At 42.8% G+C, this 72,089-nt stretch overlaps 1 protein-coding gene across 1 annotated transcript; it reads right to left on the bottom strand.

Moving 5' to 3' along the window:
* Window positions 1-23,358: 23,358 nt before the first annotated feature.
* Window positions 23,359-65,689, bottom strand: LOC148031382 (PRA1 family protein A1-like). The gene is made up of 7 exons (XM_087684906.1): window positions 65,312-65,689; window positions 51,413-51,453; window positions 51,249-51,327; window positions 24,205-24,291; window positions 24,016-24,104; window positions 23,825-23,896; window positions 23,359-23,734 (listed from the first exon to the last, which is right to left on the bottom strand). The coding sequence occupies exons 1-7, from the start codon at window positions 65,467-65,469 to the stop codon at window positions 23,631-23,633; spliced, it is 630 nt and encodes a 209-aa protein (XP_087541032.1). The 5' UTR covers window positions 65,470-65,689; the 3' UTR covers window positions 23,359-23,630.
* Window positions 65,690-72,089: the final 6,400 nt, after the last annotated feature.

The following is a 72,089-nucleotide window of genomic DNA, read 5'->3' as shown; positions in this document are numbered from 1 at the left end:
CACCTGCAGTATGCAATGGCGGTGACTGTCTGTGTAGTAATACACGGGCGGCTAGACGGAGGCGCCTTTATCCCCAACAACCTCCCACTTAAAGGCGAATCTGCCCTACTGAGGAGTGAAAAGAAAAAGAAAATGACAGTACAACATGTACACATGTACAACAGGATGAGGAAAGACATCGTCTCATCCCACGCCCATCAACCTCCTGAGAAAGGCAAAGCGCTCTATAAAGAGTCTTTTCATGAGCAAATCTGCAGGATTCTGGTCAGTCAAGATCTTGACAAGATCAACAAACTTGTTCTCAATGACCCCACGTATGACGTGATACCTCACCTCAATGTGTTTCGGAAGACCGGATTCTTGGCTAACTGAATAGCACTCATAGAATCCGAATGCAGTGTAGGGATAGCATCAATACCAAGATCAACAACCAAACGACCCAACCAAATGGCCTCCTTGCAAGCCTCAGTGGGGCTGCAACATACTCGGTCTCTATAGTAGAAAGGGCCGTGCATTTCTGCACCCTGGACATCCAAGAAATAGCACCTCCAGCATATATAAATACATACTCGGAAGTGGACTTTCTACTATCTGCATGTCCTACATAATCAGAGTCAGTGTACCCCACGACTCCTATATCCTGGCTGCCATAGCATATGCACATATCTGCAGTGCCCTTCAGGTACCTCATGATACCCTTCACGACATCCCAATGCTTCTTACCAAGTGTAGCCATATAGCGTGCCACAACATCAACTGCAAATGCAATATCTAGACGAGTGGCTATCATGGCATACATAAGACTGCCCACTGCAGATGCATAGGGTATCTTGGCCATCTCGGCCCTCTGCTCATCTGTCTGTAGACAATCAGCCTGTGATACCTTCACATAAGAAGGCAATGGACAGCCAATAGGCTTTATGTCCTGCATGCGCAAGTGCTCAAGGACTTTATGAATGTACTCCCTCTGTGACAAGTAGAGGAGTCATTGATGCCTGTCGTTTCTAATGCGCATACCAAGTATATGAGCGGCCTATCCTAGATCTTTCATCTCAAAGCTCTTCTTGAGCTGAGACTTAAGAGCATCTAGCTCATCATGAGCTTTCCCTGCTATCAGCATATCATCCACATAGAGGACCAAAATCAATAAAGAACCATCACGGGCTTTCTTGACACGGATCCATAGCACTCCTCCTGTAGCCCTATGACTACATAAAGGCATCAAACTTATGATACCACTCCCTAGGTGCTTGTTTCAAGCCATAAAGACTTTTCTTCAATTTGCACACTAGATGCTGCCTGCCAGGTTCTACAAAGCCCTTAGGTTGCTCCATATAAATCTCATCATGCAAGTCCCCATGTAAGAAAGCCGTCTTGACATCCATCTGGTATAAATCCAAGTCAAGCTGAGCAACCAAAGCCAAGACTAAGCGCAGGGTGGTCATCTTAACCACAGGAGAAAAGACCTCATCAAAGTCCACACCATGCTCCTGCTTAAAACCCTTTGCTACCAATCTAGCCTTGTATGCTAGCTTGGGGTGTCCAGGGGTACTTTTCAGCTTGTACACCCACTTGCATGGCAAAGCCTTCTTGCCCTTAGGCAAGGAAACCAAATCCCAAGTGTCATTTTTATGCAGGGAGTCTATCTCAGACTGCATAGCCCTCTCCCAGGAGTGACTGTCACCCCTATGCATAGCCTCTTCATAAGTGAAAGACTCTCCTACATCTGTAACCAAGACATAATGCATCGAGGGTTGAAATCTATCATGTGGACGTTTGTCTCTAGTAGGCTATCTCACGGCACGCTCTGCTACCTGCCCAGCTGCCTGTCCAACACCTTGACCACCATGAGCATCTGCTGCAGCTGTAGGCTGTCCAACTGGCTGTGCGGGAGCTCCCTATTGAGATGACGATCTCAACACATGCAGACATTAATGATGGACCGCCTGGTTAGATGGGTCTATATGTCTACACTTAGCACGTGGGTGGTCATTATGATTCTCACATGGCCACTGACTCATTACTATTATATTCTATTTACAACTGGAATAGTTATAGCGCCAGTCAACTAGTGTAGTCGGTTATGCATTGTTTGACTTAGTAGGCCACTTTCCTTTATGTTGTGTCTTATCTATACTTTGTGTACATTGTAAAGTGTGTGGAAGAAGAAGAAGAAACCAGCAAGAAAACGTTTTGGCCTCCATCTCTCTTCTTGTCTCTTGAGTGAGCTTCTTCTTGTGCATTCTGTGTATGTTCGACACAGCATCTTGAGCAAGTCCCCCCACCACGTGATTCTTGACACTCTCGGCTCCTCTTGAAATATGACCTTGTGGATCTCAACAACTCTCTCAGGCTGCCTATATATCTTGTCTTCATGGAAGACTACATCATGACTGCACATAACTTTTCGCGCCTGCAGATCCCAAAGACGGTAACCCATCTCGCCTGCATCTCCATAACCAAGGAAAATGCATTTGACACTCTTAGGATCCAGCTTACTTCTCTTGTCCCTGGGCACATGGCAAAATGCCTCACATCCAAAGACATGGAGATGCGCATAAGAGGGAGGTTTTCCAGTCCATACCTCCTCGGCAACCTAGAAATCCAAACCACTAGAAGGTGATCTGTTTATGATATGCACAGCTGTACTAACTGCCTCAATCCAAAAGCTCTATGGTAGGCCTGCGTGGCTAAGCATACTACATATACGCTCCTAGATGGTTCTATTCATCCGCTCAGCCAAACCATTCTGGGGGGGTGTAGGGGGCGGGTCAACTGATGCTTAATACCCCTCTCATCACATAACTGCTCAAAAGCACATGAGACATACTCACCCCCATTATCTGTCCTTAGGCATTTTAGCCTATACCCAGACTGGTTCTCAACCAATGCAAGCCATCTCTGAAACATAGCCAAGACATCAGATTTCAGCTTAATGGGATAAGCCCAAAATTTTTGTGAAAAATCATCTATGAAAGTAACAAAATACTTGGCACCACCCATAGATTGACAAGGCATGGGCCCACAGACATCCAAATGTACCAATGCCAAGGGCTCACTCATGCGTGGCCTACCAGACTTTTTATGCGTAGACCTAGTCTGCCTGCCATAAAGACAATGCTCACATGAATCAAAACATGCATAATCAAGGGGCGGTAAGTACTGCAAACTAGAAAGCATTTTCATTTCCTTCAAAGAAATATGGCCCAAACGGGCATGCCAAAGAGATACATGTGGGATAGAACCCACAGACAAAACATGATCAAGGGAAGAAGCTGATACAATCAAGGGATAGAGGCTACCAGCCTTGGCACCTCTCGCAATCACAAGTCTGCCACAAGTGATCTTCCATGCAGAGTCTCCAAAAGATACATGATAGCATGCGTTATCAAGCTGTCCAGCTGACATGAGACTGTGTGTCAAAGTAGGTACATGACGTACATCCTCCATAACAAAATTGCTGCCAGAAGGAAACTGCATCCTAACATCACCAATGCCCACAATATCAAGAGAGCTATCATCACCCAAGTGCACAAAACCCGAAAAAGTATGGTATGAATGAAACCACTCTCGGCAAGGTGTCACATGAAAGGATGCCCCTGAGTCCAAGAGCCAACACTATGCATACATAGAATGTATCTCTGTCATCTGTGAAGCACTAGAAGAAGCTGCAAGGATATAATCATCATCATCAACATCCTCATGCTGCATAACATTGATCTCTTTAATTTTAACACTGGACTTTGCAAGCACTATGCTGCGATCAGAAGACTTATCCTGCACTTTTTCTTTCCCCTTATCTTTGCACCTTTCATTGCGCAGTTCATGGCACTGTAGCCTAATATGGCCCTTTTTCCCACAGTGGTGACAAGTAACATCTGCATTCCTGCCACAGGATTTGCTACGTGACTTCCCATGAGACTTGGACCGAGATTTCTGAGAATCCCGTCCATGGCCACTGCCACCGCTGCCACTACCATGCTTTCCATATCCATCATTCCTGCCTCTAAATGTCATAGCATGCAACACACAAGAGGCATCCAAATTCTTACGGTTAACCTCTTCCTGCAGAAGAGCACTCTCAACATCAAATAATTTCAAAGTAGTAGTAGAGGCACATAATGTAGTGCGGAATACATCCCATGACTCATTAAGAGTACCAAGCAAGAAAAGAGGAATGACATCCTCTGCAAAAGTGATGTCCTGCGAAGTCAAGTTCTTGAGTATAGCATGGAATTGGCTCAAATGAGCAGACATAGTCACATTCTCCTTCATACGCAGATTCATAAGCTGCTTCAGCCAATACATCTGACTCGCTGGACTTTTCTTGTCATAGAGATTCTTGATTTTATCCTACAACTGCCATGCACTCTGTTCTTCCCAAAAGACATTGTAATGAACCTGTTCTGTGAGAAATAATACAATAGTGGACTTGTATAACTCATCAAGCTCAAGCCATTCCTCATCTGGCATAGTTGCACATGGATGCTCGCTCAACCTCAAAGGTTTGATCTATGATTTCTGCACCAACACCTACCAAATCTGGCTCTTCCAATAAGAGTAATTCATATCATCAAGCTTAGTGATGTTGAAAATAGCATGTTCAATGGACAAACTCGCCATAATGCAGGCTGGAAGACTATAGACGGTTCAAAACTGCTTGTTGTTTGCTATAGAAAATGACCAAAAAACACCAAAATCGAGAGAAAATGGCGAGAAAAGTGTAACCAAAGCTGCTGCCCACCAAGTACTAGTGAAAGTACATCATTTCAGAATATTTCAGCATGAAAAATCCATGTCATCTCATACATATATGCTTGCTGTAATAAATTACAGATTTTAGTAAATGAGAGCTAACATTGCCAAAATCGGATCCCAGGTCAATCAAATACTGCCAAGACCGAATCCGGCATCATGCGGGCATAACATAGGCATATGACAATCGATAAGCATGAATCCAACACCCAAACATGTCATACAAACATCTGCCAGTGAGTAGGCACACCCCCCAGTCAACTGGGCAAAGTGTTCATGCCACTACCAAGACTTGACACAAGTAGGTGTCAGCTCACAAAGAGAGGGACCCAAAGCAAAGAGTCAGCTCATAAGCATCAGAGGAACCAAGACATATGAACCATGCATCATCCTGAAGGGTAAAAGATCCCAAATAGTCTCAAAAGCTCAAAGAGCATAGACTGCCTGCTCAATGGCTGTCAAGCATCCAAAAACGCTCCCACTAGCACAAAAGCCATAAATATCAAGCAACAAAGCTTGAAAAAATCATGTAAAAGCACCAGTGACAAGTGTCCAAGATCAAGCATCAATGGTACATCCCAGACATGTAGGTGGTGGAGCATCCGTATGTAGCATCCATAAGCATGTAAGACATCAAGTACATCCCAAGATACAACTCTGGAAAGCCAATAAATAGCTCAAGTAAGCTCTGGGAATCCAAGGTCAAGCCAAGACCGAGCTCCAATAGCAATAGGCTCCAAACAATATAACTAGCATGTAGTAATGGCATAGGCTAAGCATATCAAGACCGGTCAGACATAAGTAGCATACATGCCATAAGTACATCCAAGACAGAGCATCCAAATGCTTTGCAAAGCGAGCTCAAGCTCAACCAATGATCCTGAATCAAAACCAAGCTCTATGTCGAGCCCCAAGTGTCAATACATCACCATATATGCTCGAAACATAGCGTGAAAAGCATAGGCATAAGCATATATGAGTAAAATAACTTCAGCCCAACTATGTGCAGCAATGATTTACTATTAAAAACTGAGAATTTTAGCACCGCCCAACTATGTGCAGCAATGATTTACTATTAAAAACTGAGAATTTTAGCACCAAAATCAGCTCCAAATGGTTGTCAAACAATAGGCATATATTCCCCTAACATCCGGGCATCAAATGGGACCAACCGAGTATCAAATGACAATGACAAACAAGCTGTAGCATCAAATGTCAGTGTAACACTGTCATAAACTGCCTGTGCACTGTTATGACAGTCCCAAAAAAGTGTTAAATTAGTCCAAATTCTATGCCAACACATCAACCATCAAAACCAAGCATCAAAGCATATTCATATGCCCGAAATGAAGCCTTTCCAAGTGCCAATGGAGGGGGAGAGCTGCTGTTGTGACTGTCAAAGACACATATGGGAGGGCTGTGTGATTCCACCAACTGTAAAAGTTGGTCCTAGGGCTGCAAAAAATGGTGGCCAAGCTTCGGAGGGGTCGGGTTAAAGCCAAGGAAGGCCTCAGACAAGCTCCAGCAAAGGGGAGAGCAGCCCACATATGAAATGAGAGCTGGGAGTGTAATGGTTGCCATGTTTCAAGAGGGCTGAAAACTGAGGTAAACCCTATAAAGAGTGAAGCAACACCTCTGTGTGAATGCCTTGAGGGTGCCCAAAGGGGCCCGGAAGGTGCTCGGGAACCTGGGGAGTGATGGGAGCTCGAAGGAGTCAGATATGGCTGCCGGGAAGGAGGCCCAATGCGAGTGGGGAGTCAATGGGAAGCTGAGAATGCCACGAACCAAGCTCAAGAGTCGAGAAGCCAAGCTCTGATACCAGTTGAAAGGTGAGAAGGATCGAGGCTTGCACTCGAGAGCTATGGCGAGAGAGCAAGAGCAAGAAAGAGAGAGGCAAGAAATGGGAACTCCAACAGTCACAATGTGTGACTGAGCCTTCCTTTATTCAAACTGTCACCAAAAGAATAAAGAATAAAGTGGCGGTGACGGGCGCCCGCCACCTGTAGTGTGCAGTGGTGGTGATTGTCAGTGTAGTAATACACGGGCAGCTAGGTGGAGGTTCCTTTACCCCTAACATCAAAAATCCTTACCATATTACACACAGGAAAACATCAAGCTGAATCGACAAATAAAATCCTAATAAACATCCTGACCAAGGTCATCTCTGCTTCGCGTAGTGATTGAGATAACAAATTGATGGCAGCCTTGTGGGCCTACTGCATCGCTTACAAGACAACAATAGGACAGACCCCCTTTAGATTAACATATGGTACAGAGGCAATCCTTCCCTTGGAATTCTTCGTACCAAGCCTCAAGATCGCCTTTTAAGAAAGATGGGATGAAAAGGGGGCATGGATGAAACGCTTAACTAAACTCGAGCACTTAACAAAAACCTAACTTCTAACCACCTATGCACTCATATGTAAGAAGGCAAGACGCAAAAATTGGTTTGGCAAGCATGTCAAGCAATGTAGCTTCAAACTAGGTGACTTAGTACTATTGTACTTAGTCAAGGGACATAAGCAAAAGCTGAAGTTTTGGGAGCTAGGACCTTTTAAGGGTCGAACCATTAGCCAAACTGGCAATGTCAAACTAGAAACCCTAGAGGGTGAGGGCATAGGCTTCTTTAGTGGTAGCCTCAAAAAGAAGTATTTCCCTCCCATGCACCCATTGCATGAGCCCTCAATGCTAGCACCCCCCATCCACGTACGAGTAGCCACTATCACTAAGGTGGATGGTGAGGATGAGGAAGCAGTATCACCAGCTTACCTAAGCATGACGGTCACTGCTAAACACACATGCACCATCAACGCATTGATCAATGAGGGAGCCAATTTTAATATCTTGACTTATGACCATTGGACCCAAATTGGCACAAACCCCAGTTACAGCCCACTATTGCTAATCTCACCCCTTATGGAGGCAAACCCTACACACTTTTGGAAAAGTGCAAGGTTGCAATTTCTATCGAGTCTGAAAGCATGCCAGTAATCTTCTATGTATTACCCAACACTAATAATGCAAGCATGGAATCGTTGTTAGTATGAACTTTCAATAAGTAAGCATCTTGCCATGTCGACTATGAGTCGCAGCGTATCCACCTAGCCGTGGGTAACGTTCGCATAGTTATAGCTTTCAGCAAGGGCGATGTGACTCTTTCCAAGTCCACAAAGCCACCAGTAGAGAAACCCACCACCAAGTCTCATGAGGGGGGTCGGAACTTGTCACAACCTACCCAGCCTCGAGACCAGAAACCCACTATAACCAACATTGAAGCCCATGAACCCCAGTTCAAATGGGTACCTAAACAGAGAGCGCAACCTAGGAATAGAAACCCATGACCTCGCAAGGCTAAGGATCCACACCCGAAACCTAGGAGGCCGAGACAAAACTATAAACATCAGTGTACAGTCAAGGGTCCCTGAGGCCTTGTTGCAAGCGCAAGGCTACCATGCAGGTAACACCTGGATTTGGCTACCTAAAGCCCAAACATCCAAAGGCACTACTCAAACACCATCTTCAACCTTGCCCACATGAAACGTCCCATGAGGACTACTCAAACCACAAACGACTCAAGCCGCTAAAGCTATGCAACCTCTAAAGCCTAGCTCAATAGGGCATAAGCCAATATATTGGCCAAAACCACAACATGTTACTAACAAACCGACCACATCTAGTCTCAGTGATGCCCCCCCTCAACTCTCAAATGCACCAAGTAGTATGTTAGCCGCAGCCAAACCCACACCCATCAAACATAAGGCCAAGCTACAAACTCATGAGCAAACCAAGCGACAACCATTAGCTATTGAGCTCTCTAGCACTTTCAAACCTCAACCACCTGCCAGGTTTAGACCCTCTTATGAGCGGTGCTCAATTCTAACCTTAGCCACAAATTTAGCTGAAAATACTAGGGACGACTTGGTTGCCTACCTCCGACGCTTGGATGCTACTTTCATGACATTGGCTAAAAGCTACGATAGACTAGATGGACTCTTGGAAGAACCTATAGCGACGGAAGTGCGAACACTCCCTTCCTCTTGGGAGGAGTTGGAATTTGTATTCGTTAAAGCTTCTGAAAAGCAGCTGCAGAGTTAATTGCAACCAAGGTATCCAAGGAACAAGCAACCAAACAGCATCTCATCACGTCGTATAGCAAGAGCATGATCATGGCCACAAACTAGGAAATTGAGAAGTTGCAACGGCTTGCCGACAACAATTCCCCCTTCTTGCAGAAACGGTACGCTCTATGAGTGCAATAGGAGCTAGAGGGATGCCAAATAATGACCAATGTTGAACAGTGATGTACAATCAAAGCATCTGAATATGACCCAACATATGTTGCTTGACTACTCTCTGTAATCGACCCATGGAAGACCACATTAAAGAACACCCTTATCTAGATTGCATCCTCACTGAGAAGGAGTTGCACGTTGCTAGTATAGTGGCCTCTGGTGACTTCTTACCACTTGATGTCCTCACTTACATTACACATTTGGGCATCCGCCCTTTCAATATGGACAGCTATACTCATTTAGAATATAACCTAAATTTCTATGCTTGGCTCATGTGAAAGTAAAACACTAAGATTGTGCACTATAGGCCCTTAATCCTCTAACCCTTTCATCCTAGGAAGGATTCTTTTCATTGCGAAGGGGAAAGGGGTAAGGTGAATCAAACCAAGGGGTAATGTGAATCAAACCAAACACATAAAGAAAAAAATAAAGGAAAAGCACACATTGCAAGGGTAAAATACAACAACTTGTGATTTTAAGGAAAAGGTCAATAAAAGTTAAAATCAATAGATTACTAGGAGGAGAAGTCTACTTTTGCCCATAATCATTTCACTTCAACAAGCATGTGGTCATTTCCTATTGCTTATTCTGAAAACCACTAACGGTGAATATGACTTCATGACAAGCACCCATCATGGCAAGCCAAGAAAAGGCTAGCAAACTGCCTTTTTCAGAGGAAGAACAAGCAAAATATGGACTTTCGATGGAAAAGCGAGCCTTCAACCAATTCAAATTCTTGCATTTCTTCAACCTAGAAGACGTGGCCATCGAAGGCGGTGAGGTAGATCATTGAGCAATGCAATCTGCAAAAATACGTGGAAGTAGTGAGATAGGGGGTGGACTACTTCCACTGTGCAGAGTTCCTGAGGACTTTTCACAGGAACCCCAACATCATAACTATGCATAAGGGAGCAATGCAATCTGCAGAAATACATGGAAGTAGTGAGACAAGGGGTGGACTACTTCCACTATGCAGAGTTCCTGAGGACTTTCCACAGAAACCCTGACATCATAACTGTGCATGAGGGAGAGGAAACTCGCCAAGTGCAGATTGAATTGACCCTCGAGCTGGTAGAAAAGGCATTGGGCTTGGCAAACAAAGTAGAAAGGAAGCCAAAAAGAGACATATATGCCTTACTAGGGATGGACAAGGTAAAATTCCACACCCAATGACGGCATCAGCTTGGTGGATATTCCTGATCCTGAAATCCAACTCCAAGCCAAGATGGTGCACGTGCTATTCTCTAGCCAAAGATACAACTCCATAATGAGTTGCATCAATGTCTCCCTGCTAGAGAGTGTCACAGACAGGTTGGTAGATGAGGTCAACCTCAATGGGTTCATGAGGAAGACCATTAAGACCTCAGCAAAAGCCTTGGCCATGAGAGGGCAGCCCATTGGAGGAGAATCTCCTGCCACCAAGGCTAAAAGGAAAGCTTCGTCCTCAAAGGCTGCAACCATTGGATTCGATGGAGTCTTCATTACAATCATCAGGGAAGCTTTGGGATAGGATTAGGAAGAAGGAGGAGAAGGGGTGAACGAAACACCAAGCAGGTCACCACCCCACCAGGAACGAGAGGCACAGTCTGGCAAAAGGATGCTAAGTGAAGGAGAAGATAGCAAGGGACAAGAAGAACAAACTAGCCGAGGAGAGGCTAGGAAGACAAAGAAGAAAACTACACAAGAATAGTAGGAAAAGGAGAGGAGTAAACAAGAAAAGGCGGACTTACAAAGGTCCTACAGGGAGTCTAAACGGGCCGAGGAGGAGAGAAAGAAAAAGTAGGAGGAGGAGGAGGAGGAGCTGCGAAAAAAAGAGGAGGAAGACATGGCCCTCACCACACATAGGGCCATTGAGCAACAATCCATGTACGATGAGCCAGAACCTGCAAGCCCCATCAAAAACGAAGGGCCAAGCTTAAGTGCCTATGTGCCTGAGTTCGTGCCACCTGCAGTGCAAGAGGGCAAGGGCAAGGCTCAGATCACCCCCATCCCTACCCTCCTGATGCCCACTACCACCACCACCATCTCCACTCCCAGTCCTCCGACCCAAGTGGACGCCACCTAATGGCTTAGGTCAAATACTTTTTGTAAATAAGGAAATGGACCAAGGAGCAGGAGAAGCAACCCCCCTGGTAGGGACCAAAAGATCGGCTGCGGAAAATACCAAGTCGATGCAAGACCCTAAGAAGGAAAAGGTGGCAAGCTCTACAACCTCTGTCCTCACAATAGAGAGGCCGCCCGAAGAATATGATGAGTATGTCACGGAGCTCCTCTCTCAACTAGAAAGAGCCAAGGAGGAGAAGAGAATGGCGATAGTAGAGTTGGGAGCGGAAAGGGAGGCCATGGTCGCATTCTAGTTGGAGAGAACACGCCAACTGGCCATGGCTCCAAAGGGAAGTAAATGAGCTAAAAGATCAAGTATAAGCTAAGGAGGAGGCAGAAGATGAATGGCAGGTGTGCTTGAATGAAGAAACCGAGGCCACACGATGCCTACGGCAGCACAATGAAGAGATTGTGGCACTCTACAAAGATCTACAAGCTCAAATCGAGAAAATCACTAAAGCCACGGAAGAGCTAGAGGAGCTGAGGGAGGAAAAACCTCGCAGGTATGAAAAAGAGGTGGAGAGACTAACCCAAGAGGCTACCTCGGCATAAGAAGAGCAACAAAAGCTAAGGGAAAAAATGGAAGATCAAGAACGAAGGCTGACAGTACTAGTCCAAAGGCAGGGGAAAAGCCTCGAAGACATGAACAAGAGGGCAGAAGAATGGGCCACTCAAAACGAGAAAAGGGTCAAATCCTTGGCACGTTGCCTCGCTCAAGCTGAAAAATAAAAGATACTTGCTCAAAGCAGAGCGGAGGCTGCCCAAGTGAGCTTCCACACCCAACAGTGTGTCTTCCTAAAAACCCTATTGGATGTCACCCAGGCAAAGAAGGGAGAGTTCATTGAAGTGATAAAAAAGAAACTAGGAATGGATCATAGGGCACTGAAGGCCAGACTCCAGATGCTGCCACAACCTAGTGGAGTTGGCCCAAGCCTGGATGAATAATTCCATTATCTCCTATTGGCAGGCCTAACCTCACAGGAAGTGGACACACTCAGGTTCCTTGAAGAGAAGCAACAAGAGCCAAGCTGGAAAGGGGAGGTGAACGTGAACTTTCAAATGGAACCATATGAAAAAGAGCTTGTCCCACTATGTCTTTCCTCAAGGCTTGAAGAGCAACAACACGCAGACACCTCCATAGAAAGAAAGGCAGCACTAAGAGAAATAAGGACGCAAATGGTGGAGGAGATAAGGAGAAAATGGAAGGCCAAGGGAGTGAGGGCACCCCAGGCACCTATCCCACCTTGTGTGGACGACACCCCAACAATCTTCCATGCCGACCTCATAATCTGGGAGAGGCAAGAAATGGCCCAGGAGCCCCTTCGACCTCAACTTCCGATTCCCCACCACCTTGTATAAAGTGTTACCTATCAAGGTGGTGGAGGAGATGATTAGCATTGGAAGCAGGCTGGAAAAAGATGGTTGGAAGAGAGAAAGTAGAACCCCACATTATGGGCCACAGAAGACACTAAATTTTGGCAAAATAAATTTTTTGAAATATCACGGTCTATGCCCGACTACGAATGCCAACCTACATGGAGAAGAAGGGTCTGTGACACCAACCTGGACACTTGGATGGCCTTTTGCAACACTCAACCCTTCAAGTGGAACAACCCAACCTTTATGCCCTACCCTCAAAGGGTGGGAGTGGATTTTGACTCCAATGTCCATGGCCGCTAAGACTTCCCTGTAATCTATAATCCTCATTGTACTACATATGAAGATGCCCTCATCTTCACATCAAAAAACTTGTATGATACCCTAACCAATTCACTAACGCATTCTCTTCATGCCCTGACCCCGCTTTTATTACCACTTGTAATTACCTTAGATTGCTTAGGATAGTTCTTAGGCAATACCCCCCCCCCCCCCCCCCGGCAGGAACGCGGCCTCCCAGTGCTCCATTTTGATCCTAACGCTATAGATAGTCGCATGATGGCTCGACTTATGATGCAAGCCACTCTATTGCCTTCATTTTGCTTATCTCTACTAGAGGGCATGAATGATAGCCGCTTCACCCACTGCAATCATCCATTCCTCTCCACCACCACCCTTCAAGTCCGCCTCAATCTCAAGGGGTATCTCCAAAGCCGTTGATTCCTTAGTAAATCTATTAAGCCCAATTCTCCACCTCACTCCAATGACAAAGATTAAACTTCTGTCATGACTATGTAAATTTATTATTATTTAAAAAAAGAGAGAGAAAAAAAGGGGATCAAAGAAAAAGAAAATGGAAAACCTATCACATGTCACCACCGCAAGTTGCACATCCACCACAGCCACTACACCTAGGGGTCCTCAAGTTAGGCACGTCCAGTGGCCCTGGTCCGCGGCCAGCTCCATTCCTAACCCCCTAGCCTCCTTTTGATCCCCCTTTTCTTGCTTAGGGCACATCAAGGGCAAGACACACCGAGGGAGGTAACACTCACCTGTGGTTAGACTTGTCACCCTAAGCTCCATCCCACTAGCATGCGCACAATGCACCACACGAAAATGGCACGCACACACACACGTAATGCACCTTTATTTTCTTTCAATGTACAACCAAAGGCCCCACCACCAGCTTCAAAGACCCCATCATCCATGCAATGCCCTCTCCATCCTACGCCATGTGCCATCAGACAAAGCACAACCAACCAAGGGGCGAACACAAAAACCACGATTGGAAAGTAAATGAAGAAGCTCATTTGGAATAGCGCAGGTGAACTAAGTCATGGAGAGTCAAATGACGGTTCCATCTAACACCATTTTGAATTTCAAAGATGGCCCTGCCCCTCAACAACCCTCCAACACCAGGAATCGTATCCAATGCCAGGGCCTCTCAGTTCCAAAAATCCCTCCAACCAAGGCCCCTACCTAGCCCAAGGGCCTTTTAGTTCCATAAATCCCTCTAACAAGTCCAGAAATCCCTCCAACATACCCCCACCATGGTATGTCCACAACCTCACGAAACCTCTGGCATCCTAGCACCACCGTCCCCCTCACCACCAGCAAGTGCCATGGGACTGGCACTCGTCTAGGAGGGGGTAATGTTAACAATCAGACACGAACAAGGTGAAAAATCGAGAAAATCTAAAGCAGAAGATAAGGTCAAGACAAAAGTGAAACGGGAGACGAAGGCATACCAAGAAGAATCTAGAAACAAAAGAAGTGCAAAAAAGTCCTAAATCAAGGAGAAATGCATACAAGAAAAAGCATAAGTCAATACTTTTGTAAAAGAGTGCAAGGCGCACCATGATTTATTTTAAGAGAGTCGGGCTCTCACCCATGCAATTTGTAAAGGTAGATGGCCAATAGGAAGAATGCTATGAAGATAGGTGGACAATGGAAAAAAGGGCCTAGGTTATGGCTGGCCATCTAAAAAGGGGATGACCACCCAAAGGGGATTTAGGGCTTTGTATATAAAGTTCAAAATATGAATGAGATATCATTCTTTGGTGTGTGGCAAAGTGAACTTTTCTTCTTCTCTCCTTTTCTCTTGCTTGCTTGTGAGTGCTTGAGGGAGAGAGTGTAAGGGAGTGAGGAAGTGAGCTTATGAGAGTGAGGGATCTTGGAGGTAAAGCTCTCCACCATCTCCTCTCTTCTCTTGTCTCGCGCGTGGCTATGGAGGATGGATCTTGGAGGAAGAGACTTTATATAACGTGCCCGCTCCTCAAGTCGCGGGACACGTCTTAGCAGTCCATCAAGAGATATATCTAGAAGACGCTGCCCAGCACTCCCAAGGAATGACACAGGGTTTGCCAACTAGGGTCTCTCGAGTCTGCCCCGCAACGGAACTTATCCGGCCGTTCCCACTAGGATCGGCCTGAAGTCTGGGTTCCTTGTAATCGGGTCTTCCTAACAGCCTTCTAGCATCGGTCTACAACTGCTCCACTTTGCACAAACACAACTGGGACAAAGCAGACTCATACCGCACTTGGTTCAAAGAGAATGGGAAACGAGAGGGATGCATCGCTCGACCTCTCTGCCTGTAGGGCATAGTCCCATTCCGGTCCCCTAAAACTGTATGAATCAGGTTTTTAACTTACAAGTTCTAAGGTCCTTGTCTATCTAACGTTCGCATCAAATAAATTCCATTGAGGAAAGCTCTCGGCTAACTGAGACCACTCTGCCGTAGGATAGACATGACGGTCACATCCACCATGGGGGGGGGGGGGGGGGGAGCATGGGAATATTACACTTGAGGATGCTTGAGCTTGCATCACGAATCATGGAGCTATCGGAGTGCTTGAGAGAGGAAGCAACTCAATTGGGCATCAAGGTAAGCTCACTACACTTGTAGAGAGGGATAGCGCATCGGCTATGTGAGAGGTAGCCATTAGTGCTCGCTTAAAACGCTTGAACAATAAGAGGTCCGTGGGTCTTGGCGGTTGCTCGCCTTTATAATAACCTAGGGCATGGCACCATAAGTTCGATGCTTTCATGTATTCACAAGGATATATATTCACAGTGATATGGATCCGTTTTTATACACAAAGAGGACTCATAATGGAATTTGTATTATCTTGGTACTTTATGTCAATGATATGTTGATTGCTAGGAGAGCTCGCGAAGAGCTAGATACTTTGAAGACTCAACCCAAGAAGAGCTTTGAGATGAAGGACATGGAGCATGCCTCAAATATTCTTGGTATGCGCATTGCGCTCTAAGGGACCCCTTTACCTATCACAATAAGAGTACATACAAAAGGTGCTTGAGCAATTCCATACACAGGATATTAATACTATTGGTTATTTTTTATCTTTCCATATGAAGGTCAATCAAGCTGATTGTCCCTAATCAGATGAGAAAAAGGCTAAGATGGACAAGACCCCTTATGCATCTACAATGTATAGTTTGATGTATGCCATGATAGTTGCTCACCCTAACATAGCATTTGTAGTGAGAGTTGTGGCACACTATAGGACTATACTTGGTCGGCGAGATTGGGATGTTGTGAAGGGTATCATGAGATAGCTAAAAGGCACTGGAGATATGTGTATTTTCTATGGTGACCAGGATACAACAATCATGGGTTACACTAACTCTAACTATATAGGACATACAAATAGTAGGAAGTCCACCTTTAGGTATGTCTCCACCGTTGCTAGAGTTGCTATTTATTGGATTTCTAGGGTGTAGAAATGCACAGCCTTATCTACTACTAAGGCAAAGTATAACCTTGGTATTTCTATTATTCCTACGTTGCATTCAAATTCTATGAGTGTTATTTAGTTGGCCAAGAATCAAGTCTTCCATGGGAAGAAAAAGCACATTGAGATGTGCTATCACTTCATCACAGAGTGGTAGAGGATAAGTTTGTTGAGCTTGTCAAGATATCAACTAATGAGAATCTTGCAAATCTACTCACTAAAAGTCTCTCAAAGAAACATTTTTCCTTCCTTAGGAATATGATGGGCATCAAATGAGATGACATCTATTCCTCATCTTATTGTACTTTATATACACTTGTTATTTGTTACTTTTCTTGTTCTCTCCTCACTTGAGGCATATTCTTCTTTAACTAGGAGGTTGTTGGGGGTAAAGGCGTCTGTGCCTACACCCCCTTGTATTTAGTACACACACCCCTTGACCACACATGTACACTATAGATGGCAAGTGCCCATCACTATCACTTTATTTCTTATTATTTTAGTGACTATTGAATAAGAGAAGGCCGATCACACATTGTGACTATTGGAGTTCCCACATATGTTTTATCTCTCTCTTGCTCTCTTGCTTCATCCATCATAGCTCTTACTTTTCTCTTGCTTCTATTTAAGTGATTCCACTTGAAATCTACATTTCACATGATCCCTCTTCCAAGTTCAAGTATAGGATTTTTAGAGTGCCAAGATAGCTAGTTCTCCTTTAGCTCTTCTAAAGGAGGGGTGTCAAGTCTACCTTCTTTATCACACTTCATCATTTTAGCTTGGTTATTAGAACTACACAAAGAATGACATCAGGCTTCTCCTTGTCCTTTGGTATTGACATCCATGGTTTACAGAGTTTCTTCCCTTTATTTGATATCTACATATTTTGGCATTGTTTTCTTATCCTTGACATCAACATACCTTCCCAATGTAGTCATCCTTTGCATTGCATGATCATTATCATGTTTGTAAGCACTTGGACAAGTGAACAATGCCCCTATGAGGGATACTATCCAAGTGTCTAAGTGGCATACTGCATCATGAGTATCCTTCTTTGCATTATGTAGTATTGCTTTATGCATCTCATTGAGTAGAGCTCCTCTGGACTCCTTGCTCACATTAGATCTCAAATAGTCTCCATCTATGATTGTGTCACCTCCATACCTCAACGTATCTCTACATATCATTTACCTCACACTGACAACCCTAAGAGTGATTTTGTACATGCTCTCTGTTTTATGATTTGTGAGCCAACCATCCTTTTTATCCAATGTCCACTATTTCAACAAATTAAAAAAGGTAATAACAAATTCAAGTTGGTTAATACATCATGTTTTCACAACCTAGTAAGCTACTAGATAACCAATGAGTACCCTGCCTAATGTTGCGGCATCTCTAGGGTATTCCTTTGGACTTGCAAGGAATAACCATTGCCTATATAATCTTGGTAGGTTGCAGGATAGTCGGCATGCACCCATTTACTAATGCATGAAGGGCATTGGGGTGGTAAAATGGGGTGAGCTTGCTTGGAATTTTCACTTATTTCCAACTTTGGATCTGAGCAGGAATGTTACATAAATATGTATTAAACCTTCATTATCTCATTAAACATCCCCAAAACTTGGTGTGTTGTAGTGTCTCATAAGTAAATTTCCCACTTTTGATTAGTTCCATCTCTATGAATAAAGTGTATGCTAGGCCACATGTAGTGCTTGACATCTCATCTACCCTACTTGCATCCCTTGCACCCAGTCTTCATGCTCGAGAGTTTCACTATGGGTAAACCTTTATATCATGTGTGTTCAATGCCTATTTTAAAACACCCTTATTTGTGAATTTTTCCTAAATAAAATGCATCCCTTTTCTATTCAATATATGAATAACCCCTGTATATGCACCCTTCTATGTGTAAAAAATGTGTAAAGTATGTATTTACAAAGTCCCTTCTTTTGAACCCACATGATATACTTACATATTTATGAGTGGCCCACTCTGAATCATCATCATCATGTTGCTTCCAATTCCATCGTTGCCTACCAATACCCACTCTTTTCCAACCACTATTATGGACATCCTTCAGCTAGGGTTCCATCTCAAATGGATTTTGTTCATTCTCAACCAATTTTCACCAACTTCTAGCTCCTACAATGACCATTCTTAGTTGTCACCATCATTTTGAAGGCATCTACTAGGTGTTTTCTTTTCCACTTACTATCATCATTGGTTTCAACATCATCATGACTAATTTATATGTTTATGTTGTTCTAGTTGTGCCGAATTGTTGGTCGCTCAAAATATCTATTGGATAGGCTCCTCAACATATTTAGCACCTAATTTTCCCTCTAGTTGCTACATTAGTGATATCCACTTGGAGAAATTTTGTATTTTTATCTTGCCTCAAGTCCTACTATTATCACCTTGGTCTTGGTGGACCATTCTACTCAGACTACACTCCTACACACTACACTTATGCCATTTATCCACTCCATCAAGTTTAGATCCAACTAGTAATTTCCATACCCAAGATTCATCTCCAATGGAGACACACTCCAACACCTCCCTCCACCCATTTCCATGAGTCATTGGCTACTATTGGTGGACAAATCTCCCCTTGGGTATTTTATATACATTCATTCATTATTCAATACCTTGGCTTTGGTATGTCAGCAATTTAGGAAATAGTAGTAAAAAAATAGATTTCTCATTGAGAAAGGTTGTAGAGTTTATTGCCTCCAAAACAATTTGAGAAGAAATTTGGGAAATGATCAAATTAATTTTGACTTCTCTTTATAGAAATTATTAAAGGTTTTAATAAATGTAATCGTGCTAGATGAGAATAATGCATTGATCAATAATGGTGATGATGATATATCATCATGAAGGTTTATAAAAGTCATTACCTAAAAAAGCACAATATGTGAAACAAAATGATTGTGTTAATGAACCAAGTGCAAAGCCTAGATATATGAGGTCTAAACTAAGTGATTGCAAATTATCAAAATGGATAAAGAAGCCTTGGATGCACTTATTCATTAAAAATAAGCTATTGCAAATTGTGTCCAACTATGTTCGAGTGGATGAAGGATCCTTAGATTCCCTTATTCTCATTAAACGACATCTCCATTCATATATATAGTTGAATATGTAATAATGTGCAACATGTAAGAAATGTGTAATTTGGAGCGAGTGATCTTGATATCAAAAGTGAAACGCCTTTGTTTTCACTATCATCCTTTTAATGAAGCAATCTAAACTTTGATAAAGAAAGTAGGTTAGATTGATGCAATCAACTTTAATCAATTGAATGTATAAGGACAAAATACCTCTTTTATAAGCTTAAGTGATTCATTGTACATAGATCTTCTATATCAAAATCTAAAATGCTATAAAGAAAATAGGCCAAATTGATGCAATGGTAAGTAGAAATCATAAGGACAAAATAACTATTCCAGATGAACAAGGGCTTCATTATATTGAAACATTCTATATTACATACATTTAAGGGCTATCTTAAAAATTCCTGACTTGTCAACTTTATATAAAATAAAAAGCATATTTATTCTACTCAATTCTAGATATTCCCTAACCTAGTTCTATGTGCAAAACATTTATAAGATGGAATTTTTAAAATCCATTCTCTTGAACCTACAACATACATATTTTTAAGTTATCCCTCCAAGTCTAGAATAAGAGGAATACCAAAGAAACCAATTTTTTGTATGCTAGGCTTAGTTCCACATGATATCATAGAAGGATACTTAAACCTAGAGTTTCACTAACTAATTGATCCAGTCAGAGGTTGACAAGAGACCCTTTGAGATGATACAATGGGAAAGTGGAGCATGACCTTTGTGCAAGCCAAAAGGCACCTTTATTCATGTTTCTGTTTGTGAAGTAGAACTAAGATTTTTTATAGACTCATGTAGAAGGATAAATCCATTTTAGTTAGCTCAATCATCATCACATAAATAAATTGGTATATCCATGAAGTATGTGCTATAGTGCAACCACAAAACTCTATAATGAGGTGTTGGAAAACATTAATAGGCACACTCTCCCCAAATTTATGGATTTAGCACTTGAACCTACTCTACCAAGGTTGTGCAAGGGCTAAGCTTATCGATAATGAAAACAAGGGTGAACAATGCATGTGAGCATTGCTAGGTCATGGGTTTTTTTTGGCTACTAAAAGTTGAGCAATAAGCATTTAATCATTTACATTGCTTCATTATACAATGAGGTTGAGTCAATGACTTGAAAATATTGTGTGTTGAAGAACATTAGGCACACTCCCCCAAATTTCTAGGTTTAGTTCTTGCACCAACTTTACCAAGATACCCGAGTACTAAAGCTCATTGGAAAGAAAAACAAGGACACACTACTACATGTCAGTGTTGCATATTCATGTTTTTCATTTTGGAAACAATAAATTAATTTAATAATTTTACATTATTTTATTATATAGTGAGGTTGAGCGAAGGGCTTGAGGAGCTTAAGACCAAGTGTGGCTTTGATAACATGAAAAAGTTTAAGCATGGAAGAAATGTGAAGGATGGAATGAGTGGTAAGAACATGTACACAAAATGATATGTCTATATTATATTTATTATTATTTAACTATAGCTTCAATAATACCCGAAGCACAAGAAACATTTTGAACCTACCTCTCAAAACTAATTTCAAATTTCCCCTCAAAATGACATTTCAATGTATTAAATTCTTAAACAAGAAAAAGAAATTGGAGGAGATAGAGAGAGTAAAAAATTTAGAGAGAGCGAGCACATGAGCAAGAAGCCTAGAGAGTTTTGAGAGAGAGAGAGTTTTACGAAAGAGAGAGAGAGAGAGAGAGAGAGAGAGAGAGTATGTGTGTGTGTGTGTGTGTGTGTGTGTGTGTGTGTGTGTGTGTAAAATTAAGAGGAAAAAAATAGAGAATAGAAGATTTGGAGAAACTTGGAGAGGAAAATTTTGGAGGGAACAAATTTGGAGAGAGGAACTTGGAGAGGAAAAATTTTTGGGGTGGGAAAATTTTGGGGGGAATGAAAAAAAAAATCAAGAGGGGGAGGAGAGAGAACGGAAAAGTGAGGGAAAGAAATTTAGGAAGAGAAAATTGAGGGGGAGGCGAGAGAGAGAGAGAGAGAGAGAGAGAGAGAGAGAGAGAGAGAGAGAGAGAGAGAGAGAGAGAGAGAGAGAGAGAGAGAGACTAACTTAGGAAAAAATTTGGAGAGAGGTAGAGAATGGGAAAGTGTGAAAAATTTTGGGAGTAAAAAAAAATTAGAGAAAGAAGCTTAAGAGAAACAACATATTGAGAGAGAGAGAGAGAGAGTGTGTGTGTGTGTGTGTGTGTGTGTGTGTGTGATTGGAGAGAGTTAAAAAAGGGGGGGGAGAGAGAGAGAGAGAGAGAGAGAGAGGAGGGGTAAGGTGGGAAAAAAGAGCGAAAAAAATTAGGTAAAGGGGAAAAACTTTGGGGGAGGGTGAGAATATAGCCAAAAAGGTTGCTCAAGTCAAAACATACCATCACTTCTAAAAAGCTTGATACAAGAACAAGAGGTTTCCTAGAATTTTGCGTGCAAACTTAGCTCCATGTGTCACTTTCTTCAATTGTCCTTTCTATAGATACAAGTCGCACTGCAGTTGCTAATCTTGAAGAACATCTACCAAGTCCCCACATGACCCTCCTCTCACTTAATCTTGAGTTAATGGCTTGTGCATGTCAAAAGAAAGAAATAGAAAATCGGATTCACAACCAAAAAAAAAAATTTAAAGCAAGTAAGAGACTTTACCAACTCTTTTTTGTCTTCAAAAAATTTATTCGAGCAAGGGAGATGTCAACCTGAGTCAAAGCTTCATCAAACAATAAAAACACAAAATATGACTAAAATTTTTCTACCTTAATAACCAAATCAATGGTGTTTACTCGTGGTTCGCAATCAGCAAAGCAACTATGGTATGGAGTTTCAAATTTGTGAACAAATATGAGACTTTTCTTTTTAAGAGAACGTATACACAACACAAAGAAGGCAAGTCCTTGTAGTCATGAACAACTTGGGTCCAATTCAAAAGAGAGAGTTGAGACTATGAAAGTTCACATGATTGGATCAAGTAAAGAGCAACAAAATCAAATTCTCACCTGACCCCTAACTAGACAAGGTTTCTTAACTCTCCTCTACAACTCATGCTACTAGAGATGTACCTGAACTAGAACTCACACAACTAAAGATGGAGCTCGTCTTTCTTTGACTAATGCAAATACCAATGCTTGCAAATGGCATTTCCAAGAGCTTCTAGGAAAATTTCACTTGAAATTTTTCCACTTTCTTCCCAAGACATTTCACAAAAAAAAAACTAAACATGCATGAATCATCAATTTTAGTAAAGTTTTTTCCAATTTTTTACATTCGCTTCTATTGGTTTTCAGTACACTGAAGAAAACCATTAGCAAAGTTGTCACCATGACAATTAATTAGAAACATTAATGATCCTTGTCAAGAAGTGACATGGATCAATAACCCATGTAGCCAAACAAAATCAGTCAATCACAATGTTTAACAATAAGCAAAGTAATATTTGAAATTACAAGTCCGAAAAAATCCCCCCCTCAAAAATTTTAGGGCACACTAGGTTGGATGCCCACAAATTGTACTACAAATCATCATTACTTTGAACACCATGAACACTAGGTTGAACATAGGTGATTTCCCTCAAGACAGATGCCCATTACCTTCACGAATGGCTGCACAGGATCTGTCAATCATTACTTTCCAAAACACCCCATCTCTTGGACACATGGTGGATCCAAACACATGGCACCAAATACGAGACAAGATGACGAGGTCTCTGTGCGCGCACACACACTAACTCTCTCTCTCTCTCTCTCTCTCTCTCTCTCTCTCTCTCATACACACACGAACATGCATGCACATGCACAGATAACAGTAGGTTGCATGCTCTGTGAGCTTAATGTTTGCATCTACACGAAACAAACTATGAGCCTTCAAGATAATTCTATTAAAGTTTTCCAGAGGTCTCTGCTGAGTGTTCTTACACCTAAAGTAAAATGAGCATCTTAAAGGAACACATTGACCAGCACTTGTGCAAAGATGGGGTTTTGAGGAAACAAATAAAGTTCCGACTGGAGAATCTATACTTGAACAAATTAAATGGAGTCCATGTCATAATGTGTCTTCTCATAAGCTACTGGCAAAGCTTGGTGACGCAATCAAGGTATGATACAAACTTCTGACTGTCGTATTGATCAGGTAATCAGTGGCATGTAAGCAGTTAATACAAAGAATCGGGTCCTGGGGGTATCCATTTTAATAAAGTACTTACAGCAGGACACCCCATACACTTAAAATTCACCATAACTATGCCACACAGCTCGAAATTCCTCCCGGAAGGTATTCAATCTAGCTTTAAGATTAGGAGTTCTCAGGCTTGAATGCAGAATAACACCTGCTCAGAAGAAAGCACAAAGATGCTCATTAGCGTGAAACAGGGAAAACTTCTTTGTATGGCATATGATAAATGGAGAACCTGACTTACATGCCAAACCAATCGCAAATGCCCCAAAGACAGTAAGAAAAGCTGATGTCAAAAACCACAGAAGGCAAGTAACTGCACAACAGTTAAAAGCCATATATTTAGAACCAGGCATCTTTAGAAAGGGACTAGCCTCGTTTGTTTGTTTGTTTGTTTTTACATTTTAAAAACTGCCATTTTTAAAACCATCAAACCTGCAGACATGATTATCACAACTGTTCTCCGATTTTGTCCACAAATGTGCACAGCCCTCTTAGGTGCTGGACGTCCTCGAATAACTGGTCTGTATATTATACCCGAATAAAGTCAGACTCCTATTATGGAACATTTCTCCTTTGGAATCGAGTATCCCACTTATTCCAGCAATGCACACATTTACTTACGTCATAGGAGGCCGCATTTTGGCAGCAAGATGAGGTGACAAACGCCTTACTAACCTTGTTAATTTCTGGCTCAAACTGAGTGCAAAGCTGATACACATTGCTACTGAGGTTAGGTTTTCAAGGTTGACAATCATCTTGATAACAAAAGTTTACATTCCCAAAACTCTCCAATCTAAATATATAATGGACAATCAACTGCTCAACTGCACTTCTAATGTAAAGCACATACATAACAGTACCATTGAAATCAATTTCAGGCATTTGCAAACACTTCTTTAAAAAGGGGTAATGAAGCAAGACAGCATAACATAACCCAAAACATGGACGTGTTTGAAGCACATGCCAGAGCAGTCCATCACATTCCATTGGCACAGTCACAAGAAAGTCGGGACACAACTTCGGATAGTAAATGGCAGGTGGGAACCAATGCCTCATAAGTGAATGTCTGCCGGAACTGGAAAACATGATGGAAATGCAGGTCACTGCTCTTTTGTTATCTGCAATTGCTAGTAATTGTTGTTGTCACAGGGACGTGAATTTTTTAACTGCACATCTGAGGTGCACATTTGAAGTGCAAGCTAAATCTGGACACTGACAACAATCAAAGCCTAGCTTGGGCAATGGGTGGCATTGAGAGTAGTGATAAGTTACGTTGGACGGGTGCCAATGGGGGGCTTGGTGGCAAGTCCTGGCTCTAGCCCTTGGAAATGACTTGTTATGTCATGGGAGTTCAAAATAAGAATCATTTAATGCCAAGGACTTCAGCTAATGAAAGTTTGAGCACTTTCAACTCCATAGGGCTTAGCATTTTGAATGCGGATGGCAGTTTCTGGGAAGGGCCAAGTAATTTCTTATTCTCTACAGTCAATTATTGCCGGAAATTCATTTCTAGAGGGTATGCATGGCCAAGTTTGCCACTTGGCATGCACAGAGAATTCATGCCATGCAACACTGGGACAATTTTAGGAAGCCATTCTGGGCTGGCTGGTCTACAGATAGAGTGTGTAGAATCAGAACAGCTGCTGTTCAGGGCTTGTAGACAGCTGAGGAGAGAATTGGCAACAGGCGACTGTCATCCATGACCATCTACAGCAGGCAACAGCAGATTTGCACCTTGCTGGCTGCAAGCGACTCTTCCCTGGCTGAAGGCAAACTGCTGGCTGCTATGTGCCACCTACTGCGAAAATTCCTCCCTCTTTTTTTCTTTTTTTTTCGTAAAAGGTAATTGTATTAATTACGAAAAAAAGTACAAGATTACTTAATTACAAGATACATGACGACAATCTAAGCCATCATGTAAAGAGGTTCTAAGTACTACAAGTTACAACGTCATGGCAAAGATGCAGAGGAAATTGCCATATGCCAGGGACGGAAGTCCTCCCTAGAGAGCAAATCAGAATGCTGGAGAAGATCCAACTGCCAATACAAGAGGCCCTTAAGCCTCGCAATATGCCGCTGAACATTATAGGCGGAGTCAAAAAGAAAAGCATTCCGAATGGTCCAGTTATGCCAACAACCCCAATATCGAAGAAAATGATACATGAGCTTCATATGTGGCCATGCAGGAGTGGGGTATTTGGGCTGCCCGAAATCCCAATCAAAGGGGCGCAGGGTGAAACCAACCACTCCTTGCCAAACAGCCGACAAAAATAACCAGACTTTCTTTGCGATGGGGCAAGAAATAAATCGGTGGCGGGCGGATTCCACAGCAGTGGTGCAAAAGAAACAGTTGCCATTGGAGATTCGTCACTTGGAAAGAGCCGAAGCAAGCGGAAGACCACCAATCATCACTCTCCAAAGAAAGACTTTACATTTGAAGGGTGTCTTGTTCAACCAGCCCTCCATCACAGTTGCCCTCCACCATGACCGGGATTTACGTAATCCCCATAAAGCATTCGCTTTGGTAACTAGCCATTGATGATCTTTAATCAGAATATGATACACTTGGTTAGCAGAAGCTTTGCTTAAAGTCAGCCGGCCTTGTAGGTCCCAATCCTGCCAGGGATGATCCGAAGCAAGGGCAGGAAAGGGTTGTCTGCTCTGGAGCATCCTCAAAAGCTGTTCCCATAAAGGCCTATATCCACGAGGGATCCTGAAAAGCCTCCTAGCTGTACGAAAAGATATAAGCACATTGCGACTGGCAAGGGTGGCATCCGCAACTAAAGACAAGCCCAAACGGGCCATCCGGTTGAATTGTGGTCTAAGCTCATGTTTACCTTCCCATGCAAGTAAACGCGAGACTGCCAGCAATTCCAATTGAAAAGAGTTAGTAGCTAAGCGATCCTCCGCTGGATGCCACTGAGCCTTCTAGAGGACCTGTTTCTAGGAACATACCAAATGAGTAAGCAGCGACGAAGAAGAACTGAAGAACTGCGAATCAGCATTAAGAACATGCCACCAAGAACTCCGGATTTGCGTATTGCCATGTAGAAGCCCATGGCCCTCAAGGAAATAACGGGCTATATCGACCCATGGATGATGATCCGAGCACATGGCGCAGAAAAGAGACCAATGGAGTGCCTGCATGTGAGTTTGGGCATCTAAAATAGCTCCGCCACCCATGCATTTGGGGGTGCACGCATGCGACCAAGAGATCCAGGAAATACCTGCATGCAATGAGTCCTTCTTCCATAGCATGAAACGAATAGACTGAGTAAGAGCATTCAGAGTCGTAGTAGTCCAGGGCAACAATGGCAAGAAATATGTGAGCATTGGCAACATAATTGTCCGGACCACTTTGAGGCGAACGTGGAAGGGCCAAGCTTGAGATTTCCAATACATAAACTTAGCCACCATTTTCTGAGAAATCCACTGCAGAAGCTGCTTTGGGGGAACATCAACACCTAAAGGGTACCCAAGGTGCCTGACAATGGAGCCACGAGGAACAACCAGACCCTGCCAGTCCAAGGACTGCAAATCCAACTCCGTGCAGCTGAGAATGGCTGATTTGAGCGCATTGATACGAAGGCCGGACGCCTGACCAAAGAGGCCCCAAACATCCAATGCTCTTTGAAGGTTATCCTTGTCCGCACGCAAAATCATAAAAGTATCATCCGCCAGGGATTGGCTAATGAAGTGCTGTCCTGTAGGAAGCGACAGTCCGGCCAACTGAGAAGAGGCTGCCATATGAGATAACATTGAAAGAACTGGATGTGTCGCAAGGGCAAAGAATAGAGGGCTCAAAGGGCACCCTTGTCTGACAGAGCGGGCAAGGACAAATGGCTCAGTAACACCTCCGTTCAGCATGACTCGCGAAGACGCTGCAGCACTAATGGTGTATATTAGACGAGACATCCGAGGACCAAAGCCCATAGCAGACATAAGTTCAGCAACGAAAGACCAGTCCAGATAGTCAAAAGCCTTTTCCAGGTCCAGTTGAATCAGTACTACCTCCTGATTAGAATGCCTTGCATAATCAATTGCCAGTTGAGCATTCAATACATTGTGCAGAATATTACGGCCCTTAATGAAACCATACTGTAGAGGGTGCATAATGGCCGAGAGATGCTTATGGAGCCGATTCGCCATTACTTTGGAAAAGATTTTGTACATTGAACCCATCAAAGAAATTGGGCGCCACTGTGTCAACTTAGATGGCGAAGGAACTTTTGGAAGCAGTTTAATAAGGCCTTCTTTCCATGAGAAAGGCATGATCCCCGTTTCCCACACCTGCTGAAACAAAGCCTGCAATGGTTTCGCCAGGTGGGTAGCAAAAGCTTCAAAGAACTCATTGGTGAGACCATCCCAACCCGGACTTTTATCCTTGGGCAAGTGTAACAAGACGTCCATAACCTCTGCCTCACAAATATCGGACTCCATAGTAGCTTGCATGTCTTGCGGAAGCTGATTGCGGACCAGGTCATAAAAAACCGAACGGGCCTGAGTAATTTGGGTTGAAGGTGGAGAAGTGGAACCGAGAAGGTCACGGAAATAATTCCTCCACATATGCACAATAGTCTGCGGATCCAGGATAAGGTGGCCTTCTGCATCCTCGAGTCTGGTCATATTCTCTCGAGCAGGAGAGGCATGGAGAGCGCGAAAGAACTTATGGGTCTGACATGCACTATCTTGCAAAGTCTACGTCAGATGTTGCAGTTTGGCCTGCTGATATGATTTCAACTGGAATTCTTTAATAAGATAAAATTCCTCTCTCTCTCTCTCTCTCTCTCTCTCTCTCTCTCTCTCTCTCTCTCTCTCTCTCTCTCTCTCTCTCTCTCTCTCTCTCTCTCTCTCTCTCTCTCTCTCTCTCTCTCTCAATGTGGAACATTCATTTCTCAAAAATTCAGTAGTGAAATTGCTCGGCATGATCTGATTTACAAAAGAAATTAGGATTCATCCTTGTGACAGGGATTTGCAAAAATTTCTCCCTCTCTCTCTCTCTCTCTCTCTCTCTCTCTCTCTCTCAATGCGGAACATTCATTTCTCAAAAATTCAGTAGTGAAATTGTTGGGTATGATCTGATTTACAAAAGAAATTAGGATTCATCCTTGTAACAGAGGGATTTGCTGGAAATATGAGAGGTAACAGCAAATCTGAAGAAGATTGCTCATCACTCATCTACAGCCAATGTGGCCTACATGCAAGCCTTGGAGACCAAATTTGTACACAGGTGTGCTTGGAATCAAGGGGCAATATGGGGATTTGTGCTGCTGGTCATTTGTGACAGCCCAAAGTTCTAGAACTTGTAGAGATATTGGCTCAATCAATAGAGGAAGTTGAGATTTGAGAGCCTATTTTTGAATCTGGAGCAAGGCTTGACACTTTTCGGGGATTGGAGTCGATTCTTGGTTGTACTACAAGGTTCATGGAATATATTCTAAAGAAATTCAACAAGTGGAGCCAATTCTAGGGCTAATTGAGTGTCAGTTGTCTTCTATTGAGTGGTGAAGTGTTAATTTCAGTTTTTGCGAATTTATTGCTTGCTGTAATCTTTCGTTAATTAGGTATGCAACCACCCTATCCAAGAAGGAAGGATGGTTTCATGGTTCCATTGTGGGAATACATAGACTCTCTCAAGGATGTGGACCCGAGTCACGTGATTGCGAGCCATTTGCTCAACTCATTCTCAGCTATGTGAAGATCAGCAAGCGTGTCATGCTTTGATAATGCATCAACAAGGCAATCATAACAATGCAATGCCCAATCTTGGAATGGACACTCAGCATGGGCAGCATGCTGAAAATGTGGGCTTTGGCATGAAGTGGGTCCTTCACAACCTCACGATGCTGAAAATCAGCAAGCAAAGGACTCTACTGCACTATTCAAAGCACAGTTGATGGCAGCAGTAGATATGTTATCGCAGCCTATCACGGACAGCAAGGGTGAAAAGTAAGAAATCTTCTTCTAAGGCTTCTAGACAGCATGAGTCACCAAAGGTAGAGGCAGCACAACCTCAAAATGTGCCAAATGCCACCAATGAACAAATGCAAATACTTGCACTACGGCAAGGATGGCAAATGCATGGCCATCTTGGAAATGCCAACACAATGCCCTTTAGACGAGAAGAAACGTATTTGCATGTTGGGCACCCAAGGTCCTTTGGTGGTGGTTCAATGTTTGATGCAATGGCTGGTCATGGCATGGCATCATTTGGTATGCATCAAGGTATGCATGGAATGCGAATGCACGGTCATGTGTGTCCAAGAACGGCTAGTGGAATGCAAAATCCAATGTTACAGATAGGCATGTTTGATAATGCATCTACTACTTCCGATATGTTGGGACACATGGCATTGGTGCTGATCCATCTAATATCATGTTTAATGCTGATCATGATTGGAAAACAGAAAAAGCACCCTTTTTGCAGCCACTGATTTGCGATAATGTGGCACCCAAGGACAAGGCAAAAGACTTCAATGAAGGCGGCAAGGCAGTGAAGTTCGATACTTTCAATGGTGCACAAGACAAATTAAAAGCCTGGACTTCCATTCAATATTATGAAGCTGCATATTCAAGGGGTAATTTTACGGAGTCATTAAATGTGCGTAAGGATGCCACATTTCTTCAAGGTAATGCTTTGCAGCAGTGGACTTCACATCTGATGCAAGGTAGAGCATCATCCACTTGGGTACAATTCAATCAAGTGTTTGCTTCAGCCTTCAACATGGTTGAACCAATACCTATTTTGACTACCTATCATCATTCCAACTAATCGTATATTTTCATCAAACAAGTGCATTTTGACTACTTATCATCCTTCCAACTGATCGTCTATCTTCGTCATCAAACACTTCTCCATTTTCTCCTCTTGTTGGCTACCCAACAGTTGCCTTGACAGCAGCCATCATCTCAAGACTCAAAGAGATTTCAGCATTTTCTTCTTCACTAATAGCTCCTAAGGACTGTGTTTCAATCCCTCTATTGTGGTCCGACATCCAATCTACCCTCTTTAGATACACAAGTGAAGACATCACTTTGTCCTTGATTTGCCGTGATAAATGTCACTCTTCTAAATGCATAGGTGCAATAACAAAAGTTGGCCTGCTGACTTGGAAATCTGCAAATTTCCAGAAATTACAGCAAATGCCAAGCTGTAATCAACTAAACTATATCACACTTGACCACTACTATCTCAATGTGTTGGAATTTTTTCAGATCTCAACAAGCAACATGTTGTCCAATGCAAGAATAATGCTCAGCAGCACTAAAAGCACAAAAGCCCCAAAATTTGACCATCTAATGTGCAAGATTTCAATCAATTTCAGACTGAAACTTCAGTGCATATGCCAATGTCTACCAAACATACAAAAGCCCCAAATTTTCTCACCCAAATTCCAACAAATCTGTGCACGAAAACACCTGCTGTAGCAGGAATGGAACTTTCCTTGCAAAAGCCCCTTGCTTTGGCTCTGATATTTTGAATAAAACAATAAGATATACCTGTGGCAGCCAAGGACAAGCCGTATGAACATTGATGTGGCTGTCGGAGCTGTCGCAGCTGTCAGGCCACTCACACACAGGCGCAACTGCTTGCGAGGCTGATGAACAAGGCGTCTCAGCTGTAGAAGACGGGTGGACTAGGCGGAACTGGCGGCACAATGGCGGACGAGCTGCAGATGGCCACTAGACAAGGTGGTAACGGCACAGCCTGGACAGGCTGCAGGACAGGCAATGCTGCTGGTGTAGCTGGCAGGGCAGCACAGTGGGCTGTGATGGCAATGGGGCAAGCTGCATGCTGCAGGGCAGCTGCTGGCAGGTGGGGTGGCCGGTGCTAGAGCAGGCGGATTGGGCCGGCATGGGAGCAACACAGCAGGTGGTGGCTGCTGCTGCAACTGACAGGAGTACCAAGTGGCTCTGCCAAGGTAAACCAGCTTCGATACCACTTGGTGGTTTTGGAAATGGCAGCAATCAGCTCAAAGTGTGCAGACAGTAGAGAGAGAGTGTGTGTGGTCACAACTCAACACTTGATTAGTCGGGTAGTGTGTACAAAGTACAACCCTTAGACTTTAGGGTTGTGTAAGTGCCTTAAGGTGCCTTAACACACAAAAGTGTGTAATGTGTGATAAGTGACCGAACTGTACACAAATAAAGAATAACATGACCAAGGGAAAAAACCTCTCTTATGGAGAGTAAAAATTGCCCTAGTGTCCTATGTGCGGATTACCAGCACTACTATGTGAGCGTAGGTGCGAGTAAAACCCAATAGGATTCATTGTGCACACATCTCCAATGCATGGTACATAATTAATAGAGACTGCTAGGTCATAGATCCCTCAAGTGGATCCTAATGGGTTGAGGTCGATGTTCTACTATGATAGATTCGAAAGTTCCTACCAACTAAGTTTGTAAATCCTAAGGGGTCTGGATGGCGCTGCTTAGGAAAGGCATCCAATAGGATTCATTGTGCACACATCTCCAATGCATGGTACATAATTAATAGAGACTGCTAGGTCATAGATCCCTCATCCAATAGGATTCATTGTGCACACATCTCCAATGCATGGTACATAATTAATAGAGACTGCTAGGTCATAGATCCCTCAAGTGGATCCTAATGGGTTGAGGTCGATGTTCTACTATGATAGATTCGAAAGTTCCTAACCAACTAAGTTTGTAAATCCTAAGGGGTCCGGATGGCACTGCTTAGGAAAGGCATCCAAGCAACTACCAAACGTCCTCTCCCCTAGCTCAGCCAACTATATTATATGCAATTTGACTACATTAAATGCAATCACAAATGGTGACGTGGTAGGTCTCATATTGATGTGGTAGATCGCACACAATCTGAGACTAAGTAATATCCAGCAAGGCAATGCATGCTGTCAAATACTAGAAAGAAAAACAAACCTGAGAACAATCAAAGCTCCAAATGTCCCTGTTAGACTCTAACTAGGGATCACAACCAAGAGATGACAGACTGACCAAATAAGAATGGACTCCCAAGGAAAAATAGTCACTGCTTTTGAAGTCTTGGCAGGTTCTTAGGCAGCCAATATGCACCCATTGACCAATCCCCCAGGTGCTTTGGGACAGGACCTCTCCAATATACACAAGGTGAGCTACACTTGTCAATTCCTACCGGTTCCAATTTTGGGCTTGAGAGGGAAAGTCAAGCTAAAAATATGCTTTCACATTAAACCTTAATTGGCTCATTTAAACAAGCCCCAAAACTAAAAACTTTAATGCTAAAAGAGTTTCAATGTCCCACAAGTAAACTTGCATAGTTTGGTTGGTTCCTCATCTATAAAAAGATTTGTGTCATGAGGATATGTATTTTTGAAACCTCACTTAACATGCGGATTAATTTTTAATCGAATGGTTAAGTAAATGTTGCACATGTAAGGTGTAATTGAGGTTAGAGTAAATTTACAAGCCCAAGAACAAAGGAAATCACAAGATATCAAAGGCAAAAGTTGCTATAAGTTATGCCGCACAGGTACTTGCTAATATCTCGAGCCAGTAGTTGGCCTAGGTCATTCATTTGGCCATAAGTGTCAACAGGTGGCACTAGAGAAGTGGCATCTAATGGTACCTAACGCCAATCTGATGGTCAAAGATGACGCAGAGACACTCAAAAATGAAAGTTGCCTAGCCAATTTAATTATTGGCCAATCAGATTATTTTTCAAGGTACCCAAATAATTATATGATTACTTTTCAATATTTCAAGAATAAAAATTAATAATTAATTATAGGTAATGCTGAAAAAGCCATTTGGAAAGGCTGCCACTTGTCAAAAATGCCCATGCAAGACTGAAAAACGTCTTTACAAGCTAAAGAGAGATATTTTTAGTATATTCAACTTGCAAGAGAGAGGGAGGAGATGCTACTTGTTTTATTTGCAAACATTGAAAAACCTTCTGAGGCAGCCAAGGGCAAGAGAAGACCAACCAATGGCAGCTGACAACATCCACAAGCTATTGAGATAGGATGTTGAAAAACAGATAAACGATGTATGCTCCACGAAGAGATATCCTAAATCCCATATGCATAGTGAGAAGAGTGAAACAACCCAACTTCTATAAAGCATTGTACTTGACTATCACTTTCACAATGATGAATGCAATATCATGATGTTGTGTACTTTAAGTTAGTCTCATTGTCATTATCAATCTCTTACACAAGTTTGTGTTTATGAGTCCAAGCTAATCTATCTTGGAACCTAATTCACTTGTGTAACATTTGGTCTGGTCATTATCCATGTCACTATGAACTTAGTCTTCATCTTTCAACCTCCATAGCTGCCATGCTCTAGATCCATACATTTCACCATGGTATTAGAGCTCAGCATACTACTGCTGCTACACGTACAGGCCGCGATTCTCCTTGCGAACATAGAGCAATCAAAGGTGGTCTAATGAGCTTACTCCCCATCAAAGGACTCATCAATTGGTTGCCTCTACAGGCTGCTATGATCAAAAAACCAGTTGAGTCTAGCAAAAACTCTAAAGACTCCATAGCCAAAACCTCAAAAGCTTGACATTTATCACTGGTTCTTCTCACTGAAGCTATCAATAGTGATTTTAATCACTGAGCTACAAGCACTAAAGTCCACAGCAAGATTCAACCAAGGAGAGGAGACCTTTGAAGATTTGAAGACCTCAAGCACCGACATCCAACACTAAGCTCAAAGAATAGTATCCCCCATTGATACTTAGCTAGTGTCAGTTTGACACTGATCTTTGTGTATCTCTTGACGCATTGAACTACATCTCTTTTGTTGGTCGATTGGCTGTTGATCAAAAACGGCAGAGCTCAAATAAACAACAAAGTTCAATGGAGAAGGCTTCCATGCCTAGAAGGAAAAGACCATGTACCACCTCATGAGGAAAGACCTCTGGGATCTCTTTGAAGACGATGAAGGTGATACAAATGGCGGGAAAGAAGATTCAGAAAACGGGATCCTTGCAATAGCTCCACCAACAACCAAAGAATGGAAGAGGATGAATAACAAGGCACTAGGCATCATTGCTTGTGGACTAAGTGATGATGTGCCATATCATATCTCTGGCATCAGAGATGCTAGAACTGCTTGGGAGAAACTTGACAGGATCTTTGGTACCCAAGCAAAGAATTCAAAGGTAAAATTACTCGTGCAGTTTTATAAACTAGATATAAAAGATAGTCCTTCCATGACCATACACATTAACAAGTTCAAGAGCCTAAAAACCCACCTTGCAACTCTTAAGAAGAATATTGATGAAGATGAAGTGATAGCCGTACTACTTATAAGTGTAAATAAGGATCCATATGAGAATCTTGTGTCTACCCTAAGTAATGTTCCAAGTCTCTCACTTAAAGATATTGAGCACTCACTACTTAATGGAGAAAGCAAGGTTAAAAGCAAGGATACAAAGGAACACACCAGCAACAACAAGGACACTTATGGAGCAAGAGGGCGTGGCCGAGGACTCAACACCAACAACAACAAGGATTGGATTATATATCATTACTGTGGCAAGACTGGCCATACAACCAATGAATGTTTCCACAAGAACAAAGCACAACAGATACAAAATGGTCACCACCAGAACAAGTTCAGGAATGAAGAAAAAGAAAAAAAAGATGCTTTCGCTACCATCAACAACTCTGATAGATTGTTCTAAAAAATCATTGTATCTTTCATATGTTTTTTCCTTAGAGGATTTGCTTTGTTTTGTTTTTTTTTTAACCCTTGCCAAAAGATGTAAAGTTTCAAGCTTTAACTTGACTAGGTTGCCTATGAGCTAGTCTCTCGGGCCATGTCACCATGCAGGGAGAGCAAAAGCCAGCAAGTGTAGGGACTCATCATTTGAGAGGGGGTGTTGATAAATAGATAAATGATGTATGCTCCAGGAAGAGATGTCCTGAATCCCATATGCACGGTGAGAAAGAGTGGAACAACCCAACTTCTATAAAGCATTGTACTTGGCTGTCACTTTCACAATGATGAATGCAATATCATGATGCTATATACTTTCAGTTAGTCTCATTGTCATTATTAATCTCTTACAGAAGATTGTATTTATGAGTCCAAGCTAATCTATCTTGAAACCTAATTCACTTGTGTAACATTTAATCTGGTCATTATCCATGTCACTATGAACTTAGTCTTCATCTTCCAACCTCCATAACTACCATGCTTTAGATCCATGCATTTCAACCACGACAGTAACTGTAAATGACTAATTCTCTTCAATTCTTTACATCTACAAGCTATTGAGACAAGGCAGCAACAATAAATGACAAATTTTCTTTAGATCTTTGTGAAAAAAGTCTGAATTTTCTCTCTCCTCATCATTCTCTCTCATCTTCCAACCTTTCTATAGCCTTGCTACGAAGATTACAGCATTGAGATCACCAAAGGCTGAGAAATTTCAAATTTCTCTGCTATAAACCCTAATTTGTAGCAATAGAAATTAGGGTTTAGCAGCAAACTTGAGAAGAGCGCCAAAAATTGGAAGCTCCAAGACTTAGATTCAACAGGGCTAAGGCTGTTTTTAGTCAAATTCAAGTGGAGGGACCAACGAATCAATGAATTTGGGGCATTTAACATCTCCATCAAACTGGATGAAGGCCAATTGACTACCTGAATCAAGGGGCAAATCAAATTGAAGACTTGCTGGTCATTTTGGACAACAAAGGGAGTTGGAATACCGAAAGGGATTGGGAGAATCCCATTGTACATCGACTTCTTCTTCAATTAAGTTAAATAAATACCGAAAGGGGCGCCAATTTTGGGGACAACAGGGTATCCGTTGTCTAAGATTGTAAGTTAAGCTGCATTTCTCAATTTTGTAATAAATGTTACTACTATAACTAGGTTGTAATTAGGGAATTACCACCCATCCACGAAAGGAAGGCTGGTTTCATTTGTGTGTTAAATAACCTAGCATCTCAGTTCATTTAATTCAGCCTGCCCCATCCAATCTTCACCACTCCGATGGTTGCCAGCACCGTCACCTACTATTGCGACATGTTTTCAGCCTATCATGGCTTCCTCTCCAATTGTCACTCACTCTATTGGAGGTCCCTACATGTTATGTTTTACTCCAATTTGCCTAGCATCAACATCCTACAGTGCTCCACAACATTGTTGTGCTAAGAATTGCTCTTAGCCACTTAAACAGCCCCAAAACATGCTTATTTTAGGCTTATTTTAGCCAAAACCCTAAAACGGGGAGCGGATCAAGAGAGTTAAGTGGGAGAGAATCTAGAACCCTAATTTTCTATAAATTAGCAGCCAGCCCTCCACTCTTCCCCAATCTCGTTTTTGCAAGTTTCAGGTGTTATCAGCTTGCTGCCCACACCCCGTTCGCGGACGACATCTCAGCCCTTGCTGTCCATCACTATTCCCTACAGTTTGGAGCCTGTTTCCAGCCCTCCACACACTAATTGCTGTTGTTTCTGCCTGGCGACTGAAAGCTGATCATCTGCACTGTTGTTGTACAGCCTACCATGTCAGCAAACTGCTGCATTTGCAAGCTCCAGTTGCCGCCCTGACATTTTTCTCTCTCCTGCTGCAGTCACTGCAATCTTCCTCTCACCTGTCAGCTGTCGTCGACAGTTTTCTCTCTCCGCACAGCTACGTTTTTAGTCTTTCTCTCTCCTGCAAACTGTCTTGCCTGCGTTTTTAGTCTTTCTCTCTCCTCACTGTTGTCTGCATCAAATCCAGCTTCTCACTGCTGCATTTGCTGGTGTTCGACATCCGGAGGCTGCCTTGCTGCGATTCGGGATCCGTTCGGAGTACGACACACTCTCCAGCTCATTATCCCTGCCCTGATCCTTGAGATACACGAGTCCGAGGTTCAATATTCATTCACTGCATAGTGTGTTTGTTGCATGAGCATTGTATTATTAGTAGTTATATCATTTCATTTATTCACTATGTTCATTGTCTCTGAGTTACCCTAACCCTAACCCTAATTGTGTTCTTTTATCAGTCTGTGCTTTGTCGTACGGTTTCTGTTTATGCTTCTGTGTTAGGGTATTTTCTTTACAAACATGATCAGCCTGCATTTTTGCTCTCTACAACTTGGTGCCTATCTGCTGGTCACACTCCTGCATGTTGGGCAGCTTCCTCCACTACCCCAACTTCTAACTACTTGTTCCCATGTGCCACCCTCCCCATTCAGCCTTGGCTGACAGCTGCATTTTCAGCCTGCTGATCAACTGCCTTGCTGCCATATAGTCCTAGGGGTTACTTTTTGCCCCAACACACTCCAACAAGCTATGTTTTAGTTGCTTGCCCACTCCACTTAGTTCCAGCTGGTGGTTACCACACTTGGGATCTATCTCTAGTGGACATCATACTCCAACATCTCCCTCAACTAACTCCCACAAGGGCCATCAGCTATAGAACAGCTCTGCCTTTGAGAATTCTGTACAAACATTCACTCATTTACACCGTTTTATTTTATTTCTCCAAAGTTTTCTCTTCTCCATTTTGTGTTTGTGTTTTAGTTTGAACTATTGTGTTTGTGTTGTAGTTTGAGCGATTGTGTTTGAGTTATGTTCTTACATTCTGTGTTTTCTCAGTGCAAATCCTAACACATCCTCACAATTCCATCTCTCAAGATGGTATTTGGTGTTGAAAGACACAAGTCTAAGAGAAAGAATTACTTTTTGCAATTAATGCACTTTCTACATGGAAACGCTACCTTTCAGAGGCATATTTTCATATGCTCACTAATCATGAGACCTTCAGATGTTTTCTTAATCAAACAAGTTTCAAAAAAGCATATGAAGTGGGCAAATTTCTTCTCAATGTTTTCATATTCAGATTGTGCACATTGAGGGTAAGAAATGTTGTGGTTGATGCACTTTCAAGAAAGCCCCAAATTTCCACCATTACCATGGCTCATCACTCTAATTGGATGTCATGAAATAGCAATATCATGCTCCTCCATATGAAGGGCGTAGAGGAATTGGTGCTATAATCAAGGCAATGGAGCACATTTTCTTTTGGCTATCATTGAGACATGATGTTGACGAGTTTGTATACACATGCTTTGTTTGTCAAAAATTCAAATATGATAGGCAAGAGGTTCCAGGGTTATTGTTGGTGTTATGTCTCGCAACATCCACATGGATATTAGTAGCATTGGTCACAATGGTTGTGAAAGTGGCTTAGTGCAAATGCATTAAGGGCACTTTGGGGTTAAGGTAGCGGAGTCCTATTTATAGAACTCAAGGCCCGATTGTACACATTCATTGTGCGATCACCACTCTTGGCTCATTGGCTGACACATTTGTAAACTAGGATGGTGTGGACTAGTGGGGTGGGACACCAACCCTTGGGATGTAGTCATAACCCTAGAGTGCTCCTAGCTCCCAAGCTCATGGGGAAGCCCATTTGGCTCTACGGCTAGGAGGTGAGTTTGATGTCCAATCCTTTTACTGTGGACATGGCTTGTACCGTCTCTCATGTGTAGGTTGGATCCTAAGGGGACATCTCATTGGTATCAAAGCGTCAACCTACAATTGGACGCAAGATTCAATGACACGCACAAAACCACTTTTACTCATGGAATCTTGATGGTTCACGCCTGATAGGCACACCTTTATCTCATTCCAAGTGACATGGGACACTCCTAGTAGGAGGGCCATGCACCAGGGGTACACGTTGCAAGTGGTGGGTGTGATGGCAAGGTATGTTTCTTGTCTGACACTCATGCTCAAGTTTGGTATTGGAGCAATGCTTGTACTCGGGATGGGATAGGGCAACCGTACTTTCAAACTACCACGTGAAAAGCGATTTCCTTCTTGGCATTAAATTGTGGAAAGCAAACCATGCTTAAGATAGGCGTGGTCAAATTTGTTTGTGCCACGTATAAATTGATTTGTAAAGAAGGAAGAAGAACCGAACATGGGTAGATCTTATTTCTTCCTCTTCTTTCCTTATAACCTTTCTTTTTTTTAAACAAAGCTAGCCCTTGCTTAAATAGAGCTGCCCCCCCCCACTTGTGTTTCTGTTTTTTTCACGACTGAACAAATCCGCATCAAATGCACTCTATTTGCAATAATGTACTCTATTGTGCCCTGTCTCTCTCTCAATTCCAATCAACACATCACACATTCTCGTGCACTCTCTCAATCTTCTTATTTTCTCTCACCTTATACATTTGCTCTCACCATCATGGCTTCTTGCGGTCTATCTCCTTTCAATGCACAAGTTTCTAGCAAACCTCAACCCGTGGAGGATGCCGATTTAGCTTCTCATGAACTCAAATATACACACAAGCAGTATCCTAAAGCATCTTCTTCCTTCAAATCTAATGGAGATTCATCGCTTGTGATGATTCTCCAAGCCCAAATCAACAACATGCAACAGCAATTAGCTGAGCTATGCACTCCCTATTTTCCACTTATACCCGCAGCCATGAAGATGTTGCCTCTTCAATTTCAACATAATCCCTTTAAAAGCAAGAAGAAAGAATGTAATGAAACGAACATCAATTCATGGTTGGCCAAATGGATGGCATATTTTGATTTGTATTATTTCAATGACGCTCAACATATCGGGCAGATACAAATCATGTACAAGGGAAGGCGTATGCTTGGTGGGTGAAACTACATCCCAAGCCAAAGACGTAGGCTGATTTTCAATCCATTTTTCAAAAACGTTTCATGACTGATGATTAAATTGAAATTTTTCAAAAATTATTTGAGCTAGATATGAGAAAGAAGAGCTTGGATGCATATTCATAAGAGTCTAAAGACTTAATGCATAAAAAAAAGGCCTTGGACAATCCTCAAATCATACTTTACATGTGATATCTTTTCGGATTGTTGTCAAACTACCAAAACGAGATGATCCGCAACCCACTATACTCGCTCGAGATGTCTACAAGTATGTAAAGAATTTTGATAATATTTTAGCTGCAAGTAGAGGCAACTAGTTAACATGGGGCTCCCATAGAGCACCTCTATCTTTAAGTCAAAGAAGTCTTCTACCCTGACAGCAACTTGTTAACTGTCTTCAAAGTTGAATGAAAAAAAGAATGGTTAGCACAAGGTCACTCGCAATGAGCCATTGCTTCACTTGTTAGACGGGGCACTTTCGTGGCAATCAAAAGTGCCCTTAGAATAAAAAGTTGAAGTCTACTTCTAAGAATTCACTAAATACTCTTGAAGCTCCAAGTATATCTTCTAAAGTTTTATTGGAAGATTGTTTTGTGAATGCTAGTAGTTGTAATAGTAGTTCAATTAACAAAATTGTATTCGGCCCGCATGACCTTTTAAAGATCAATAAGCATATAAATGGCCAAGAAGTTACAGTTTTGTTGAATAATAAATATACTCATAATTTTATTTCTTCTCAGTTGATATAAAAACTACAGTTCCAACTTCCACACGATACCTACCAATCAAATTTATTATATCCTTTATGCAAAGAGCCTGTTGTGGATCTTTAGGATCAAGTGGTACTACATTTGATCTTTTGATCTAACAATACCATCAACTTATGGACTTCCAAATCATGAGCCTTGACCATGTCAATGTCATTCTTGGTATACCATGGTTCTTTAATAAATATTCATATTTATACATTGACTATAAAAATCATGTACTTTCTTTTAAGCTTAATGCACATATGATTTTAGCATTGAAGTATAGTGAATATTTTTTCAATCCAAGTGTTACTCCGTATATTTGTTTTGTGGAAAAAGTTCAATCATCCAAAGCACAATGTAATTTTATTTCTTTTAATAATAATATTAATACGAATTCAAATGTGAGTATTTGAATCCAATATCACATGCTAATATATTTCTATCTAAACTATCTCACGGACTTCTATCATCTTGCAGAATCTTAGACTATAGAATCGAGACATTACCACATAATCATTCGGTCTCTCAACAACCTTATAGCTTTAGCCCAAAAGAAAAGGACGAGATAGCATGGGGACTTACCTGTCCTTCTCGCTAAAAGGAAAAATGACACAATGTACTTCTGTGTCAACTACAAAGGTCTCAATAAGGCGACTATCAAAAATAAGTACCCATAAACTAGGATGGTTGGTTTTTTAGATCAACTTTATGGTGTGTGATATTTCATCAAAATCAATCCTAGGTCCAATTACCATCAACTACGAATAGCATTGTAGGATGTCTCGAAAACTATATTTCGAATGCAATATGGACATTATGAACTTTTAGTCTTACCTTTTGGGTTGACCAATGCTCCTGTAACTTTTTAATAAATGATAAACGACTTATTTCATCTGTATCTCAAATAGTGGATGGTTGTTTTTCTTACAACAACTTTATTTATAGTAACTCATTGGAAGAACATGCGAAACATTTGTGCATCATCTTACACCTTTTAAGATTAGAGAATTTGTTTATAAGACTATCCAAGTGCGAATTTTTTCGCAAGAAGCCACTATATCTTAGTCATCTCCATTGATGGCATTTAGATTGATCCCAAAAAGGTTCAAGTCGTACTTGATTAGCCTATTTTTGTAACCATAAGGCAAGTAAAATCTTTTTAGGTTTTACAAGATTTTTTCAAAAGTGCATAAAGAACTATGCTCATATTGATGAATTTTTAACGTCTTTGCTTAAGGTATCCAAAGCAAGAAGCAACGTGTTAGTCCATCAGTTGTTTGGACTAGTGAGCTCAATCAATGTTTTCAAACATTTAAACAGTTGGTTACTACTATACCGACATTGCAAATTATCAATCCGAATAAACCTTTTGAGATTCATACACATGTGGTGATTATGCTTTAAGTACTACTCTTTATCAAGATGGCTAACCTATCACATTTGAGAGCCATAAGCTCATTGATACCCAAACATGCTATACCACCCAAGAGAGAATATTTTGGTGGTCATCCATGCACTTAACTATAGTGTAATTATTTATACAACGCTCAATTCATTATTTGGACCACAATTCATTAAAGTACATTTTTTATGGGCCCTATCTCCTAGCCACAAGGTGAGATGAGCGGAGCTTATACAAGAGTTTGACTTTGAGATTCACTATAGAAAGGACGCAAACTAATACAATTCCTAATACTCTTAGTCAAATTCCTGAAGTTAATATATTATCCTTCTCTGAAATCTCAACTGATTTCTATCTTTCTCTCAAAGGGCACTGTGAAAACAATCTTCACTTTGATAAGATTTGACAAATAGTTCAAGATGGATCTAGTAGCCCAAGAATCTTTGGCGGTCCGAATGCCCAAAAGCTAGATACTGACAGAAGGATGGCAAAAAGTATTTCATTCATAATGAATTAATTTTTAAACAAGGCAAAGTATATGTTGGGTGTAAAGTCCCTTCATCTCTGTGCATATAGTCATGCGGGTGTAAACACACCCTTATTGTACCCTAACATATAAATACATTCTTTCATTCTTTATGTACCATCACAATCTGGTACACCTATCTCTGCGTTCACTTTCTCTAACTCTCAAATCTGCTACTCACGCCTCTATCCCGCACTCCATTGCGCACTCTCTCCCCTTCAAACTGATATCAGAACTGCGGCTAAGGTGTACACGCTTCCCGGAGCTCGTGCAATATCACCAGCATTTCGCTCGCAAGCAATCAGCAAGTCGTCATCTTTGCTGGTCAAGCGGGAGCACGCACAAGACAGGCGACAGTGCTTCAGGCTTGTTTTTGCTCAGACTGTCACCAGAAAGGTCACAGACAGCCTTTGCAAACCAGTACAAGTCAGGTAGTCACTGTTTTGACACACGTGTGTTGCCAGAAGAGACAGAAGTTCCCAGCCAGGCGACAGCACGTGCAGTCTCGTTTTAGCAAGTGACAGCTGATTCTAGTGAACACAGCAGTTTTCGCCACTTCCAGCAGGCGCAGTCATGAACAGCAGGTGACAGCTCACGAGGACAGGCGCAGGTAGATTCGCTAGGCAAGAGGCACGCGGGACAGGCGGCTGATCAACAGCTGGTGTTTCGCCACATTATCAGCAATTTTTGTCAATTTTTCATTAATTTTTGCAAACAAGCCCCTTGCTCACTGATGCGGGTTCCTGCGCGCAAGCACGATGCTCAGATTTGTGCAGATTTATGCCCACAAATTTGGGGCTTTTCCAGATTTAGTGCTGTTCATGCATAATTGAGGCATTTGCCTCATAAATTGCAGACATTGTGCGCATTTAAATTGGGGATTTTGCCAAATTTAGTGAAATTTTGCTCACTTGAGTAAAATTTCTCAACATTGGACCCATAAAATTTGGGGCTTTTACTGCATTGGTGAAATTTTGTTCAGCTGAGTCAGATTGGCTGACATTCGTGCACACTTGGATCTGGAAATTTTGGGGCTTTTACAAAATTTTGTGAAGCAATGGACAGCTTCGGCGAACGTGGTGTGGGCAGCAAGCTGAAACACTTGAAACCTGCAAAAACGAGATTAGAGAAGAGTGGAGGACTGGCTGCCTATTTATAGAAAATTAGGGTTCTAGATCCTCTCCCACTTAACTCTCTCGATCCACTCCCCATCTTAGGGTTTTGGCTAAAATAAGCCTAAAATAAGTATGTTTTGGGGCTGTTTAAGTGGCTAAGTGCATTTCTCAGCACAACACCCTGCACCTGGTCCCATCGGCCGTGAAGGGAGTGGATGACGGAGGTCCAGAGCTTTGCCAAAGTCGCCTGTACAGAAAGTCTCTCTCCTCCAAAAACCTCCTGACACCGTGCCTTCTAGATATACCATCCAGTGAGACTCCCCACGATCTCCCACACCTCAAGTCTACTGTGGGCTCCAGTACCTGGCGGATGGGTAGAGTCTCCAAGCCGGCTACTGCGCACGACCCAGCCTCTATAAGGAAGATTGTGTCTTGCATCCCAACCTCATACAGAAGGTGACGACCTTGGCTAACTACCTGCCACAGCAGAAAGCTCCCCATGAGATACATCCAAAGCTAGTTGCTATGCGGCGGAGGATGCAACATGCTCCTCTCCACACTAGATGCATCGCCTCACACAACCAGAGGCAATGCTTTGGAGTTTCCAGAAGCTGCTATGTGCACTGTTTACATCCTCCATCCTTCTGCATCTGGGCTAACCAACTCCCTACTGTCAAGTCTCCATGTGCCACCAGCCATATAAAATACGATACCCTCCTCAGCCTCCAGATGTCCCATAGGCGGCGCTACAAAGTCCGTCGAAAAGCATATGTGATGATGTGCTCCGCCCAATACCTGCTACATGATGGCACCTAGTCCATGTCCTCCCACATCAACACATGTCTGCCAATCTTGGTTGTGTACTCCAGGAACCTCAGTGGCTTCTTGGTGACCGCAATGGCCGGCCATAGCCACTCTCCTGGATCCCACTCCAGCTCATCAAGTGGTCTGCCCTCCTAGATCCTAAGTTGCCATATCTTCCCCTGAAGGCCCACCACTCGAATCCTCCTCCACAAAAGGAAAGCTATCCCCTCATTCTGTTGCCCACTGTCAAGGGCCAGACGCCCCCCTCCTGAACGGTGAAGAAAGTCCCCTACAAGGCACCACCCACTCTGCCTGCCACCTGTAGGGGGGTACCTATCAGTCAAAACTTAGCGGCCCATACCTCCCTGAGCTCTACCGGCTCTCGTGCCAAGGGGCCAAGGCACTCGTGGGGTATTGCTGCGTCAATCTCCCTTCTCCTCAACTCGACTCCTCTCTGGCAACCTGATGTCCGCTGCAACACCTCCTCATCGACCAACCTGTACACCTCCCGCCAAGTCCTGATGGTGCGAGCCAGGCCGGCCTCCCAACCAGTCCACTGGATGTGGGGGCGCTCACTGATCTGTACCCCCTCCCAATCCCCGACCTGGAGGTTCCAGATCACCGACTGATGGTCTATCTCCTTCTGACAACCTGGGGGGCTCTGAATTAGGGCCTTTCGGAGGCCCTGCCACACACGAAGTAAGCTACGTATGAAGGGGGATCGGGGGAGGGAGATTTGGGCCGTCGTAAAGATCCATCTCAAGGATGGTATCCAATTCCCGCCAAGCCTCAGTCTGCACTCCTGGAGGCCCTCCTACAGTAGGACCTTCCATGTCTACCCTCCTAGTCTGAGACCGCAGACTACAAGCTTGCCCAAAAGGGCTATACTCTGATACTCTGGGTCAATGATCCCAAGCCCTCCCTCTGACCGGCCGGATGATGGTCACCCACGCCACCTTGGCTCGAGAGTCCCTCAAACCGTCCAACCCGGCCCAGAGGAAATTCCGCACTAGGTGACGAAGCTGAACACCACACGATGAGGAGAAGCATCAACATGAGGCGATGTACCAAGCCATCACTAAATGGACCTAGTTGACCACCACGGCTCAGTCCGCAAGGGAGAGGCGAGCAGTTTCCAATGGGTCAACTTCCTGCGAATAGAGTTAAGGACTCGGAGAAACTGCTAAGCGGAGGTGATGTCGAGTTCCACCCGGAACCCTAGGTAGCGGACGGTCTGCCCTCTACACACCCATCTAGATCCCAAGTGGACACCCCACTCCACACTAGAGTCCGGGTCTGTAAGGAAACCAACCGACTTCCGCCAGTTGATTTTCGCTCATGCTGCAGTACAGAACACCTTGAGAGCTAGTCTCACCCTCTCCAGCATTAACTTATCGTTCTTTATGTAAAGTGTTGTATCATCTGCATACTCTGAGTCTAACAGCTCGGTCTCCTCTCTCACTCAAAGTCAAAGGCCGTATAACCCACTCACACGTGATCTAAGGAAGTGAGACATCGCCTCTACAAAGAGTAGGAACAAATACGGGGCCAATGGGCAGCCTTGCCATATCGATCTCTCCAACCAAAACTCCTCCCCTCTCCTGCCACCTATGAGAACCTTGTTGGTGGGTGATCGGTAGAGTGCGGAGACCCCATGGATCCATGCCTGGGGGAAGCCCAACCTCTCCATGGTGCTCTCCAAGAAGTCCCAGTCCACCCTGTCATAGGCCTTCTCAAAATCCAAGAGTAGTACAGCCAATCCCTGACCACTATGCTGGGTCCACTCTGTCACCTCAAAGAAGGTAAAGACATTGTCTAGGATACTCCTATCATGGACAAAGCCTGTCTGTGTGTCATGAATGATGTCTAGAAGCACGAGGCGGAGTTGCCTACCAATCATCTTTGCCAGTGCCTTATAGGCAACTGGCAATATGGTGATCGGTCTCCACTCGGATAGCTCCAACCGGTCTCCCCCTTTGGGGAGGAGACTAATAAGACCTGCTGATAAACTCCCTGGCATCCGACCTAAGCTGAAAATCTCCTGGAAAGCCAGCAGTAAGGGGTCCTTCACTTCCTCCCATAAGGTGGTGAAGAAGGCCTTAGAGAGGCCATCCTCCCCCAGGTATTTCTGCCCATCTTGTGTGTGGAAAGCCTCCTCTAATTCCTTCTCTGTGAAGGGGGCTAGGAGAAAGCATCCCATCTCTGTGATGAGGGACGGGATGTGATCCCAAACCTGCTGTCTACAACGATGTCTTTTGGCTGAGGTTGTCTCCTACTGGAAAAGGTTGTAGTAATCGGTGGAAATCTCCATCACCTCGTCTAGGGCTAGAGTGAATCCTCCCATATTGATCCCGAAGGCTGCGTATCTGCTCTTTTGAGGTGTGGGGCTGGTGTGCTTAAAAGAACTCCCTGCACATTGTGTCCCCCTTCCGTGCCCAAAAGGCTGCTGAGGTGCGTAATGAGAACTCCGAGCGTCTGTCCTATAGGCCGGCGATGGCTACTCATGTGCGCATCTCCTGTGCGTGGAGGATGGGATCCCCTAGTGCCTCCTGTAATAATCTCTACGTACTGCTAGGTCCCGCCGGAGTGCTCTCTCCTCCTCTGAACACTCCTACCTGGCCTCTAGGGCTGCCTCCTAGCAAATACTGCTCAACTCGGCTAGGACCTCTGCAACCTCCTTTGCAATCCGGTGCCTCCTGCTCCACTCCCTAGTCCAAATCTGCTCAATCTATCTCTTCACCTCCTCTCTCTTGTAGATCGAGTCAAGGATCCGACAGGATCGCGTACCTAGGGAAGATGCTAGAGGATCAAGTGTTCACATTCCCAAGGCTCATCGTGATAAATTTGAAGCAGCTTCCCAAAGACAAGTGTTTGTTGGCTACAGCTCTCAGTCTCAAGGCTATCGTTTGTATGATCCCGTCAAGCGGGATGTGTACACCAATCGAGATGTGCTGTCGTGGAGGTTCCGGCCATAGCAGCGGGTGAGAAGCATCCCGTTCTTGGAGATCCAGGGGAGAGTTGGGCACCCGAGACAGTTCCTTTGGAGCCCGCGCCTTTTGATTCTGATTCTGTTTCCGATACAGAGTCTACTGTTCTCCCGGTCACCCCCAAGGAGTTACCACCGGTGGATATTCCAAAGTCTTCAGCTAATGGAGAGAGACGAGGAGAGGTCCGGCCTCCTCCTCATTGGGCCCGTGACACACTCCGTGATTCAAGGATCGAGGGGGTCCCTGAGGAGTGGGGACCGCAGGATGGTCCGCGGAGGTCACGGAGACACCAGGCACATTCTACGGAGCTTGTTTGCTCTAACTATTGTTTGATAACCCGTATTATGCACGATCGAGAGCCCACCTCCGTGAAGGAGGCTTTACAGTCCGCACCATGGAAGAAAGCTATGGAAGCCGAGTTGGAGGCTATTGAGAGGAATGGCACTTGGTATCTCGTGCCTCGCCCCCCGAATAAGAAGGTGATTGGCGTCAAACGGGTCTTCAAGACCAAGTACCTTAGGATGGTTCTTTGGACAAGCACAAGGCTCGCCTTGTTGCTAAAGGTTTTGCACAATGCCCCGGGCTTGATTGTCATGACACTTTTGCCCCACTGCTCGTATGGCGACTATTAGAGCTGTTCTTGCCTTGGCTGGCCATAGGAGATGGCCTGTCTACCAGTTGGATGTGAAGTCGGCCTTCCTCGATGGTGATTTGAAGGAGGAGATCTATGTAGAGCAGCCTCTTGGCTTTGGATCTTCAGATGGGAAAGTCTACAGATTGAAGAAGGCCTTGTATGGCCTCAAGCAGGCTCCGCGTGCATGGAACGAGAAGATTGATTCGTTTCTTCAGTCACAGTTGGGATATCAGTGTTCCAAGGCCGATCCGCAACTTTATGTACACACTTCCGAGGCTGGTTGTGTGCTTTTTGTGTTGTATGTTGATGATTTGATTGTCACAGGTGATCATGCACAGAAGATCAAAGAGACAAAGGCAGCTTTACATCAAAAGTTCGAGATGACGGATTTGGGTCTACTCCATTTCTTCTTGGGCCATGAGATTTATCAGTCTCAGAGGGGGATTTTCATCTCTCAGCAGAGATATGTACAGGAGCTCTTGGTTTCTTTTGCGATGGAGGATTGTTGGACCATTTCTACTCCTATGGATCCGAACTGGAAGGCCACTTCACATACAGCTTCTCCCATGGCGGATGCTTCCCACTATCGTCAGTTGATTGGATCATTGATTTGGCTCCTCAACACTCGTGTTGATCTTTGTTTTGCTGTTGGGCTCTTGGCGGGGTTCATGAGTGAACCTCAGATGGTGCATTGGCAGGCTGCCCAGAGGATACTTCGGTATTTGAGAGGGACATCTGATTTAGGGATTCATTATCCAGCAGGGACAAGTGGTTCAGATCTTGTACTTGCAGGTTGGAGCGACTCGGATTGGGCTAGTGATGTGGACCACAAGCGGTCTACTACAGGTTACTGTTTTACCTTGGGTGCCGGTATTATCTCATGGAGTAGCAAGAAGCAGCCCACGGTAGCCCTTTCGTCTACTGAGGCGGAGTATCGGGCCGCGTCTTCCACCACCTGTGAGGCTGTGTGGCTTCGGAGATTGTTGGAGGAGCTTGGCTGTCCCCCAGACTCGTCCTACTTTGCTGCAATGCGACAATGAGAGTTGCATTGCCTTGGCACGGAATCCTGTTTTCCATGCCCGGACGAAGCACATAGAGATCCAGTACCACTTCATCAAAGAGAAGATCTGGATGAGACCATCGTTGTGGAGTACTGCAAGACGGAGGACAATCTTGCAGATCTGTTTACGAAGGCACTTCCCCAAGCTCTACTTCGGAGACATGCCAGATCCCTCAGGCTTCTGCCCCGCCCAGGCTCTGAGAGGGGATGTTAGGATTCAGATCCTGTAGGAGGGCAGTCGGACTGCCACGTGGCAGTCCGACCTATTTCTGGACAGTCGGCTGCATTTAGTGCAGCCGACCTGCATTTACTGGGCGCCTATTTTGTGGCTATTATAGCTGATATTCCAGCAATCTTCACCTATCACTGATCGCAGGTTTCAGGCTGAGGCTCATGCAGATTTCATCTCTGTCTGCAGATTTCAGGTTGGAGATCGTGTAGACTGCAGCGGACTTCGAGGTGAACAGCAGGTTGCATCGTCGAGGTGGAGACACACAGTCCCGCGCACTGCGCCCGTGTACATATCTGCATATCTTTGTATACAGCACACTTTATACAACAGATCTTCTCTCTCTCTCCTCTACGTTCTCTCTCTCTCAGTCTTGGTCCCACGCTTCCGCATCACTGCACTCTGACCCATGGTACTTTATAGCTTAGATACATGGTTTGTTCTTTACTTTCTCTTTCATTATCTTATACAAGCTATTGTTCCAGCTCTCTCTACCATAAATGGATCCTAGCATCATTATGTATTTCCCATCTTGGTGAGGACATATTCATTATGCCTCAGCAACACCTAAGAGCAATCCTCAAATGACATACAATTCCCCACTTCAACCACTTTCTTCTCACAAGTCACTTTGGCCTCTTTAAAGGCAAAAATACAATCTATCTTTCTATGTCACACACCCTGTATTCTTGCTTGTCTCACTGTAACTGAAAGTGCTTTAGACATACTCACGAACCAACACTCATATGAGTGGTATAAATTCTTTGTTACAGATGACAGCAATAAGGGCTGATTGGCAGCAGCACAAAGATCAGCCAAAATAATTGACTATCTAGTCAGCTATGTGACAAGTTCACCACCCAGACCAACTTCTATCAAAAAATGGCTTATTATTTTTCTTTACTCAAAATTTGGCACAGTTGACAGACGAGTTGACCATTTGTGCCACATTTTCCACTAAACAATCCACTCATTGTGGTTTCATGACAGCTTCATTTCAAAAGGACTTTTTCTATCGAATCTTTTGACCTGCTGGTCTAGAAACTGCCCCATAAAAGGTGGAGAACAAAAAATGTTGAAATTTTTCAGTAATGGGACTGACACTTGCTTGAAGATTTAAAATGCAATATACTACCTGACAAAATAGTGTTAAAACCAGAATACAAAATTTGCAAAAAGGTTTCAACAATGCGATTGAGATTTTCTTTGAAGATTTAACATGCAAACATGCTCCCTTATATGTATTGCTTTTTTCGACTTAATAATTAAGAAAATTTTCAAGTTCAGTTAAAAATAGAAAGTTGGAAATAGTAGTTGGTGAGACAACTTGTGGAAGTTTGGCACATTCATATCGAGCATACTTTTTTACCTCTTTGAACTGCATGATTAGCAAAGCACAAACGAGCTTTTCCAATGGTTAAAGCATCATCATCTCAACCATATTTATTGCAGCCATAGTATATGTGAATGTCAAAACTAAGCCATAACAGAAAGGCATCCAGTGAGTTTGTATTCCAAAAAAATTAGAAATTACCTGTCATTCAAACATGCTAAGCACAGCCCTGCCATTGCCACAGCTATTAAAGCTAAAGGATTCCTTAAGAAAGCTATCTCTGCATTATAATAAACATTGAGATGGATGAAGGTGTTACTAAAACCAAAGTTATTGAGCCAAATATAGAGTAGTGCAAAACTCACCCATAATAATTGCCATCAGGATAAAATAATTGGTCCGATAGCTGTAAGCAACAATGTCAATAGAGAACTCAAACCAGTGAAGCTGAGTCAAGCCAAACAAATTATTTCAAGGCAAATGCAAACATCACATGAGATGCCTCATAATCTCAGCCACAGCATACTACTCAAAACCACCAACAGAAATTGCTCCTCACAAGTTTGTACCAGTTCTTGAAAAGTAGTGTTAAATATAGCCAAGCATATTTTCTGATGCCCTATACTACTTTTAACAAATTTGAACCCTCCCCAATGAGCCTTCAGTCACTCTTTCTTGACCTCCAGCAATTGCTATTCATGCATCCAATGCTTGGCATTTCTTCAAGGTGATAGACCAAACACCCTAGTATGCCGGATCATGTCTCTAGATCTGCTAGCATGAATTTAGACAAGTTTTCCCGAAAAAGGGGACACAATATCCTTGTTAGTCAGAAAGGAAAGACATGTGAAGATGTATGTAGTAAATAGGTGAAGAAGGCTTCTACACATCATTGTCTCTTCTACTTGAAGGACTCCCACTCCTTCCTTTGTCGTTGTTTGCCAAGTGGTTGAATGCAACTTAACCCACATGATCACAATGCTGCTTCATTTTAGTGGAAAAAGTGCTTTCTAAATATGGAGAAGTTTGGAGCCTTCAACTTCAAAATGGAAGAAAGTGCCTATTCCTCCTCTTTAACATAGATGTATTACCACCCTACTAGCATGTTTGCTAGTGAACATGGGAACGACTCTGTGTGTGTGTGTGTGTGTGTGTGTGTGTGTGTGTGTGTGTGTGTGTAGGGTGGGGTGGGGTGTGTGGGCAGGGTGGATAATGATGAGCTATAGATAATGGTTGATTAATTTGACACAAACGAGGCTTAAGGTTCTCACATGTATCTTACCTTTAATAATGTAGGTGTAAACGGTGTTGAGCCACTTTTAACAAATATGATGTGTGTTCACAAGCATAGGAGCGTAAAATACCTGCCCCCCCCCCCCCAAAAGAAAACATGTGTACATAACCAAGAGGATCTTACCTTGGTAGAGGCAATGCTTACTCTTGCATCTCAAAAGAGACACATGAAAGGTCTTACACCGAAATTGGAGGAACACCCAAACACAACTCTAATTGCTAGAATGCTCCTACACCTAGACATAAAGAAAGATTGGCCCCAAAGGAAAGAGCCCCTTTGGTGTCTCTTTCATTACCAAATGATCCATACAATTTTTCACTCAAAAAGCTCTAGTCACTAGCCTTCCAAACTCGACCCTCAATAGGAAAAATCCAATACAACTACTCAAGGTCCTAGTGCATGTGCCTAGCTGCTCTAGTGACCCAAGACAAAAAGCACCAAATCTGAGAAAAATGGCTATATTGTTGAGCTAACAATGCATTATAACCTGATTAGCTTTTAATTACACCCCCAAAACTCAAATTACCAAACTTTCATTTAAAAAAGAAATGCACTCCTAGAGAGTGACAGTGGCCCATAAACCAAACCCTAATTTAGGAGGACCCATCCATCTATAAATAGATAGGCTGCCCACCACTCAACCTTAGTCCTGTTTTGTAGATTGCCAACAACTGTCTCTACTATCCACACACCCTTCAAATTCGATATCGCAGTTCGAGCTGTTGTCTATTGCTGAGCTACACTTGATGCATGCTGTCCAGCCCTCTCCACTTGTTAGCAACTGTTCTTGTTAGCAACTGTTCTCAGCCTGTCTATATCAGTCAGCTGGCTGCGTTTACTGCTATAGATCATCTACCAGCCTGCATTTGACCCAAATTTGCTGCCACCTGATGCTAATATCATCTGTCACTACTGCATTTACTGTCCAGCCTGGTCATACAACCTGCCACATCATCCATACAGCTGTGTTTTGCTGCAAGAGCTGTCGTCTGACTGTTTCCCATTGTTCAATTGTAAGTTTGACACTGATCCTCACACTGCTGCATTTGCTGCTATCAGGAATCTCCGAAGGCAGTCTACTATATTTTGGGATCCATTAGAGTACAACACACACTCCAACTCACACTCTCTATCGCAATACTAGAGACATGAGAGTTGGGGGGTCTATATTCACTTTGCATAGTGTGTTTGCTGCATTGAGCATCATATATTCATTTATTCATTCTTCTTCTTCAGTGTTCATAGTCTTTGAATTATCCTAACCCTAACTATGTTGTTCATCAATCTGTGTTGTCATGCGATTGTGTTGTTATCTGTAGATGAGCATTCTTTACATGGTATCAAAGCTAGGTACTCATAGAAGAAACCTAGGCTTTTCATTGGAGAGCTCGTCATCAGAAATAGGTTCACAAAGAGAAGATGACTTCGAACACTTTCTCGCTGCTTCAATCTCCTAAACTCTCCATGAAAAGACCCAAGTGGGAGTGGGCTTCACAGATTGCTCCGCAAGGATCTGACGTAGATGGAGAGACATCAAAGTATCATTGAAACCAGCCTTCCTCCTCAAATAGGGTGGTAAATCCCTGATTACAACTTAATTACAGCAACAAACAATAAATGCAAATCTGAAAATACAAATTTACCTACTAATCTTGGACAATGCACACCCAATTCGCCCCAAAATTGGCGTCCCTTTCGGTATTTTTTTAGATTTATTGAAGAAAAAGTTGATTTACAATGGGATTCTCCCAATCCCTTTCGGTATTTCAACTCCCCTTGCTGTCCAAAGTGACCAGCAAGTCTTCAATCTATTTTGCCCCTTGATTCGGGCACTTAATTGGCCTTCACCAACTTCACAGACCATGGAAATGACCCAAATTCAATGGCTGGCTAGTCCTCCACCTGAATTCAGCTGAAATTCACCTTTAGCCTTGTTAAATCCAAGTCTTGGAGCTTCCAATTTCTGGCATGCTTCCCAAGGCTACTACCAAACCCCTTTAGATTCATTTCTCAACCTCCAAGGGTCCGAATGCTGAGATCTTCGGAGCAAGGCTATGAAACGGCTAGGAGATGAGAGGGAAAGCTGTAGAGAGTGAAAATTCAGAGTTTTGTCGCAAAGAATGACTGAAAATCAATCAAGTGCAGCTGTTGCCCTACCACAACAGCATGTAGATGCAAAGAACTAAAGAAAATCAATCATTTACTGCTGTTGCCCTGCCTCAACAGCCTGTAGATACTGTCTCCTGCTGTTGATTTGTAACAATCCCGTCAAAATTATTCCCCCCCTAATAATAATGATTTTTTAAAAGGATAAATCCCCCCCCCCCCTCACGCCACCAACTGGCGGACGGCCAGGGGAAGGGCGCCGCCACGTGCCGTTGAATGGCCAGGAGAATGCGGGCGTGCGACAATTTCTTTAGGCAGCAACAGCAAGAGGTGGAGGATTGGGGCGCTGCCACGGCTCACGAGAGGAGACGGGTAGGTGCCACGACTATGGGGAGGTGGCAAGGGGGCTGCCATCATTGATCCCCCCCCCCCCCCCAGTTACCTATATAAACCACCAGGGGATGGGAAGGCTAGGAGGTCACGACTTGCTCTTGCTCGAATAGAGAAGAAGAGGGAGAGAGTGGGTAGAGAAGAAGAGAGGAATAAGGAGGAGAGGGAGAGAGAGTAGAGAAGAAGAGAGAGGAGAGAGTGGGTAGAGAAGAAGAGAGGAATAAGAAGGAGAGGGAGAGAGAGAGTAGAGAAGAATAAGAGAAGAATAAGAAGAAAGGGGGAGAGAGGAGAAGAAGAGAAGAAAAAGGAGGGTAAGAGAATAGAGAAGGAGAGATAGAGAGAGAGAAGGAATTTGTTTTTTCTTTCCTCGTTGAATAACTCGGAGCTCGTCATCTCTCTTTCCTTTCCCCCCTCCCCCCCTCTTGGAGAAAATCCTCGTAGACTAGTTCCTTTAGCGAGGAGCCGTCTCTTCCGCAATCTGGGTGTGTAGCCACGAAGCAAAAGCCAAATCATACGATGCCTCCCAAACGAAGTAAGGTCCAACCAAACAAGAATCCCACCTCATCCGATGGAGGCATGGGGCAAGGAACCGCGTCACTTGGTAATCAAGTGCGTTCCATTCACCCTACCCTGATGGGGAGTCTTAAGGACATAGGCCGGCTTCATTGGGAATGAAAAACTATTCGGCAAAAGTCTATCATAATTAACCACCATTTAGTTTACATCATTTTATCATATTGGAAATCGTGTATTCATGCACGCAAAAGAAGAAGCGAGGACCTTATTGAATATGCTCATAATACTTCAGATTATGCAGTAATGTTAGCATGCTTAAAAATGGGTTGTTGAAACACACATGCATATTCGTCAATTAAGCAGAAATCGTGCTTTTTTTCTTTGCATCACAAATTTGTGAAATTGGAAAGGTAGAAGTAAGGGTTTGAATCAAGTACATGAAATTCCTTAATTGCTATGATGACGTTCAAATATATCTAGACCATTGCAAGACTAAAACAGGTATTCGACTCCTATAAACTTTCAGAGGGAGTGTTCGTTTTTGCCTTTAGGACTGATAGCTTCACATCCTCCACCCCAAGAATATATATATATATAGACACACACACACATATACAAGTCTCTATTTGTGTTTGGCATAAGCGCATCGAAATGAATTCCCAAAAGCAAAGGCCTACTTTGCAGCATTGTATTGTCTAGGAAAGTTACGCCTCTAAATTGTGTGGCATCATGATCAGTCTAGTTGCGCTGCTAGGGTTTCATCTTGAAGATAACTATCATCCGCACTTATGAAATACAAAAATTTGTTCAAGAGCTGTTTAATATAAATGAACCCTATACACGCAAGGATAGGGTTCAACTCAACTTATTTAGGGTTTCGAAGAAACTAAGTTTATCTGGGGTTACTTCATAGGGGGACGTAACGAAGAGATTCCCTACCCTTTGAATGATATTGGAAATTACCGCTAAGGCATGAAGGACAACACTTGGGTCATTAGCAGATGTCTCGAGCACTCATCTGCACCTTTGTTTGTGCTTGTAAATTTAAGAACACTAGTTCTATTTAAAAAATTAAAAAACAAAAAAAAAGAGATTGTGTAACCCCAAACTCATAAATGAGTATAGTGAATCATGTGGAACTTTTGGAGGGCATGCCAAACCATCCCCAATTGGCCGCCAACCCTAGCCAAAGGGGTTCTAAATAGCCGTGACGGAAACATGGACCGAACCCGCCACAAGAGGTCTCTCTGCGGATTGATTTAAACGTAGGAGGACGCTTGGATGCCAGGGGGGGCTCTAGCTGTAAATTCCCTGCCTCCGGACCCTATCAAACAATCAACGTGACTCGAAATAGATTTTTGAGGAGCCCTTGTTACTAGTGCAGGGCAGAAACTTTGTGAAATTAAAGTGCATCCTTACGGATTGCGAATATTGTAATTAAATATTAGTTTTCAACCTTAAAATACTGAAAATTAATCTAATAATTTTTTCAGTGCCTTGAAAAATAATCTAACTAGCCAATAATTAAATTGGCTAGGCAACTTCCATTCCCGAGTGTTTCTGCACCATCTTTGACCATAAATGGGCAATAGGTACCATTAAACGCCAGTTCTCTAGTGTCACCAACTGACACTTATGGCCAAATGGATGACCTAGGCCAACAACTAGGACTAGATACCACCAAGTACCTGTGCGGCATAACCTATAGCAACTTTTGCCTTTAACATCCCATGATTTCTTCGAGTCTCGGGCTCGTAAATTTACTTTAACCCCAGTTACAATTCACATGTGCATCATTTACTTAGTCATGTGATTAAAAATTAATCCACATGTTAAGTGAGGCTTCAAAAATACATGTCCTCATGACAATCATGGAGTCCATAGACCCTATGAGATCACATGAGCCGAGTATAACCTCATACTTATGCATCACGCTCAGCAATTACTAGAAGGTGAACTTGTTTTATCCCCTTTAGATTCATTGCACAGATTTATTGATTTTGCAAAAAGGATGGACACTCCACATGGGACTAGCCATCTTGTCAAAGAAATCGGCGCAAAGTATAAACCTATATTTTCTTCTCCTCCACGTACTCCTATGTCAAGTATCCCTACTGTTGCTGCATCTTCTATTGTTTCTACTTCTCTACAAGATTTTGGTGATAATCGAGAGAAAGAAGGTATTGTCCAATCAATTTATAAAAGCTCAAGTCCCAAAGAAGATCAATATATGTATAAAACACAAGAAGAGATACTTATAAGAAAAAATCAATAAACCCTTTTGTAAGTTTTCCTTCTCCTACTTTTCCTTCAAGTTTTGAATCTCAAGGTTATTTTGAAGTTAGTGAAACATCTCATTCTTTGTTTCCATCATCCACATTTCAATTCCAAAGATTAAATTCAAAAATTCAATTTAATGAATCGACATTCACATCATCATCACCTCACTTTCCATTCCGACCCAACCCACCCGCTTCTTCCCTTGCATCTCCATCTCCACCTTTCCATTTCACACACTGTCAATGACATCTCACATCACACTGGGGGGTTCTTCAAACTTAGGCATGGTCTTTAGGACCTCTACTTCTCCGAGTGGTGTAGATGCATCTATCGAGGAATCTCGACTTCCATCTAATACACTTCTGACTTTTTCACATGGGAAACCCTCCCCATCTTTCTTGATTGTGAATCAGGTACCATAGTTTGCCCATGTGGCTATGCCTAGGGAAGACCCACCAATTATCTTCTCGTGCCTCAGCCTATAGTTAGGCAAGGCTATAGAGTTCCAATGGCACCTTTTGATCACTCCTAGCCTATTTTTATCTGCCCATCTTATCCTCCTTTCTATCCCTCTTACCCCTATTATTCGACACCTCACAATTTTTCCTCATCAACCAAGCATGCATTCACTGACAAGACTCATTTCAACGGGCCTAACTACACTACTTAGTCAAACCTAATGAGCTATGCCTAGACTCATAGAACTTGAGGGATACAGTGCAAGGGCTCGAACCCCAATCACCCTCACCTTGTTCCATATGAGGCTATCCATTCTTGGAAGGCTAGAAACGATTCCACCCTTGTTGAGTTGATACAAGAATTCCTTCTAGAGTATCAATTTCAATTTCAGCATTTTGACCTTGCAGTGGAGCAGTGGGAATACTTAACTAACCGCTATGTAGCTCGAGATGGGATCCATCATATAAATCTCAACCATGAGCTCCAAAATTTAGAATCACCGATCAAGATGACCTTAAGGTCAAATTGGCTGGACCAATTTTGATTCTCCATATCTATCAATACCTTTCTTGTTGGAATGTGATACTTCAAGAGATTGCATTGATATAGTCTTACAACTGCTTATGAAAGCACCTACAAAAAGCAAAACAAATGCTACAACAAATGAGAAGTTTATGGCCATCACTCAACCTTTAAAAACTAGAGACACTATCTTGTAGGTGGAAATTTTCTCATCAAAACTAATCACGATAGTATATTCTATGGGCTAACTAAAACAATTCAACTTTCAAGTATTACATGTGTCTGAGAAGCAAAACAAGGTAGTTAATGCCCTATTAAGAAGACCTCAAATTCATACAATGTTCATGATTTATCATAAAGATTTCAAGAGTATGAGAACATGTGTACTTTTAATGAAGATTTTAAAGTCATTTGGAAAAGTTTACATTTTGGTAAAAAGATAAACGCTCATGTTGTCAGAGTGAAGCAATGCGGAAGCGAATGACTGTAACAAAGAGTGAACAGAGAGAGAAAGAGACAGTGAAACGCAGAAAATCTGCAATGAAAAATGTTGTAAAGGATGCAGAATTATACAGGAATGCAGAGAAAATATCTACTTATGTCTCCACCTTGAGGATCTCAATCTCCGTCAGCCCGGAGAGCAATCTCCATCATCGAAAGGCTGAATCTATCAGATACAATGTTCAAGACTGCTGGAAACTCAGCCATATAAAGGCTGAAAATAATAGCCTCAAAATAACCTGAAATAATCAGGTCACCTCCATTAAATGCAGCCGACTGCAATCAGACTGTCCGACTACTACCACGTGGCAGCCTGCCACATGGCATTGCTGATGTGGCCATCGGAACTGACTCTCAACACCCTCTCAGATCCTGGACAAGGTAGCAAATGGAGGGATCTGGAATGTTGGTGAAGGAAAGCCTAGGAAAGTGCCTTCCTAAACAAATTTGCAAGATTGTCTTCAGTCTTACAATATTCCACATCGATGATCACATCCAAAAGCTTCTCCTTGATGAAGTGATATTGGATCTCTATGTGCTTCGTCCGGGCATGGAATACAAGATTCCGTGCCAAGGTGATGCAACTGTCATTGTCACACCGCAAAATAGTAAGACGAGTCTGGGGGCAGCCAAGCTCCTCCGGGCTACCGTGGGCTGCTTCTTGCTACTCCAAGAGATAGCACCATCACCCAAGGTAAAACAATAACCTGTAGTAGACCGCCTTTGATCCACATCACCAACCCAATCTGAATCGCTCCCACCTACAAGAACAAGATCAAAAGCACCTATACCTGCTAGATAGGAAATCCTGAGGTTGGAGGTCCCCCTCAAACCGAAGTATCCTCTGAGCAGCCTGCCAATGCACCTGCTGAGGTGCACTCATGAACCCAGCCAAGAGACCTACAGCAAAACATAGATCAACCTGTGTGTTGAGAAGCCAAATCAATGATCCAATCAGCTGACGGTAGCGGGTAGCATCCACCAAAGGAGAATCTGCGTGTGAAGTGGCTTTTCAATTCGAATCCATAGAAGTAGAAATGGACCGACGATCCTCCATCTCAAAAGTCACCAAGAGCTGCTGTACATATCTCTGCTGAGAGATGAAAATCCCCCTCTAAGACTAATAAATCTCATGGCCCAAAAGAAATGGAAAAGTCCTAAATCCGTCGTATCGAACTTCTGATGTAGGGCTGCCTTCGTCTCTTTGACCTTCTATGCATGATCACCTGTAACAATCAAGTTGTCAACATACAAAACAAACAACACACAACCACCCTCAAAAGTGTGCACATAAAGCTGCGGATCAGCCCTAGAGCACCGATATCCCAACTGGGCCTCGAGAAACAAATCAATCTTCTCGTTCCAAGCATGCGGAGCCTGCTTCAGGCCATACAAGGCCTTCTTCAAACTGTAAATCTTCCCATCTAAGGAACCAAAGCCAAGAGGTTGCTCTACATAGATCTCCTCCTTCAAATCACCATTCAAGAAGGCTAACTTCACATCCAACTGAAAGACATGTCATCTCCTATGACCAACCAAGGCAAGAACAGCATGAATAGTCACCATGCGAGCACTGGCGGCAAAAGTATCATGGAAATCAACACCTGGGCGCTGCATAAAACCTTTAGCAACAAGGCGAGCCTTGTGCTTGTCCAAAGAGCCATCACTATGGTACTTGGACTTGAAGACCCATTTAACACCAATCACCTTCTTACGAGAGAGACGAGGCACAAGAGACCAAGTGCCATTCCGCTCAATAGCCTCCAACTCATCGCCTTCCACCAATTATCTAACTATAAAGCCCCCTTCACTGATGTAGGCTCTCTATCCTGCATAATACGGAACATCAAACAATAGTTCGAGCGAACAAGCTTCATAATATGTGCCTAATGCTGTTGTGACCTCCACGGACCATCTTGCGGTTGCCACTCCTCAAGGATCCCCTCGATCCCTCAATCTCGAAGCATGGCATGGGCCCAACGAGGAGGCAGCGAATCTCGCCTCGACGCTTTCTATCTATTGAAGCTTCTGGAGGGTCCACTAGCAATGGAGGACCAATCGGTGAATCCGATGGCTAGATAGTAGACTCCTCATCCAAAGAATAATCCTCAAGAGAGACAGGCTCGAGAGGAACGGTCGTTGAGGCCCAACTATCACCGAAATCTTCAAGTACAAGGTGATCCTCATCCCCCTCTCGGACTAGAACCTCCACGAACCGAACATCACAGCTCGTGTAGACATCCCACGCAACAGGATCATACAATAGGTAGTCTTGAGATTGCGAGCTATAGCCCACAAACATCTGTCTTCTGGGAGCCACTTCAAATTTGTCACGCTGTGTCTTCGAGATGTGAACATAAGCATCACACCCAAAAACCCTTAAATAAGAAACTTCAGGCTTGGATCCAAAGTACGCCTCAAAAGGTGTCATATTAACAACAATGAAAGTAGGAGAACGATTAAGGATGTGAACTAAAGTAGCCACAACCTCAACCCATAGACACTGAGATGTCTAACGATGCTCCATCATAGTACATGCCATCTCGATCACACTACAATTCTTCCGCTCCAAAATGTCATTCTCCTGAGGGGTGTTTGTATTGGCAAACTCCTGGTGTATGCCATGATCCACACAAAACCAAGCAAACTCATTAGAAACAAATTCTCATTCCTTATCCGATCGTAAAGTCTTTAGCTTCCACCCCGATCGGTTCTCCTCAAAGAGCAACCAATCCTTGAAGTTGGAGAAAGCCTCCGACTTCAGCTTCAAGAAATAGACCCATGTCATTCTATTGTAATCATCTACAATGAGCATGAACTACAAACTCCCTCAAAGGGATTCCGTCCTCATTGGTCCACAAAGATCGGTAGAAACAAGCACCAAGGGTACTAAAGACCACCTCGAAGCCTTGTTGGGAACAACATCACAAGTCTACTTCCCACGGATGCAGAATACACAAGGCTGCTGACTCACCACAATATCTGGCAAACCTTGAACAAACCGATCCTTAGACGCCTTCCGAAGGTATTCATAATTGAGGTGACCAAACCGAGCATGCCAAAGCTCGGACTGTGTTTGAGAGGTAAAAAGAAGAGAAGTCAAGGCAAAAGAAGACCGCAACTTATAGACTCCATTCTCATAACCTGAAGACAAAGCCGCTCTCGATAGTCGATCAAGAATCCGAAAAGAATCCACATCAAACTCGACCAAAAGACTGAGACACAAATCTTGTGCACCAAGAGAATATAATATCCCAAAGCCAGTACATAAGTACCTCTTAGATGCATGCACACCACGCCCGTCTGGAATAAGATACATGTTACCCTATCCTTGAATAGGAATAGACGAACTATCTCCAATAAGAATTTGTCCATGAGAAGGCCGCAAATGAGTAACACCTGCGAAAGAAGGAGTCATGTGCCTAGAGGCACCACTGCCAACAATCCACTCCCGAGTAAATGGGGGACAGTCAATACAGCATCAGAAACCGGCATAGACGAATCCTCAATCACCTCTAAATGGAGGAAAGCAGCTGATGAGGAAGTAGCCACCGCTCCAAAATCCTTTGAAGATTTCTCTTTCTTCTCTTTGTCGAGGCAATCCTTCTTCCAATGACCTATTTTGCCGCAAATGTGACAAGTAGACTCCTTGTCTTTGTCCTTCTTAGATTTGTCTTCTTTCTTCTTCTTCTGGTCCTTCCCCTTCTTCTAAGAAGATTGACCAACCAAAGCTTTAGATTTCGAAGCATTGGTTCCTTTCAGTCGCTCCTCTTGGTCCAAGACCATAGAAACCAACTCTTCCCACCGAAGAGTCTCAGACAGCCCTGAAGCAATTAAGGTGGAATAAAAACCGTTGAAGCGAGACAGTAACTATGAAAGGAGAGTTGTCGCCATGTCTTCAGAAGTGATCACCTTCCCTGCGTTTTGAACCTGCATCTAAAGCTACCTTAGCTTGTTGATATGCTCCCGCATGGATGATGACTTGTTGACACTCATAGTCCTCATTTACACTTTCAAAGACACGCTTCATGACGTTCATCCAATTATACATCTAATCCAACTCCAGCCATAACCCCCTAGCCACCGTTAAATGCTCTATGTGAGAGAGAACAATTCTAGTACATGAGAGAAATAGAAACGAGCGAATACATACATTGAGTTTATCCCAATGTCCTAGAGCCTTTGCCAACTCCACCTTCACACACTAGAAGAGAGTCTGGACTTGTCTCGTGAAGGACAATTGATAGCCTCTGTAACAAGCTCCGTCAAATCATAGAACTCCAATATGGCAAGCATCATGACCCGCCAAATGCGGTAGTTCTCACCATTGAGCTTTTGATCTGAAGGAAGAGCCAGTAGGACGGGCACCTTTTAGTCCATGATCGCCTAAAACTCTTCCTCGATCTCAGAAGACATCTTCACCTACAGTGCCTACACAAAACACAAAAAATAGTCCCCCTCTGACTGTGAAAATACAGCCTGCTAGGGCTGAGGTTCGCTCATCTTGTTCCTTCTTCGTCCGGCCGAAGGAGATGAAAATGTAAAATCTGCACTTGAAGGACAAAAACACAGCCTTCTTCCTTCTCTAACAGCAGAAAAATAGCAGCAACTTCAACAAATCTTCTCTTTTCTCGCACGCCCACGCTCGCCTCAATCTTGTTCTGATATGCAACCCACCTGCTCACACTTGAATGCTGAAAACACAGCCTTATGTCACATTGAAAACTCCTCTTCAAATAGGTCCATCCTTCAATGCTCTGATACCATGTCAGAGTGAAACAATGCAAAAGCGAATGACCGTGATAAAGAGTGAACAGAGAGAATAGAGAGAGAGTGAAACGCAAAAAATCTACAGCAAAGAATGATATATAAGGATGCAAAATTATACAAGAGTGCATAGAAAATATTTGCGTATGTCTTCGCCTCGAGGATCTCAATCTCCATCAACCCCGAGAGCAATCTCCGTCATCAACAGGCTGAAATCTATCAGATACAATGTTCAAGGCTGCTGGAAACTCAGCCTTATAAAGGCTGAAAATAATAGCCTCAAAATAACCCAAAATAATCACGTCAACTGCATTAAATGCAGCCAATTAGCAGCTTGCCACATGGCATTGCTGATGTGGCCATTTGAACTAACTCTCAACGCGTTGCCAAAGGTGGATTTCTTTTGATGAAGAATAAGTTGTGTCACACAAAAGATTTTACGCCTAAAGTAACAAAAGAATATCATGTTGGTCCCTGTATAGCTCATCACGGTATTCTGGGCCCAAAATGCATCTCTTATGGCCAAACTTCGATGATATATTTAGCAATTTATTGAAGAATGTCTTGTGTGCCAAAAGTTTGCATGGCTTTTATAGCCATTTCCAATCAGAAGAGGCCTTCCGATCTTCTCAAGAATACAATTATCCTCAACCCATATCCCTTAGGGTGCCTCTCTTTAGAATGAACCTCCTTCGTCTTCCCAAAACAAAGCATGTATATACACATTATAGACTACTCTCTTTACTATAATTCTTTCCTCATTAAATCTCTCTATGAAGCTCTAATCAATTTCATGTAATCCATATGTAATTGTGATGATGAATCCAAATATTGCATATCCAAATGGGACCAAGTTATGTAAGGTTCACTATATTTATGAACTGTAAAAAGATAAGAGGAGTGAAATGTTTACTTGCATCCTTTTCCTCAACTTCCTCTATTATCGAATAGATAAACTTTATCTTCACATGAGGCACTTATAAAAACTATTAGCTTCCAAAGTAATCAAGGCACTAGCCAAGGCATTCTCTTCCTCAATTCATCTCTCTTGAGAATGAAACTCTTTGATCTTCACAAAATGAAGCAAGCATAAACACGACATAGATCTCCACAAGCCACAAATCAGGAAATTCTCTGGAACTCCTTGATCTTCACAAAAGCAAGCATCCGTATACATGTGGTAAGAGTATACATGGGGTAGACTCGTCCACATACTCTTTCAGATAAGCACAAAGGCCCTTCATTGCAAATGTTCCATAAAAGACTACAATGAGTTCCATATTAACCACATGTTTACCAGAATCCGAATCCGTTTGAAGAAACATTCCAGGCTGCAAGTTTGAAGAAACAGTCTAGGCTGCGGACCTGCATCTTCTGTCATGCAAGGAAAGAGCGGACAGATCGACCTGGACGAGGAAGGAGCACTTACTAGTAAAGGTTGCACTTGGTCCGGCTCTCCCACTTGGCGACACTTCGAGGCACAGTGAATTTGGCGAAGAACTCCGCCAGAGGCCGAGGAGGAGAGTTCCATTCCACTTCCCTCAAGGCGTCCACGAGCTCCTCCACGGTCACGTTGCCCCAATCCATGGCTGTCAGGAAACCTCCTCCCTCAGCTGTTCAAGCGGATGCCTGTCGCGACCTGTATCATACACGCCCGCCCGCGATCTTTTGATTCTTGATGGCGATGATCGAATTCAAAACACACAGTAGATCGGAAAACTGTTGGAGTCTCTGGCAGGGAAATGAGAATCCGCAGCTGCCTAACCTTTTGTTTTCTCTTCTCTGAGGGGGGGAGGGGGACCTTCTTAGGTGCCGTTCGCGCGAGGTGCCCCTAAGACGTCATTTACCCGCTTCTGAGGGACTCTTCGGGCATTCCAGCCGACTATGAGAATGATTGGGTTGTCTATTCCTTCATGAGCTTCAAGAAGACAACTTCGGATGGCAACATGTTGCATGCTATGAAGATGTTTGTGCTGTAGATCTCCAAACAATAGCATGGTTGTCTCAAGTAATAGCATGGTAGTTTGGAGCAACTCTTGGGCAACTAAGGGGTTGGAAAAGACTACATTTTGATGCTAAGCAATGGTGGGCAGCTAAGACAATAATATAGCACGTAGACCAATGGGAGTAGCAAAGGGAACAACTATTTTTTCCAAAACAACAAATAGATCATAGCAACACCATGTGATCATGTGGTGACACCATTGCCAAAGGGCTAAATCAATCAACACAAGATGGCGTGGTTGTGTTTAAGGGTTGGACCGGTAGTGTAGCAAGTTTGGGGAAGATGAGGGTGATGAGGATAATATCAATAAAATTTGGTTGAAGCAGGGCTGATGTGACAAAGTGTGGCTCCCTTTAAATGAATTCAAACATGTGGTGTGAACACTGAACAATAACTTTATGAGTCTTACCTTTTTCACCATATACAAGAGCCAAATAAGCTAGCCAATAATTGAGGTATTAATTTTGATCTCATTTTTTACCCATTGAATAATCATGGATCACTAGCTTTTTCATACCCACCAATGTACTTTACCCCCTCCTCCCATATTATGTCCACCTTAAAGCTATAAAGAGCCTCAAACATTGAGAAGTCTCACATGTGGAAGTCCCCCTACCTCTACATCCTCCACCTCTCTCTACCTCCACATCCCCCATCTCTACCCCCTGTATACTTCTAGCTCACTCTATTCCTCCACCTCTCTCTATCTCTCACTAAGAGGTTACTTGCTCTTGCCATGCTGGATAATGCTATGACTTGGTCACAAGGCTATGTGCATATTAAGTGTAGCATGCCCATCTAATGTTCCCTTGATGGCATTGTTTTGGTTGCCCACCATCAAGCAACAAATTTAAGTGACACCATCTAGAACTCCCATGGAATATCACGAACTTTACTGCTTAGGATCACTTGAGTCTACCTCATAAGAGAATGTCCACCCCATTTCCACAAGGATCAACCTAAAAAATAAGGTTCCTAAACAATACTAAGTTTATCTAATAGCTTGTATAATATTAGTCACAAGCAATTGCTAATGCGATTTAACCCAAACGAAAGTAAACATGTGTCACACTTGGTTCAGAGAGGGTAAGAAACTAGGGGGAGCTAGCATCATCCCCTTTACCCATAAGACAAAGTCTCACCTCGGCCCTCTAAAATGACATGAGGACGAATTCTAAATTAATCTTCCTATGATGGTTAATATTTATGCCCTTCCTACTTGCTTCTATTCTATTGTTTTGAGAGAAACCTCTTAGCTTATTGAGATCATCCTACCATCGAATGGATTCGTCGAGGCTCAACCCTCACGCTTCCCTTTTATGAGAGGAATTTGATTAATTGTCTAATTACTTAGCACATCTAATTTGACATATAAAAACAAGTTCCTAAATTAGCCCATTAGGGACAAGGTCCATTCACATAATTTAGTCACACAACACGAAAACAATTTGAAGATAATCATTCAAAAAACAATTATTTGTTTCAAATTGGGCAAATTCATTCATATAAGACTCCACCCAAAGGCCATACCACCAATTAGCATTAGGTCCTTCTAGAAAAGCCATCTCAGGCTTGCATGACAATTAGACTAGTCCTAGATGTCCAAAGGGATTTACGATTAGATTAGTCCTAGATGTCTAAAGGGATTTACGATTAGACTAGTCCTACATGTCCTAGGGATTTACGATTAGAGCCCTCCTGACAACCTTGTCATCTCTTGGTTAATGTTTGATCCCTATGGAGGGACCTCTCCCATCCAGAGCTAGTCCTAACATCCAAAATGGACAAGAATAGTCCCCTTTGGTGAAGAGCTCCTGCAACTAGCCTTGGAGGAGGCATAGTGTGTATTTGAGCTCAACCTTATTTAATACAAACCCTAAGTAGGATACCCAAGCACAAACAACCCTTTAGATGCAATTTATGCAACTCAGAATTTGCTCCACTTAGCATCCTTCCAACTTGAAGCTCCATCGTTCTTATAGAGATTGTTGTGAACTTAGGTAACATCATTTATCATACCTTAAGGGTCCTTTGTTATCTTAAGGCCTTTAAATACAATCTTGATCTTTATTCTTAAGAAGCTCTAGTTCTCTAACTCAAAATACTTAAAGATCATCAAAAGATATTTCAAATTATAATCTCTATAAGAGTCTAGGGGTTTAGTTTCCATGATTCATAAGGCTACAAATAGCCTCTTTATGTAAGAACCTAGGGTGTGGATAATCCCTTATCTTTTTAATAAATGGATTTACTTAACCATCCCCATATCTTGAACTTTATGTTTCAAATTTCATCATCATTGAAGAAAAAGGATTGTTTTTTCAATGCGACCAATTTGGGTAAGCTTATAGGTCATATCGGACTCCTCCTAGTCTACTTGAGGTTAGCTTTACCTTCTCCTATCCTAGGTGAAGGCACAACCAATTCAATTTCCTATCTTCAAGTGATCCCATATCTTTATAGATACTAATTCATATAATCTTCTATAAGTTAGCACGTACAGATTTGATCAAATGCCCATTATCATTGAGGGGAATGCTTCGTGTGGAATTCCCCTCTAGGGTATCATTTGTGGGACCAATTGAGCCGTAAAGAAACACCATAAGATGCTTGAAAACCTCATGTCTATAGATACAACTTAGCCTATTGAGATATAGTAGCAAATGTATTAACTATGGCTTTAAAATGGCTTGGCTCGATGCAAATGGCGTAACACTTGCACAAGTGATCTTGTTCCTAGCTACCATGCTCCTAGCTCTAGCATTTCCTTACTTTAGGGCCATCGTACATGAGCTCTATGCTTTGTTGACATCCTACTCCTTTATGCTCTTTGTTGGTCTAGTAAGTTTATGCACTCTTAGAGTCAAAGTAAGGTGAGGCAAAAGATAAGCAAAGATATAGAGTTTCCTTGATGAGGGAGAGTATATTGATGGCAGGGGATCTGAGGAAGAGGGAAGAGTTGAGCTTTTGGATCCTCCAACTTCTTCCCTTCACACTGTCTCTCCCTCCTTCTGCCCCCCCCCCCCTCTCTCTCTCTCTCTCTCTCTCTCTCTCTCTCTCTCTCTCTCTCTCTCTCTCTCTCTCTCTCTCTCTCTCTCTCTCTCTCTCTCTCTCTCTCTCTCTCTCTCTCTCTCTCTCTCTCTCTCTCTCTCTCTCTCTCTCTCTCTCTCTCTCTCATTTTGTAGTAGTGTAAAATGAATAGTATGGAAGGGTAAGAAAATAATGTTGATAGTCTTGTACTAAGGTTATTATATAACCTTAGTATGGATCCTCATCATTGTCAATTTTCTCATCATCTACTCAATAGGACTCTTCTTCTCATATTGTCTCTCTTCGCATTCATCTCAATGGTGACTATGCTCCTCCCCCTTTCACTTAGTGTATTCTGACCATCTTCTTTTGCATGGTGTGCTAGATGATCACACTCTTATTGTCACATTGATCCACCTCAATTTTTATGAAGGCAATGATAATGTTTGCGATTATGATATTGAGAAAATCAACGATTATTTTGAAGGGTAACTATAGTAATGATAATGAGGGAGACTACAACAACTCATCTATACTAATCACGATGATAAAGACATAGATTATGATAATGTGACGGAGACAATGATGATGCTGATCTCGATGATCATGTCAAGTTTGAGGAGGAGACAATGTGAGAAAAAACGATGGTAGTTCAGTCAACTTATGAAAACTTTTAAGCTTTTTTACTTTTAAAGCTCGAGGGGTTTTTTTTGTGGTTAAATTTCTTCCCCCCTTCATGTGGGTTTGGGAATACAATGTTGTGGAATATTGCATCCTCTACAACTTTAAAATACATTATGAGCACAACAAGGAGAACTTGGGCTTGCCTTGGTGCAAGGGGCACAACACTTGCACGAGCGACCTTGTTCCCAACTCCAAGCTCTAACATTTCTTCACTTTGGGGGGTTTGTGTGCCATAGAGTTGGGGCAAGGTGAGGGAAAAGATAAGTAAAGATGTAAAGTTTCATTAATGTGGGAGAGTACATCGATGATGGGTATTTGAGAAAGAGGGTAGAGTCAAGCTTTTTAGTCCTCCAACTTCTTCCCTTCTCCCTTGAGCCAAGCCAAAATGCTTTGCCAACCCTCTCCTTCCTTCTACCCCCCCTCTCTCTCTCTCTTTTTGCTATTTGAGAAGTATGCGCAAGGGTAAGGAAAAAAGTCAATAGCCTTGTACTAAGGTTATTATATAGCCTTAGTATGGCTCCTCATCATCATCGTTTTTCTCATCACTTGTTGAACATGACTCTTCTTCCCATCTTGTCTCTCTTAGTGTTCATCTCAATGGTGACTATGCTCTTTTCCCTTTCACACATCATGTTCTAGCCCTCTTCTTTTGCATGATGAGCTGGACAATAATTTTTACAAAGGCAACAATCATGTTTGTGATGCTGATATCAAGGCAATTGATGATTAGTTAGAAGGGTAACTATGATAATGATAATGAGAAGACAATTCTTAGTTCAAATGGTAGCTCATTCATAGTAATTGCAATGATAAAGACGACGACAACGATGATGATGATGACAGAAACAACAATGATGTTGATCTTGATGATCATATCAAGTATGAGGAGGAGACGATAAGAGAAAAATGACGGTAGTTTACTCAATTGATGAAAGCTTTTAAGTTTTTTTTTGTTTTTAAAGCTCAAGCTTTGTGGTTAATTTTCTTTTATTTCTAGTGCAAAAGCCCCCCTTCACACATAGGTTGGGAATACAATGTCATGTGATATTATATCCTCTACAACTTTAAAATATATAACGAGCTAAATGAGGAGAAACTAGGCTTGGTTCGATGTAGGTGGCACATCACTTGTGAGAGCAATCTTGTTCCTAGCTCTCATGCTCCAAGTTTCTAGCATTCCTTCACTTTGGGGCCATTGTACATGAGCTCTATACGTCATCCATGTCCCGCTCCTTACACTCTTTATTGGTCTTGTAAGTTTGTGCGCACTTCGAGTTGGGGCAAGCTGAGGCAAAAGATAAGCAATGATATAGAGTTTCATTGATGAGGGAGAGTATATCGATGATGGGGATATGAGGAAGAGGGGAGAATCAACCTTTTCGATCCTCCAACTTCTTCTCTTCTCTCTCTCTCTCTATATATTGCAAAGTAAAATGAGGATGGCTCCTCATCATCATTGGTTTTCTCATCATCTACTTGAAAGGAATCTTCTTCTCACCTTGTCTCTCTCAATATTCATCTTGATGGTGACTATGCTCCTTCCCCTTTTACTTAGTGTATTCTGGTTGTCTTCTTCTGCATGGTGCATTGAATGATCACACTTCTATTGTCATGCTGATCCAACTTGATTTTTACAAAGGCAACCATGATGATATTGAGGAAATCAATGATTAGTTTGAAGCATAACTACAATAATGATAATGAGGGATGATGCTCAATTTAAATGGGGGCTCAAGTGATTATGAGATGATAAAGACAAAGATTATGATAATTGTCGAGATGACAAGCTCAACACGTGTAGACATTGATGATGGACCACTTGGCTAGATGGGTCTGCATATCTACACTTAGCATGTCGGTGATCATTGTGATTCTCATATGGCCACTAACTTATCACTTATTAGATTTAGTTTGTTGCACCTACCTACAGCTAGCATAGTTATAGTGCCAATCAATTAGTATATTCAGTTATGCACAATTTGACTTTGTAGGCCACTTTCCTTTATGTTGTATCTTATCTATACTTTGTGTACATTGTATTGTGTGTGGAAGAAGAAAAAGAAACCAACAAGAAAATGTTGTGGCCTCCATCTCTCTTCTTGTGTTCTTGAGTAAGCTCTCTCTTGTGTATATGGTGTGTGTTTGGTGCAACAGCTCAAGCAAGTCCCCCCACCATGTGATTCTTGACATGGCATCAGAGAAGCACCACCGAGAGAGACTAGTTTTGAAGGCTAAAGTAAAGGAGAAGAAGAAATGATTTGCGCAAGCAAGCAATGGGCAAGAAGCTCTCCCATTCTTCCACTCTTTCTCTTGGATAGTGCTTGTGGAGACACTGGAAACAAGAAAGAGTGAAAATCTCATATTGTTATGAGATTTGGTGTGCAAGCCCTGTTTTAGACATGCAAGATTGCAAATAGCAGTTTCAGGGCATATTGCAATTTTGGTTGTGTCTACTAGAAGTGGGTGCACATATTATAGATTTTAAATT

The sequence above is a fragment of the Lygodium microphyllum genome, chromosome 9, assembly GCF_053477565.2.
Source record: "Lygodium microphyllum isolate KBCC chromosome 9, Lygodium_microphyllum_v1.1.10, whole genome shotgun sequence".
NCBI classification, from domain to species: domain Eukaryota; kingdom Viridiplantae; phylum Streptophyta; class Polypodiopsida; order Schizaeales; family Lygodiaceae; genus Lygodium; species Lygodium microphyllum.
Note: the sequence above shows the minus strand (reverse complement) of the source record. Positions and strands in the feature narration are given on the sequence as shown.

What these genes read in the sequence shown, in the direction of transcription:
- LOC148031382 (XM_087684906.1), bottom strand. Translation starts at nt 65,469, where the DNA reads ATGGATTGGGGCAACGTGACCGTGGAGGAGCTCGTGGACGCCTTGAGG. An exon ending in ACCAAGTGCAACCTTTACTA is followed by an intron (nt 51,454 to 65,311) that starts GTAAGTGCTCCT and finishes TGTTGCTTACAG; the next exon opens with CTATCGGACCAATTATTTTA. An exon ending in TGTGATAATCATGTCTGCAG is followed by an intron (nt 23,897 to 24,015) that starts GTTTGATGGTTT and finishes ACTGTTGTGCAG; the next exon opens with TTACTTGCCTTCTGTGGTTT.